This window comes from Solanum pennellii, chromosome 1 (assembly GCF_001406875.1).
Source record: "Solanum pennellii chromosome 1, SPENNV200".
Lineage (NCBI taxonomy): Eukaryota > Viridiplantae > Streptophyta > Magnoliopsida > Solanales > Solanaceae > Solanum > Solanum pennellii.
In genome coordinates this window covers 101724273-101790495 of record NC_028637.1, presented here as the reverse complement: position 1 = coordinate 101790495, position 66223 = coordinate 101724273, and the positions used below count along the sequence as shown (strand labels likewise).

At 31.5% G+C, this 66223-nt stretch overlaps 8 protein-coding genes and 1 pseudogene across 12 annotated transcripts in view; 6 read left to right on the top strand and 3 right to left on the bottom strand.

Annotated features, from left to right (window-relative positions):
- Window positions 1–3221, bottom strand: part of LOC107008435 (NADPH:adrenodoxin oxidoreductase, mitochondrial) — a 10592-nt gene extending 7371 nt beyond the window's left edge. For all 4 annotated transcript variants that reach the window (XR_001455267.2, XM_027917821.1, XM_015207470.2 and 1 more), the window contains exons 1-3: window positions 3111–3221; window positions 524–721; window positions 339–443 (exon numbers count right to left, since the gene is read on the bottom strand). Coding sequence is in view for 3 of the 4 variants with exons in the window: in XM_027917821.1 (XP_027773622.1) it covers window positions 339–443; window positions 524–637 (219 nt within the window). In the remaining variant the exon portion in view is untranslated. The remainder of the gene's footprint in view (window positions 1–338; window positions 444–523; window positions 722–3110) is intronic.
- Window positions 3222–6799: 3578 nt separating this feature from the next.
- Window positions 6800–14498, top strand: LOC107002890 (transmembrane protein 184A-like). 2 transcript variants are annotated; one of them, XM_015201103.2, is made up of 8 exons: window positions 6800–7161; window positions 7329–7468; window positions 7568–7756; window positions 10233–10306; window positions 12263–12412; window positions 12781–13066; window positions 13509–13742; window positions 13831–14498. In XM_015201103.2, the coding sequence occupies exons 3-8, from the start codon at window positions 7610–7612 to the stop codon at window positions 14197–14199; spliced, it is 1260 nt and encodes a 419-aa protein (XP_015056589.1). In that variant the 5' UTR covers window positions 6800–7161; window positions 7329–7468; window positions 7568–7609; the 3' UTR covers window positions 14200–14498. The 2 variants fall into 2 exon arrangements, with proteins under 2 accessions (XP_015056589.1, XP_015056581.1); XM_015201095.2 differs by having other exon boundaries at window positions 7561–7756.
- Window positions 14499–15647: 1149 nt separating this feature from the next.
- LOC107002905 (pentatricopeptide repeat-containing protein At4g38150-like) lies at window positions 15648–16850 on the top strand. The gene has a single exon (XM_015201114.2). The coding sequence runs from the start codon at window positions 15719–15721 to the stop codon at window positions 16688–16690; it is 972 nt and encodes a 323-aa protein (XP_015056600.1). The 5' UTR covers window positions 15648–15718; the 3' UTR covers window positions 16691–16850.
- A 3609-nt stretch (window positions 16851–20459) lies between these two features.
- LOC107002915 lies at window positions 20460–21984 on the top strand. Its single transcript, XM_015201126.2, has one exon. It carries the CDS (start codon window positions 20741–20743, stop codon window positions 21212–21214), a length of 474 nt encoding a protein of 157 aa, XP_015056612.1. The 5' UTR covers window positions 20460–20740; the 3' UTR covers window positions 21215–21984.
- On the top strand, window positions 21604–27236 carry LOC107025764 (annotated as a pseudogene).
- A 2891-nt stretch (window positions 27237–30127) lies between these two features.
- On the top strand, window positions 30128–30824 carry LOC107027402. The gene has a single exon (XM_015228577.2). It carries the CDS (start codon window positions 30311–30313, stop codon window positions 30650–30652), a length of 342 nt encoding a protein of 113 aa, XP_015084063.1. The 5' UTR covers window positions 30128–30310; the 3' UTR covers window positions 30653–30824.
- A 14310-nt stretch (window positions 30825–45134) lies between these two features.
- LOC107006949 (glutamate--tRNA ligase, cytoplasmic) lies at window positions 45135–54064 on the top strand. Its single transcript, XM_015205451.2, has 6 exons — window positions 45135–45496; window positions 46508–46604; window positions 46776–46929; window positions 49606–50726; window positions 51132–51599; window positions 53495–54064. Exons 1-6 carry the CDS (start codon window positions 45360–45362, stop codon window positions 53738–53740), a joined length of 2223 nt encoding a protein of 740 aa, XP_015060937.1. The 5' UTR covers window positions 45135–45359; the 3' UTR covers window positions 53741–54064.
- Window positions 54065–55885: 1821 nt separating this feature from the next.
- LOC107028833 (germin-like protein 5-1) lies at window positions 55886–58435 on the bottom strand. The gene is made up of 2 exons (XM_015230086.2): window positions 58108–58435; window positions 55886–56642 (listed from the first exon to the last, which is right to left on the bottom strand). Exons 1-2 carry the CDS (start codon window positions 58229–58231, stop codon window positions 56104–56106), a joined length of 663 nt encoding a protein of 220 aa, XP_015085572.1. The 5' UTR covers window positions 58232–58435; the 3' UTR covers window positions 55886–56103.
- Window positions 58436–61902: 3467 nt separating this feature from the next.
- LOC107004808 (germin-like protein 5-1) lies at window positions 61903–63576 on the bottom strand. The gene is made up of 2 exons (XM_015203207.2): window positions 63330–63576; window positions 61903–62624 (listed from the first exon to the last, which is right to left on the bottom strand). The coding sequence occupies exons 1-2, from the start codon at window positions 63451–63453 to the stop codon at window positions 62086–62088; spliced, it is 663 nt and encodes a 220-aa protein (XP_015058693.1). The 5' UTR covers window positions 63454–63576; the 3' UTR covers window positions 61903–62085.
- Between the last annotated feature and the right edge of the window lie 2647 nt (window positions 63577–66223).

Genomic DNA, 66223 nt, shown 5'->3' with positions numbered 1-66223 from the left:
GGGGCTGCTTCTGCTTCTATAATTGCACAGTTCTTTAGCTATACGCTAACTGTGGAACGTTTACCCAGTTATTGGAGTACAACAAAAACAGTGTGAGTGCCTCAAGAGCTCAGGGTGAACTTATACAGTAATTTGCTCTTTGCCTGCCCCTGCCCCACCCAGCTATTAACTTTTCAAAAGTACTTCTGCCATCCCGACTATGTCCCATGTAAGAATTAAACTACCCTCCCCTCTTAAGAATTCGCCCTGCACTTCCCACCAGCTGCCTTTCCCTATTGGCATTACCATTCTGGAAAAAAAAAAGAGATACAATGAAGGAGACTAATTAAGTATACGACCTTTGTTTCAGGATGATCAGGAGCCACTCCAGACCTGACTAATCCAAATGGCGTAGGTAACCGATCAACTATATCAACTTCAGCTCCCTCGTGAGCTTTCAAAATCTGGCAATAGTTAAAACAACTTCTTACAACAATCAGAAAAATCAGAAATAGTATAAAGCTCAAAGCAGAGATAGTTATACCTTATCGGCAGTATAGAACCCAGCAGGCCCGCTCCCCACGATGCAAACACGTAATGGTTTGGAAGAAACTGTAGAAAAGCTCCTGCAGAAATTGAGAGCTCTTGAAAGAGCCATCTCTCCAAATTTCTCTGTGCCGGCAATGGAGAAATTCTCTGTCTGCTTTGGTGACGGGTTATGCACACCAGGAGCTTTTAAGGGCTGTTTATAAAAACATGTCCAACATTTACGATGTAATTAAACATATAATAACTAGGAAATCGTTGAAGACCTAATTGAACCTACAAAATGATCCTTTCCTAATATCTGAATATTACAAAGAAATAGGTTCTTGTAAAACTTAAATTATTGAAAACACTCCAAAGGTAAATGAAATGAAAAGAACACTTAAATTGTCGAAGGAAATTGGAATAAGATGGAAAAACACTTCTCTGATTAAAACATTTCCATCTAAGAAGTGAAACTTCTAGCAGCATCAATACATATAATATTTATACATAATATGAATCTAAAGTACACAAAATTGATATTACATGCGGATATCCCAAGGAACTCGATTGAATGGCTGAAAAAGTATTATTCTTCAATCTATTGCGGTACGGCCCTTCCCTGGATCCCACGCCTATCTCGGGCTGCCCTTTTTATATTCTCTATTTATAACATGAATTCTTAAATATAATTGTCTTCTCAATGTTGATCTATATATTATAATCATTAAGGATTGGTTTGATTTTTTTCTCCACTTGAACTATAAAACCTTCAACTTCACATGGACATACCAAGCCCTGTGATTGTTGCAAAACATCATGGCAAATGCTAATTGGTGGCCTCAAAGATGAAACTGATTTAGAAACAAAAATGAAAGTTCAGGGCATACTCAACAGTTTAAAGTGGAGCTAAATCATATACAACAAACCCAACAACGCCAACTACAAAGGTTGTATTAATCAATCAATTATGCGTCAATCCAACTCAACTATTGGTTTCCAACTCAGCCAGATGAAATAGCAATTCTGTCAAAGACCCAAGACTATAATCTGTATGGCAAAAAGGATGATGACAAATGAAAACATGAATGTGACAGGAAATGAAGAGTGTTCGCCGGATAGCTTAGAACAAAAAGCAAATGCAGGATCTATAGAGTAGGATTGGGCATATAGGTACTAATCCTTGAAGAAGAGACAGAAAATGTTCTTTTCCAAAAAATGAGAGGAATGTCGTTTTCTAGTATTTAAAGTTATTAAGTTAATAGCAACTCTTGCTTCCATGATTTAAAGTTATTAAATTATGCTTCACATGAAAATTAGGAATTTAATGATCATGAAATAAGTCAGCAAAAAAGGATGGACCTCAGGATAGTTCAGATAAAAACTGAAGCAGATTACATACAAAATCATAATCTCTGACTCGTTGAAACATTAGATTTCCTACTCTTTTTCCCAAGTTATTCTATTTGAATGAACTGTCCAACTACACGGCATAGGTTGACAAACTTGTTTGGGGAAAAATAAAAAACAACATAGATTCACCAACTTATTTGGTGAAAACCAAAGTTTTAGCTGTTCCATAATTAAAGAGCAGAGACAATCTTCAAGGACTTAAGCTTGTCTATGACATCTTCCACAACTCAAGATTCAAGATGAATTTCCATAGAACAAATTGAAAAACAAATCCAATCAGCAATCTAACTTTGTCAAATAAGCAAAAAAGAATAGTATGAACAACCAAAACATAGCATGACTGACAGTATATTAAAGATCCAACACATTAATCAAGAAAGCATGTTCAAGAACAATGGAAGCTAAGTAAATACCCAAAAGAGAAATCATAAGTAAAAACAATAGTATGAACAATCAAACATAGGGTGACCAATAATATCAAAGATCCAAAACGTTAATCAAGAAAGCATGTTGAAGAACAATGGAAGCTAATAAGTCCAATGCCCACAAAGAATCATAAGCAGAAGTTAATCAAGAAAGCATGTTTAAGAACAATGGAAGCTAATAAGTCCAACACCCACAAAGAATCATAAGCTGTCAGTAAAGCATGTTCAAGAACAATGGAAGTTAACAAGTCCAACACCCACAAAGAATCATAAGCAGTCAAGAAAGCATGTTCAAGAACAGTGGAGGAAGCTAATAAGTCCAATGCCCACAAAAAATCATAAGCAGAAGTTAATCAAGAAAGCATGTTCAAGAACAATGGAAGTTAACAATTCCAACACCCAAAAAGAATCATAAGCAGTCAAGAAAGCATGTTCAAGAACAGTGGAGGAAGCTAATAAGCCCAATGCCCACAAAGAATCATCAGCAGAAGTTAATCAAGAAAGCATGTTCAAGAACAATAAAAGCTAATAATTCCAACACCCACAAAGAATCATAAGCAATCAAGAAAGCATGTTCAACAACAGTGGAGGAAGCTAATAAGTCCAATAAACCCACAAAGAATCATAAGCGCAGAAGTTGAGAATATAGTGAAATATTTCAGAAGTGTTAAATATGAAATTGGATATGGCTAACAATCAATCTTAATGGAGAGATTGAATTGGGGGAAATTGAAGGACTCTACTAGACATGGAAAGGAAATTTACCTCAAAAATTGCGACGAAGAAAGAGAGGAAAAGAGGAAACGGAATTTTTTATTTTACAAAAGAGTGGTAGGGTTCAATCCCATTTTTATAGCACCGTTACGCGTAAAAGTAAAAATCTAAAACGCGGGAGTTTCTTTTTTTTTTTTTGTTTAATACAAAAGCACACTGCTTTTTGTTTCCTAATATCTATAAGAAAATAGATAAATAATAAATTCTGGCAATGCAGATTTGCCACTTTAAAAACCAACAGACGAATTTTGCTATAAACATTACACAAAATCCTTTGATTTTTTAAAAAAAATAATCATAGTTTTTAATAATTCTTTTGAAATTAGTCGTCAGTGTTTTGTGCGAAAATAATCTATCAAAATTGATCATTCTTTAAAAATAAATAAAATTAATGGAGTTTTGGTGGATGTTCTTTAAAAAAAGAAAATCCTTCGTTTTCTAATAATGTGCTTTAATTTTACCCTTCAATATTTTTTTTGGGCTATTTTAGCTTGTTTCTAGTACTCTCTCCGTTCGAAATTGTTTGTCATGGTTTCTATTTTTAAAGTCAAACTATAAAAATTTTGATCAATATTATAGTATTTTTTCATCATATTAATGTACAAAAATTTGCAATTTATAGTACTTTTCATATAATTTTAGAATGTCTAATTTTTTTGTTTAAAATATTAAATTAATGTAATCTAATTTAACTTGAAAAATTAGTCAAATTAACTTTCGAAAAGCGCAACATGACAAACAATTCCGGACGGAAAAAGTATTTGTAATTTTCAATAAATTATGGATTCAGTTTATTTCTTTGTGCTTCAATTTAACTCAAATTCTTTGACTCAATGTGCTTTCAAAGTTGTGAAAGTTCGTCAGAGAATTTGTTGGAGAATAAGTGACTCAAATTTGGATCTAGAATAGACTTTTAAGTTTGAAATCTTGTGTTTTAATATTCCTATTATGGAAATGCCCTATTGAGAAAGCGTGAAAGTTTAACTAGGTGAACTCTTTGAGGAGGTTGAATTAAGTTAAAGAATAAATAAAGGTAATTGGTCATAACTAAACGCATTTTCAATTTACTTGAATATGATCTTAAATAAAAAGTTATTGACATTGCAAATTAGATTATTAAGTAGTTGAGTCATCTTTGTGTCCAATGATATATGTTTCTTCTTGCATATAGTAGTATTAGGCTACTACATATTGTTTATTGTGCCTTTACTATTGTTTTATGTTGTTGTGGTTATTATTTATTTCTTTATATGATGTATAATGTTTGCATATCTGTGATGTTTATATTATTTTTATTTTCTCCTTTTGAATTTTCTTCAAGTACAGTTACTTGAGTCGATTGTCTTTCATAAATTATTTTCATGATATATATAGAAGTAGAATAAATTTGTATTAATATTCTTTTTGAAATTTACATGTGAAATTTTACTGGTATGATGTTATTGCTTATATTTACAAGGCAAAAGAGTTCAAGCTAAAATAATTATATTTTTCAATCCGATAACTGCAGAGATGATAAAGGTTTTAGGATTATGTTCAAACAAATTTTGAGACGCAATTTACCATATCATATACTTGAGTTTTAGATGAACATTGAATAAATTTATTAATTTTCGTATATCATATCAAACAATATTTAGAGCATTTTGATAATAAGAAACACTCTTTTGCCGTTTTAATTTGTTTAACTTAGTTATTATTTGGATAGCCAAAAAAAGTAAATTTTTACTATAATTTTTTTTCCGTAACAATTTTGAACATTTATGATTGATAACAAACGAGAAATAGAGCTTTAATCACCCAACAACTATTTATAATTTGGCTGAATCCGTAGGTAGCCTCTTAAATTTGACACTAAATTACATTTAGACACCTCAAGTAAGTTTTGTTTATTTTGAACACCCTAAGTAAGGATTCACTATGTCATTTTGACACCTTTTTGACGATCAGCTAAAAATTTTAAAAGAGGGTTAGTTTATAGGACCATAATGCAGGTTTTCTATGACAAATAAAAGATGATTTTTTTTTGGTTAATGGCTATTTGTTGTGTAGATTGTTGAAGTAGGAAGGTTCTTAGTATTTTTCGTATGGAAGCAGCTTATCACAAGAGATGCAGAGAACTGTGTGCTTATGGAAATTTGATTTTTTAGTTTTTGGCAATGTGTGATGACCAGGATTTAGATTTAGCTGTAATTTTCTTTCTAACTGGTGAATGTTACTATATAATATCTGTATTCAACAAAATCTTCTATTAAAACTCCATCAAGCATAGCAAATTCAAATTTGTATTCAACATCATGTTCAAGCTAGATCTGATAGTTAATTTCTGGATCATCAGGTTGAACATAATGGATTTTACATGAATCAAAAAGTAAATAAAACCATTGTTGTGACTGGCTTCAGACATATGTAGACCGTAGAACTGCAACCAAGAAGTAGCAGGTTATAACCATTGTCTTCCATTTCTTTTGTTTCCTCAAAAGTGACATATTGTTTTTTTAAGTGAACATAATGGATTTTAAATGTCGTCTAATTTTTTTTAAGTGACTAGTATTGTTTGAATTTCTATATTGAAAGATGAGACTCTCGTGGTTCGATTTTTCATTGAATTTTACACATAAAGAAAACTTAGTACACCAAATGCATTTTGAAAGCTACGCATTGGAAAAACTGAGGGTCAAAATCAAAGAAGATAGATACAATTTGTGATTGTTGTCCAAAGACAAGATCCAGAAATAAGAATGTTAGAAAAGTAGTTGAGAATGTGTAGTTGGTTAGTATAGTTATTACTTGCATTCTATCTTAACTAAAAATCAAGCACTGTCAAAAAATCCCATCTGTGACTTTTTGAAGTCCTCTCCTTATTCATACTTTTTTTAAAAACAAGTTTCATGTGTACGAAGTCTGCATTTAAATTTAGACTAAATTCATTGTAGTATTCATTTGAGAGTGACACTTTCAATAAGATTTTCTCCATACTCAGAACTAAAACTCAAAACCTTTGAGTAAAAATAAAACAATTTCACCATCAATAGTTAATATACTACCATTTGAAGTAGCTAAAGAAGATCCTAAATTCTTACTCATTCTTCATCGCCAGAAGAAAATAGAATAAATGACTATAGGTTCATCAAGTTTAATGTTATCACTTTATTGATAAGTGCATTATGAATGAGATTTTCATAATAAAGAAAATAAATCATATAACCCTACACAAGTACTACACAAATCAAGAAATGATTCAAATTTATCTTTATATGACATTTAAATCTTATTTTCTACTTTTGAAATTGCAATACAATTAATAAGCATTTTTAATTATGATCTAGAACTATTATATTTTTCTTTGATTTAAAAAGGAAACATTATTCTGGTATTTTGACGATCAATTATTACAATTATGATGTGGAATGCAAATTTCTTAACAAAAATAGTGCAATCCAACTCTATACAGCCGTTTTTCTCCTTTATTTTAATTGCCCAATATTCTATTCTTATGCTTGCAATTTAAATATAGTATTAAGCAAGTCTTGAAAAATATATAAAAATGGATAAGACAAAAAATGTGGATGATTAGTGATGGTTAATAATTGATTTTATTTTGTTAAATATAATTATCGAATCATAGACAACTCAACAATATATATCTCAACAATAATATTTACTCGTCTTTTTCCACGAAACAAAAATTGCAGTTACAAAGGAAAAACAAACAAACAAGATTTATCCTTTTCTTTCCGACTGTGAAAAGATTTATCATTTCTCCGCAAGTTTTCCCGATCTGTGTTTTTTCATTAGTAATATAATATGATATAAGTTTTCCCCCTAAAGCCGCCATTATTGTTTCCCTGTCCCACAATCTGCAATTCACTAACAGCGCTTTCTTTTCGCCTAACATTTTTTTTCTTGATTTTTCTAGTCACAGATCTATATAGTTCCGTCATATTCATCAAACTTCACTTTCTCCGACGATTTCATTGGGAGAAAGTGACCCAATTGGGCACTGTTCTTTGATTTCTTTTACCCAGATTGCATCGATAAGGTTAGTGGGTCTTTACCATTTTCTGCGGACGCGCTAATTTTTTTTTTTGGTTATATGTAGGGTAAACCCCAGTTGGGATTTTTAAATCTGGTATACATTCAATGGGTTGTGTAATTTTTTAACCGAGTAGTTTTCTTGATAAGTTCAAGATTTTGTTATTGGGTTAGGGTTTTCCGATTTCACGAGGTTGGTGTACATTCAATCAAAGGTGAAAAGCGAAGCATTCAATTGTAGCAGGAATTACTGCTATTTGGGGAAGAAGAGAAGTGCCTAAACATAGGGGTTTTGGAGTTGTTTCTTCAGTACTGTAAGTGGATATACCTAAATTGTTGGTTTCCTTTATCTGTTTATGTTTCAATTAATTTTAGTAATGGTACTGATTTTGGTTATATTTCTAAGGTTTCAGAGAAGGGTGTTTGTGTTTGATGCTTGGTAGCCTGTGGAACAAATGGCTCCCATATTCTATATCCTCATTGCGTTGCCTTGCACAGTTGGTGCCATTGGACTGGCACTTTTGCACATTTACAGGCATCTTTTGAATTACACTGAGCCTACTTATCAAAGATACATTGTCCGCATCATCTTTATGGTTCCTGTGAGTGTGTTTTTCTCTCTCTTTATTCTTCTTCTTGATTAAACCGGTTAAAGTGGTGTGTTTCTTTTCTCTTGACACTTTACAATGCGCAAGGGTGAACTACTTACTGTTTCTAATCATCCGGTCCCACTATGACGCTGATACAGTGTATGGGTGTTATAATTGAAGTTCTTTGTAGTGGTAAGGAATGGGAGAAACTTATGTTTAGGACATCCATGGTAGCTCTTTTTCACATGACAGTGGAACTTGTTTACTGTTTTCACTTTCAGACCTTCCAGGATATTGGACACCTTTCCATTTCATACAACTTTCAGGATTTCAAATTGTAATGTTGAATGTGATATTTTTTGTGTCAAGCTAGCTTTCTGTCTTTACCCTAATACTCTTTTCCACAATCTCAATTATCAATCAATATCATATACTCTACTAAATGTGACTCTACTGTATGTGAGTGTAATAAATCCATCTTTTACCTTGCTGATTAGAAATTCAGCCAGCTACGTTGGAAACTATTGAAGTGTGTGACCATCTCAACACGCCCCCCTCACGTGCGGGCTTGATTCTTTTTTCATATACCAAGCATGTGGATTTTTTTTTTTTAATTTGGGTGGCGGTGTGATTCAACCATAGGACCTCTGCCTGCTCTGATACTAACCATCCTCACATGTAGTCTTCATCTTTGCCTCTAGAATCATTGATACACCTCACAAGCCTGCAGGTGATTGGTGAATCTCATGTAGTTATGAGCCAATAGGATATCAAAAAGCCATCCCTATGCTTTGCATAAAGGGTTTTAAGTATTGAGATTGAGGTTCTCTGGATTAGGAATCAGCTTTTATCTTGTGAAGTTATATGCTATCCAATTGTTGAACCTGATTGTTATATTGTTGTACTATCAATTATAACAGGCTTTAATAATGAAGAATTATATGAGTATTTTCGCTGGGCTTGAGCGGACACCTAAACCAACAGGGAAATAGTAGGCTGTAATTGTATGACTGCACCTAAATCCCATCTTAGTGGAGAGCTAGTTCTTGTGGTCAGGGATGGCTTAATCTGTGAATAGTGTATATGCAGACACTTCTTTGAGACTAGGCTATCATGATGAGTAGTGTTTTTTTTAACAATTCTGAAATTTTGCTAAAAATATAATAGAATTAATAAATAATTTTCAAAACTTGCTGGTTAAAGTTTTTGTGAAGAAGTATATGCTTTAAAGACATCTTCAATTTTTTTTTTAAGTGGTTTGAATGTGGGATCAACTGAGTATGTTGTTGTTTTGAATGTATATTTCAATGAAAAGTTCTTGTACTAACAAAATACTCACATATGTTCAAGAAACTAGAAGTATTCTAACAAGGTTATTTTGCACACTTTTTTTGCTTCAAAAAGCTTTTTCTTAAAAGTTATCCAAACTGCTTGTGGTTACCTAATTTGGCTCTGTGTTGTTATAAAGTTTTGACCAATAAACCTCATTGTATTTAAAATTATGTTGGTCAAAAATAGGGATCAAGTTGATTTGTGAACAGATTCATATTTTACTGTCATTTGTTATTATTAGATGAAACTTAAAAGAGTAGTCATCCCGTTGGAGGTTGATCGTCCATAGGTTCTGGAAAAGCCGAATAACTAGTGTTGAAGATGTGGAAACATTGTGGTATTTGTTAAATTGTAGAAGGAACCAGAATAACTAGTGTTGAAGATGTGGAAACTTTGTGGTATTTGTTAAATTGTAGAAGGAAATATCTTTTGAGCTGTGGGGGTATATCACAAATAGCGCCTCTCTACCCCACAAAGGTAGAGGTAAGCTCTTCATACAACCTATTCTTCGCAGACCCCACTTGTGAGATCAGACTAATTATGCTGTTTGTCCCAAAAAAAAAAAAGAGAGAGACTAGTTATGCTGTTGTTGTAGAAGGAAATATGTGCATGGTAGGATCTCAAATTCATCAACACTTGGTACTATTAAGTTCCATTAATGGAGTCAGAATCTGAATGTGGTGCTTAATGTGCATTTGTACTATCATCAGTGTCCGTCGACTAATAAATAGAACTCCAGCACCAAGAGTGTTTTCGAAATGGTGGTTATCTTATTTTTGAAATGGGCATAATGGTTACTCTTTATTTAAATAAAGTCCCAGTAGCCTAGAGTATGTTTTTTTTTTTAATTATTGTTTCAGATAGTACAAACTAAAGGTAAACTATAGATGCCACATGCACTGAATGTACCCCAACAGGTAATGAATATTAATGTTATGAATCTTTATGGATGGACCATAAAGTCAGACATATAATCTGGGTGTTATGGTGTTTGACTTTTTAATAACATGAGAGTCCAATTTTTCCTATATGACCTTAACAAATATAGTTTCTGAACTAGCTTGACAGCTTGACTCTGAGCTGCATATTTCATTGTGCTGTACTTTTTGTTGAGTTCCACGTTAATGTTTAAAATTCTTATTTTCTCCTTTGACAGGTTTATGCAATAACGTCATTCTTTTCGCTAATCTTAAATGAGAGAGCCATCTATTTCAATTCCATTCGTGAAATGTAAGTACTGTTCAAGTTTGTATTTCGTGGTTTAGTGCATATTTTTTTCTTCTTGATGTTATTACAATATGACTGCCCATTGTTGCTCCATGGAATGATGCCCTGCCTTTTCTCTCTGTGTTCTGAACTTTTGTGACAAGTAGCTATCATGAATACTGATGGGATAATTGTAGTCATGAATCGGCTCTATGATGTGGAGAAACATGTATTTGTTCTTAACTTAATGAGATCCTCTTTCTATGGCTTCCTATTTGTTGACTTTTTAAATCTTTGCAGCACACATAGATGGGTAATAGTTAAAAGTTCTGTGAGTTCAACAAGATTGTTGTATGTCAGAAACTCAATTACGTAAACACACACTTTCAACTATTCTACTGGATATATGCTACCTCTCACAAGTACCGAGTAACCCCGTTGACAAGGTTAGGCAGGTCGGAAGAAATCACCTTGTATCTTTTGTCTGCTAAATTTTGATCCATGGTCTTCAAGGTTTTTACTCACTTCATTGATACCTTTGTGCTTTGGTTGCCATAGGTCAAAAAATCTACTTTTTTAATCCTACATATGTAGAATGCGACTGGTTGTCACTATTAAGTTTGACTGCATGCTCAGATGTTGAGCCTACAGTGCATTATACTTTGAAATATGGATATGCATCCTCAGGCTCAGTTGCTTGACTTTCATTATGGCTGTTTGTGCTGTAAAGCCTTTGTAAAAATATTGAACGATATCTGAAATCCAAATCGAATTGATTGCACGATGTTTTATTCTTTAAGCTGAAGAAGAAATTCACTATATGCTTTGTTCATCCACACTGTGTTGACATTTCTGATATGGCACTCATACATCCAAGATTTATTTGAGCTGTCAAGTTCATTACCCAACTTGTAGACTGCTACTGATATATGAAGTCAACAAAAACCAAGAAGCTTGATGCTGGTCTTAAACCTAAAACCTTGAAGAATGTAAGGGAAAACCTTCAAATTTGTCAAAACGACAGAAGATATTGTTGACAGATGCTGATATGTTCAATAATTATGACTTGGAAGAGGTGTCATCTTCTCAAACAGACGATTGACTTAAGTATCCAGACCTTGTGAGCCAGACTTCTCTGGATGCCTGCTAAGTATCCATTTCATTGGAACATTTGAGGGAGGAGGTCTCTTAGTTGAAAATGTTAAAAATATACTTAAATACTCTCACGGAACCTTTTCCAACTAACCTGAGCCTTTATGGCCATAGGCGCCTTTACTGCTCATTATTATCCAACAAGACTCTCTCCAGGGACTTCTGAAAGCTACTCTCGCTATCTTGCTCATTTATCCAACTAGCCCATCTACCCAAGAGTAGTGAAAATTCTATTGTCTAATTCACCTCTTTACATGACTACAGTTATCAACATCAGCGTTCAACGTATTCCAAGTTTTTTTTTCAGTTACTTCTCTAAAACACCCGGATTCTCATTGAAGGTTCCTTACAGCCCAATCTTATCTGTACATTGATTTACAAATCTCTAAACAGACAAAAAGGATTCTTGGCAAAAAATTGACTTCATATAAATGTACCAACATATCTATCTCTCCTTCCAACTAGTTATTGCCTATATGAACCTTTTGCTTTTCTTTCATTCTATTTTTTTGCAATCTGCATGGACTCTGAGAGATTATAGGTTGTTTGATCCATGATATTCCATGTGATTTTACCTTACCTCATTCCTTTCTTAGTCCTGGCTCCATTCTTAATAATATGTCTTAACTGCATATGTACATAGGAAAAAATTAAGTCTTTTTTGTTCTCTGTGCTTGTAAATTACGTAACATATATTAGGTGGAAAGGAGTAGTTGGTAAATGATTTATATGCATATGCATCTGTTATATTCGAACTTATGTCTCGACACCTCTTATTGTGAAATTGTTTTGTTGATTGTGATTATTTAGTTTCTAATTTCCTTTCAGATATGAGGCGTGGGTCATATATAATTTTCTATCACTCTGCCTGGCATGGGTTGGTGGCCCAGGGGCTGTTGTTCTAAGTTTGAGTGGCCGAATTCTAAAGCCAAATTGGTGTCTGATGACCTGCTGCTTACCTCCGCTTCCTTTGGATGGGTAAGTTGTGCTTATGCATGAAGCCACTTCTATTTAGTCAATGAAGAGCTGTTCCTTTGAAAATTCTCCAGCATGAACTTTCTAAAAAAAAAATATATTACTCACAGGTATATGTAGGAGACTCGTTTTTTCTGGTTTTTGTGATTGAATGCATTGCATTTCTACACTTGAATTTGAGATGACTCCTTAAATTTCAATTGAATTAGTGATTCCCTTGATAACTATGACCAAACTATTGTCCCCTTGTTTTACATTTCTATTATGTAGGTCTCCATGTTGTGATGTTGTTCATTCATTTAAATGACTGGACTTTAATTCTCTTGTTTATTTATCTGAAATGTATTTCTGATAAAGTTAAAGCAATGCAGGCGCTTTATCCGAAGGTGCAAGCAGGGGTGTTTGCAGTTTGTGATTCTCAAGCCCATATTAGTGCTCGTTACAATCATACTATATGTAAAAGGAAAATATGAGGACGGAAATTTCAGTCCAAGCCAGTCATACCTGTACCTCACAATTATATATACTATCTCTTACTCGATGGCACTTTATGCATTGGCTTTGTTTTACGTGGCATGCAAAGATCTGCTCCGTCCATTTAATCCAGTTCCAAAGTTCATCATTATAAAATCCGTCGTATTCCTTACGTACTGGCAGGTAACTCCCCAGATTTGCTTAGTTACATGCTATTTTCTCACTTTCCTTTTGAGTAAACAAAATATTATTCAGTTTTTGACTGCTGAACACTCTTTGGTTTCACCAAATCCGGCATCTAGCGTAATTCTGTTGTTACTTGCTACCATAACAACAATAATAATGATATTATTTCCACTGTCCCGTTTTCTGTAGCACACTTTTCTTTTACTATGTGCCCGAAAACTGATTCTTTGCACTTTTTGGAAACTATTAAGTCTTACCATCTCCATTTCACCCTTAACGATACCACTTTTTGCGACTGATCCTCTTCGGTTTTTTCTCCTTTCAGAAATTTTACTGAAGTCAAAGTTAATTGACTGGCTTTTGTTTCATCTATTACAATTTACTGTGTAGAATGATGTTTCTAGGTATTATAATCATTCTTTTTAACTTCCTCTGCCAGGGAGTTCTGGTGTTTCTTGCTGCAAAGTCGGAGCTTATTAAAGATACCGAGGAAGCTGCTGAATTTCAGAATTTTATAATTTGTGTTGAGATGCTTATTGCAGCTTTTGCTCATCTTTATGCATTCCCATACAAGGAATATGCTGGCGCAAATATTGGTCCTCCTCGTGGTTTTACTGCTAGCCTTGGACATGCCCTTATGCTAAATGACTTTTACCATGACACGGTTCACCAGGTAAGACAGACACTTGCTCATTTTCACTTGTGCTGTATGTGTACCCCAGATGTGTCCTAACAAATTCTATTTGCTTCCATGAGTGCAGTTTGCTCCTACTTATCATGATTATGTTCTTTATAATCATGGTGATGCCGAAGAAGGGGGTGCAACAAAGTACAGGGCAAGGACTTTTGTCCCAACTGGCCCAGAGATGGATACTGTTAGGAAAAACAAGCACATAATTGGGAACAAACAGGAAGATGTACAATTATCTACTCTCTCCCCATCTGCTAATAACAACAATCCTCAAAATCCTGTTGCAGGCCAGCAAACAGGGAAATCGGAGGCAATGAACTACTCTTTGCTTATGGATGCATCAACTAATGTTTCAGCACCCTATGACCTATCACTGATTGATGTAGATATTTCAACTTATCCATCTAAGGTACCTGCAGCCAATCCTGAGTCAAGGTGATGCTATTGAATTTTTCAACCATGTGTGGATTCATTTTGTTTGGGAATTAGATATGGCCAGCGTCACACGTGAAACTGAGTATGTCGCTGTGAAGCTCACAGTTGTAACTTTAGTTTGTAAATGTAGGCAAAGCTAGTTTTCTACCATGTACTTTTGATTGTGTGTTCCCATTTCCATATGTAGTGTAATTAAAAAAAAACCTCAGTTATGTTACATTTGGATGTGTTTAACAAAAGCTCATCATATTTTATCCGTCTTTTAATTCAATTATCTGAATGACTATTGCTTTGGGGCACTAATCTGTGGTGTACTGTTGTTGCACTGTGGTTCCTAATATGAACCATTTGAACATTTTTTGTCTATGTGGCACATTGTTTTTAATCCACACTTTTTAGGCGCGTGAAGATATTAAATTGGGCCTCTTTTTTTTTTGGAAAAAAACTATTATTTCTTCTGCGTCTTTTTTGACACTCCTTCCTACATCACACCACATTTTACCACTATCACGCTGCTACACACCCCTTTTCTTCCTCTTATTTTCTCCTGATACTTAATCTTTTTTTAGCTCCATTGTTGTTATATTTTTGGCCCAATTGTCATCCATATTAGAATTGGTTGCACCACCATTGAAACCACCATTCCATCATTATTACCGTCATTTTCTTTCATGTTTAATTTGTAAAGGCTTTAAGTTTGGAGTTTGTATCTTTGCTGTTAATTTTTAAAATTGGTGTTAAATTGATGTCCAGTTGTTTAAATTTATTGGAGGATTTTTCTATCAATTATTTACTTTGCTCAAATTTTTATTGAAGTTTTAAATTTATTGTAAATGTGTTGTTTTGACTTTAAATTGATGTATATTGGCCTAATGTAAGGATGTTTCTTCATCCCAAAAAATTAATCGATTATGAAACATAAAAAAAATCAAAATAATTCCATTTTTTTCGACAATGACAAATGAAACTTAGAAATTTTCGGAGAGATTTTTTTCTCCATCTTTCTCTACCTTAAAAACGAGATGAAGTAAAAAAGTTATAATTAATAAAAAAGCTGATGAAAAGAAAAATTTATCGGGTTAAAAATGACACTGTACAGGGAGGGAGAAGGTCGTCATTAATGGAGTCAGAGGGAAATGTATGTTTTGGGTTTCAACGGAAGGCAGGGGAAGTAGGTGATTTAAGTTCATTTTTTTTACTTTGTAATATAATGTTTAAATAATTTTTTGGATTAAAAAATAACACATGTCATTATTTAATTAGTCAAATTAACATGTCAGCGCGAATGTATATCACACATCCTCTATTTTTAGTTTATTTTCAAAAAAAATGTCCAAATAATTTAAATTTAGAATGATAGAAGTGTTCAATAAGTAATACGTCTAGTTAAAATGTCTAAATGAATAAACATACTTTGAGTGGCGGCATATCACTTGGCCAAATATTTTTAAATATTGAAACAAGTAATTTAGCCATTGCAACTTCTAGTCTTTTCGCTGATTTGACGTTCTACTACATCGCCGATGGCCGGAATAACCATTGCCCGGTGGCTCACAGTCTCTCCAGCGCCGTCTTTCTCCGTAATCCGCCGATCCCTCTCCCCTTATGCCCTTCGTTTCCACTACACTTCCTCTCTCCCTATCCTAAGCCCCCCCAAAACAGTGTCCTTTTTATCAGTCCCCAAAACTAGCGCATTCAGAAGTAGACTATTTTCCACCGCCACCCCAGAAACTCCCGTTTCGAGTAACTCTACTTCAGCTCCTCCGAAGCGCAACACTTTAGTCAATTTCTCGCTATCTGATTCAGAAGACTCTGATGCTGAGGCGGACACTAAAGAGATAACAAAATTGTCCACTAAGGAAATAGATAAATCCAAATTACCACCACCATACGACCCATTTAACAAGAAACCCGTAATTGAGGAACCCGAAGACCCGACAAACTTGCAAGAAGTGTTTCAGAAGATACGTTCAGATGGGATGATCAACAATGCAGTGAAGATGTTCGACGGATTGTCTAAGGACGGACTGACCCACGAGGCCTTGGAGCTTTTCTCTCAAATCAAGGACAAGAGCCAAATGCCAGATGTAGTGGCTCATACGGCGGTAATCGAGGCATACGCCAACGCAGGGCAGCCCAAGGAAGCTCACAAGGTTTACCTACGGATGCTGTCATCTGGAGTGCTGCCCAATGCGTATACATATAGCGTGCTGATCAAGTCGTTGGCGGAGAGTGGAGAAGAGAAGTTTGTGAAAGAGGCGAAAAAGTATGTGTTGGAGATGGTGGAGAAAAGGGGAATGAAGCCCAATGCAGCTACTTGTTTGGGTAGTTTTGAAGGGTTGGTGAAGGCAGGGATGGAGGAAGAAGGAAAAGAGTTATTGGAGACAGTGAAGAGCAAAGGAGCTGTGCCTGAAGAGCGCAAGATGAGAGAGGTGTTGAAGAATAAAAGAGGGTTAGTTTATAGGACCATAATGCAGGTTTTTTATGGCAAATAGAAGATGATTTTTCTTTTTTTGGTTAATAGCTATTTGCTATGTAGATTGTTGTAGTAGGAAGGTTCTTGGTATTTTTCATATTGAAGCAGCTTATCACAAGAGATGCAGAGAACTGTGTGCTTATGGAATTTGATTTTTAGTTTTTGGCAATTTGTGATGACCAGGATTCAGAATAACTGATGAATGTTACCCTATATTATCTGCATTCAACAAAATCTTCTACCAAAAGACTCATGAAAAGCTTCATCCTAGTTCCCATAGTTCAGCATTGATCTTTCTCTATGAAGTTATTTGATGAACTCCATCAAGCATAGACTCCCACCACTAGCTCATTTGGCGACTCTTTTAACTGATGGAGGACTAGCAAATTCGATTTTGCATTCAACATCATCATTCAAGCTAGATCTGATAGTTAATTTCTGGCTATGGCGGTACATCAGAAAATACCAGTCCTTCCTTTTTCCTACATGTTCCGTTTGTACATGTGGGAGGATTTGATCGTATTCTGCTTTCCTTCCCTCTTATGGACCACCGAGTTACATAGGTTTCAGGGATGACCCCAAGTCTCTGGATCATTAGGTTGTACATATAATGGATTTTACATGAGCAATAGACTCTTGTGGTCCGAATTTTTATTGAATCTCACACTTAGCGAAAACTTAGTACACTAGATGCACTTTAAAAAAACTATGTTACATTTGGATGTGTTTAACACAAGCTCATCATATTTTATCCGTCTTTTAATTCAATTATCTGAATGACTCTATTGCTTTTGGGCACTCATCTGTGGTGTGCTATTGCACTATGGTTCTGAAAGTGCCACTTACATTTTGGCCTTATGACCCTTCCAATAAATTCTCAATAAAATAAAGATTTAGTTAGATTTTACATCCATGACATAAGACTATTCAATCTTACATCAAACTGGCCTTTGATTACCTAAGTTAGAATAGCTAAAGCACTGATCAACAGGACAGATAACTCAGGGTCATTTGGTAGCATGTTAGAATTGTAAAGGTATTAGTAGCACAAGGATTAGTTATGAGTGAAACTATGCAGTATAAACTACGTAGCCTCACCATTACCATACTAGTATACATTACTCTGTTCTGTTATGTTAATTTCTATATTTTTGAAGTTATACAAAGATCAAGATTCTCCATGTGCTAACTAATAGCGCGCATTACTTCTCTTTTTTTTCTCTATAAATACCTGTATAGACTAAGAGCTAATTTTGAAGATGGGGCTTCAAGGAAGATATGAGAGACTTGTTGAAGAGAGGGTAATTGTAATAAGGCCAAGAAGGTGTTGGCTTATCAAGAAAATGAATGGAAGATTTAGAAGTTTGAAGTTGAATTGGAAGTCATTTTCTTGTTTTTTAATATTGCCAAAGAGGGTTGCTAGGATTTATGGGGAAATAGTAAAAAGAATGAAGAATATGGAAGATGTGTGTCCTGCTTTTGTATTGTCTTGTCAATGGGGAATCCCTGTCCTGTCTCATTCCTTAAGAATTTCTTTTGATAAGAACATGAACCCTACATTTAATCACAAGAGTCTTAATGAGGAGTTCAATTAGAAAACTATACCTCTAAAGTTATTATATACTATCACCATATTATACTTTTACCTATTGTAGCAACACATAACATGTCTTATTTTCAAGAAAATGAGTGAAGTTTATCTAAAATGTATATTCTCAATAGTCCGGAAATTATACTAGCCTCTATTTTGTTCTCTGAACTGAGAGGGCATGATAACTAGTGGATTATGGAAGTTGTCTCACGCTTAATCATCAACTGATATCACTGCTGAAGAAATGAAGGTTCGTTAGTAAATCAAGAGCTGTCGAGCCCTGTTTGTTCTACATGGAATATGAGTTGGAACTTAGACTAGATTAATTGATCATCAAAACATAGCAATACTAAGCTTAATAGCTAGGAAGACCATTTAACCCACCCTTGGTAGCCAAACTAGTCATGAACAGAACACAATTACATCTTTATAATTGTGTTAACAATACTCAAATTCTGAAATTACTCGTGTAATTAAAGAATAGAGACAAGAACGGGATGAAAAACTCAGACGATAAAAATAAAAATGAGAGGATTAGAGCATTTACTCAACAATTTGCATAAGAGTATTTTCTCCCTGAAATGTAGTGGGCTGTTTCACTATAACTGGTGTTGGCACTACAACCAAAACCCAAACAAAAACTAGAGTTAAAAGCCCATTTTGTCATGATTTATTGGTAGCAATCGTTACCCGACCCATCTAACTTGGCAAGGGTCCACCACTTTCGAACCCATATGGGCCCATACCTACCAACCCAATTTTGCTCTATTATTAATTAGGTCGTTACCATTTTTGTATTAAATTATAATAATATTTAAATAAAACAAATCAAAGTTTGTATGGAATATTCGACAATTGTTTTCAACTAATAATTATAAGCATAGCCGACCCTAACTTTCTTTCAATCAAAATAAAAGAATTAATGTCCTACAAATTTCTGTCTACGTGTTCCTTCGATTAGGGAAAAAAAGGAACCAAATTGGCATTGGACATTTTTTTACAACATAAAAAAGTAAGCAAAAGGAAATATATCAATGTTTGGTAATTTCTAGTCCAATCAAATCAAACATTGACAGGTGAAAAAGAAATTTAATTTTTAAATAAAAATATATAATAAAAACATTTTATCATAAAAGTATTTAGTTAGAATAAGTCGCAAGCGTTCACATAATTTGTTGGCAAATTTAAGTTTAGCAATGTGTAAAGTTAATTATTATTATTGTTAAACAAAATATCAAGTGACATTTGCTTTAGGTTTAGGGACAATTTATTAAACAAAATAAAAAAGTGAAAAAAAAAATAAGCAAGTATACGAAATATATAAGTTTTTTATATTCTACTTTTTTTTTTCATAAATGACTTGACCCATTTGAAATAATAACTTTATATATTTATTTATTCACCTAAAATTTATTATCCTCAATGATTTTGGCCCTTTTTAAGCTGCATTTCTTAACACAAGAAGGGCTCATTTAAAAATATTCGTCATTAATTTTTGTGAATAAATAAAAATCTTTCCATAGAAAAAATAGAACTGATCAATAAAGTTAGTTCCTTGTACTTCTGCTCATGACTATACTTTGTATTATTATCATTCACCTTACACTAATTTATATACTATTTCTTTTACCAAATAATTATCTTGTATGATAAATTTACTAACATATATGTTCTGAATCATTTAATTCTATTAGAAATAAATTATTTATTTGATATGAAAAAAACATTCTCTGTCATATTAACCATCCTCTTAATTCTTATTCATCTTCTAAAAAAAATAATATCTTATTTTATTTTATGATTATTATAATTTTTATTTAATTCACTTTCCAATACCAAAATGATTTTATTATATAACTCTATTTCTAGTGAATCATATAAATTTAATTTAGTTTTCAAAATCCCTAAAAAGGAAAAAGAGAAAATTAAAAAAAGAAAACTTTATGTGTGAGCAACACGTGGCACCAGCATGTAGCTAGAGAAATCTATCATGATTAAACTTCTTCTATAAGCCTATCAAGTGGACAGAAATCTACGAACGAACAATAAAATTATTTTTATATGATTTATAAATTTTAAATTATTGAACTAATAATGTATAATTTTGTGAACTAGACGATTTATGAGCCTATTAAGTATCAAAGAACTAATGTCCGTCAATAAAAATTGTTAAACACGTAATGAATGTGGTCCAGTTGTCAAGTAGTTAAAGGGTTACCCGTGAGCGAACCCGACAATTTTGGCGTCAATTGCCATATCCTGCAACTCCCTTTTCTCTCTCTCTCTGCCTGTTTCTTGTTTCTTTCAATTCAATTCAAATTCTCACGGCTTTTGTTTCTCTACTCTTCGTCATCCACTATCTGCAGAACTGCACTCACAGTTACTTTCGTCATATTCCAATATACTACAGGTCCTCCACATTCATGATTGTGGTCCTATTTTTTTCTATAATTTCTTTGATTTAACTTTTATATTTTTATGTCTGTTTCCACCAACAATCAACCCAGTTCTGTTGATGGCGAAGGCGGTGGGGGAAGCGGCGGCGAAGATGATGCTGTAGGTGGTAGTCGGTGTAAAGAGACGGATGATTCAGAAGGAGAAGGTGATAACAATAAGGATTGTAGAAAGAATAAGGGGAAAAGGGTGACTTGTTTTCGGTTTAGAAAGGTTAAAAGTACGTTGTTGAGGAGGAAAAGAAAAGGGGTTTCTGGAAATTCCGAGGGAAGAAGGGAAGGAAGTGGCGGAGGAAGAGGGTGTTACTTGTGCTTGAAGAGACCGCTTACTTCGGATTCAGGTGGTGAGTCACAAACGAGTGATCCTAATAGCCCCAATTTTACTTATGAGATGCTAAGAGTTTTGATTGAGAAGAATGATTTTTATTCTAATGAATGCAATCCCCATTTAGATGTAGAATCTAAGCCCTGCTATAATCAAGATGATAAAGATAAATGAATTGTGATTAAATGAAAAGGAGAATTTTTGGATGATAATACGATTTGTTTCCTTGTGCTGCATTCTGGGTGAGTGTAGAATTCAGTGGCTTCGAAATGCCAATATTTTGTGCAATAGAGTGAGAATAATTAATCATGGCCTAGTAGTTCTTGGTTTGTATTGAGTCATTGAGCAGTCAAAACACTGTATTTGAACTCCGAGGCTCAAGGGGGTGAAATAATTCTGTAGTTTTAGTTTGTGTTTATTGTGTCTGGTGTATGATTCTCAATTTGGAGAGTTGAAAATCATTTCTATCAGATTGAGAGCATAGCTATTAGAATTTGGAATAGCAATCCGAAGGAAAGTTACGTTTCTGGGTAATTTTTTTTTGACTTCGGGAGAATTTTCCTATGTGGATAAATTTTCAGAAAGTGGGCACGTGTTGGATTTATATTTGAAAAAGATCGAGGCGAAGCCAGAGAAACTGTCCATCCAATTGCTATGTGGTGGATGGCAACTCGAGTACGAGGTATAGAACTTGTTTCAATGAAACTATTCTTTATGCAAATGAATCAGATTTTGCGGTGATCACCTCTTGTAGCAACCATAATCTTGTAATTCTACTTCAATAGTGCTCAGCATTTAGTTCTTAGAGCCATAATTTGTAAAGAAGTACCGGCCACAGTTCACATTGTATATGTAGGTGGAAATATTGCATATCTATGAATCATGTAATTACTTTTGATGTAAAGCTTTACTTTGAGAAATTTTGCCAGTTTTCTGTCATGTTATATCTTCTTTTGGGTTCTTGACTAGATGTCAATGATGGAACATTTTTGAACTTGATAAAACACCATGGTGGATCATGGTGAAGCCAAACATTAGAGCAATATGGCCTTATGGTGAAACAGATGGATCATAAAAGCCCCATGCTATCAAAGTTCGTTGTGTTATAGCTGTAACTTAATATGATAACTAGTGTACCTAAGGTTCGTTGTGTTACTATGACTTATATAAGACAGAATTCTGAACAACTCGTGTTGGGACCTTGGAGTGAAAAGAGCTATTTTTCTTTTCACACTTCACGGGACCATTGTTTCCTCAAAAAAGATTTAGAATTTACATTTTCACTCTGTAACTTACATTCTTAAGGATGGTGATGTTGTAGAAGAATCTGTCAGAACACTTTGTACATGTCTTCCTCTCTGTGTTTTGGTATCAGTGTATAAATTTGATGAATGGTCGGTCACTGAACTGGCCTTTGCTTCACAACCTTATTTAACACCATGCTTTGTATGTTTAAAGCAACAACTTTATTGTGCTTGGTATAATTAGAACTTTAAGCAATCCGATATTCAGTGTCATAAAATTGATGGATAACATAAGTGATTGTACTTTAACTTTGGCCGAAGGCATTGCTAGGAGAGGATACCAGAAATAAGAATGTGTAGAAGGTAAGCGTTTGCTTAAAAGACATTTTCAAAATTTTTTTGAAGTGGTTTGAATGTGGGATTATCTGGGTATGTTGTTGTTTTGAACGTGTTTTTCAATGAAAAGTTCTTCTACTAACAAAATATTCTCATATTTTCAAGAAACTAGAAGTATTTAGACAAGGTTATTTTGCACAGTCTTTTTCCTTCAAAAAGCTTTTTATTAAAAGCTATCCAAACTGCTCGTAGTTACCTAATTTAGCTCTGTGTCGGTATAAAGTTGACCAATGAACCCCATTATATTTAAAATTATGTAGGTCATTTCATACTGTCATTTGGTTAATATTAGATGAAACTTAAAAGAGTAGTCATCCCGCTGGATGTGGATCGTCCATACGTTCTGATAAAGACTAAATAGTATAGTAGGTGAGTTAAATCTGGAAAAGCCGAACAACTAGTGTTGAAGATGTGGAAACTTTGTGGTATTTGTTAAATTGTAGTAGAAGGAAATATATTTTGAGCTGGGGGCATATCGGAAATAGCGCCTCTCTACCCACAAAGTTAGAGGTAAGCTCTGCATACAACCTATTCTTCCCAGACCCCACTTGTGAGATCAGACTGGTTATGCTGTTTTTCTAGAAGGAAATATGTGCATGGTAGGATCTCAAATTCATCAACACTTAGTGCTATTAAGTTTCATAGATCTGTGTCCACTAAGGGAGTGAATAATTTTGTGAGTGTTCCTAAATGTAGTTCAGTATCTGATTGTGTTGCTTAATGTGCACTTATACTATCATCAGTGTCCGTCGACTAATAAATAAAACCACAGCACCAAGAGTGTTTTTGAAATGGTGGTTATCTTATTTTTGAAATGGGAATGATGGTTACTCTTTATTTAAATAAAGTCCCAGTACCTAGAGTATGCTTTTTTATAATTGTTGTTTCAGATAGTACAAACTAAAGGTAAACTGTCGATGCCACATGCATTGAATGTACCCCAACAGGTAATAAATATTAAAGCTATGAATCTTTATGGATCTTAAAGTCAGACATATAATCTGGATATTATGGTGTTTGACTTTTCAATAATATGAGAGTGCAATGTTTTTCCTATATGACCTTAACAAATATAGTTTTTGAACTAGCTTGACTGTGAGTTGCATATTTCATTGTGCTATACTTTTCGTTAAGTTCCACGTTAATGTTTAAAATTCTACTTTTCTCCTCTGACAGTTTTATGCATTAACGTCATTCTTGTCTCTCATCCTTAATGAGAGAGCCATCCATTTCAATTCCATTCATGAAATGTAAGTACTGTTCAAGTTTGTATTTCTTGGCTTAATGCATATTTTTCTTCTTGATGTTATTATAATATGACTGCCCATTGTTGCTCCATGGAATGGTGCCCCTGCCTTTTCTCTCTGTTTTCTGAACTTTTGTGACAAGTAGCTATCATGAATACTGATGGGATAATTGTAGTCATGAATCGGCTCTATGATGTGGAGAAACATGTATTTGTTCTTAACTTAACGAGATCCTCTTTCTATGACCGAGTTTCTACGTGTTGACTTTTTAAATCTTTGCAGCACACATAGATGAGTAATAGTTAAAAGTTCTGTGAGTTAAACAAGATTGTTGTACGTCAAAAACTCAATTACATAAACACACACTTTCAACTATTCTACTGGATATATGCTACCTCTCACAAGTACCAAGTAACTCCGTTTGCAAGGTTAGGCAGGTCGGAAGAAATCACCTTGTATCTTTTGTCTGCTAAAATTTGATCCACGGTCTTCAAGGTTTCCACTCTCATCACTGAAACCTTTGTGCTTTAGGTGCAACGGGTCAAAAAATCTACTTTTTTAATCCTATGTATGTAGAATGCAACTGGTTGTCACTATTAAGTTTGACTACATGCTCAAATGTTGAGCCTACGGTGCATTATACTTTGAAATATGGATATGCATCCTCAGGCCCAGTTGCTTGACTTTTATAATGGCTGTTTGCGCTGTAAAGCCTTTGTAAAAATACTGAACGATATTTGAAAATCCAAATCGAATTGATTGCACAATGTTTTATCTTTTTTAAGCTGAAGAAGACATTCACTTTATGCTTTGTTCATCCACACTATTTTCTGATATGGCACTCATACATCCAAGATTTATTTGAGCTGTCAAGTTAATTACCCAACTTGTAGACTGCTACCGATATATGAAGTCAACAAAAATCAAGAAGCTTGATGAGTCTTAAACCTAAAACCTTGAAGAATGTAAGGGAAAGCCTTCAAATTTGTCAAAACAACGTAAGATTTGTTGAAAGATGCTGATATGTTAAATAATTATGACTTGGAAGAGGTCATCTGCTCGAACAGAAGATCGACTTAAATATCCAGACCTTGTGAGCCAGACTTCTCTGGATGCCTGCTAAGTGTCCATTTCATGAAACTTTTGAGGGAGAAGGTCTCTTAGCTGAATTCTATAGCCAAATTGGTGTCTGATGACCTGCTGCTTTCCTCCGCTTCCTTTGGATGGGTAAGTTGTGCTTATGCATGAAGCCACTTCTATTTAGTCAATGAAGAGCTATTCCATTGAAAATTCTCCAGCGTGAACTATTTCTAAAAAAAAATATTTATTACTCACGGGTCTATGTAAGAAACTTGTTTCTCTGGTTTTTGTGATTGAATGCACTGTATTTCTACTCTTGAATTTGAGATGACTCCTTAAATTTCAATTGAATTAGAGATTCCCTTGATAACTATGACCAAACTATCTTCCCCTTGTTTTACATTTCAATTATGTAGGTCTCCATGTTGTGATGTTGTTGATTCATTTACATGACTGGACTTTAATTCTCTTGTTTATTTATTTGAAATGTATTTCTGATAATGTTAAAGCAATGCAGGCGCTTTATCCGAAGGTGCAAGCAGGGGTGTTTGCAGTTTGTGATTCTCAAGCCCATATTAGTGCTCGTTACAATCATACTATATGTAGAAGGAAAATATGAGGACGGAAATTTCAGTCCAAGCCAGTCATACCTCTACCTCACAATTATATATACTATATCTTACTCAATGTCACTTTATGCATTGTCTTTGTTTTACGTGGCATGCAAAGATCTGCTCCGTCCATTTAATCCAGTTCCTAAGTTCATCATCATAAAATCCGTCGTATTCCTTGCGTATTGGCAGGTAACTCCCCAGATTTGCTCAGTTACATGTTATTTTCTCACTTTGCTTTTGAGTAAGCAAAATATTATTCAGTTTTTGACTGCTGAACACTCTTTGGTTTCACCAAATCCGGCATATTAGCTTAATTCTGTTGTTACTTACTACCATATCAACAACAATAATGATATTATTTCCGCTGTCCTGTTTTCCGTGGCACACTTTTCTTTTAGTATGTACCCGAAAACTGATTATTTGCACTTTTTGGAAACTATTTGATCTTACCATCTCCATTTCACCCTCAAAGATACTACTTTTTGGGACTGACCCACTTCAGTTTTTTCTCCTTTCAGAAGTTTTACTGAAATCACAGAATTGATTGGCTTTTGTTGCATCTATTACAATTAACTGTGTAGATTGATGTTACTAGGTATTATAATTTTTCTTTCTAACTTCCTCTGCCAGGGTGTTCTGGTGTTTCTTGCTGCAAAGTCGGAGCTTATCAAAGATACCGAGGAAGCTGCTGAATTTCAGAATTTTATAATTTGTATTGAGATGCTTATTGCAGCTTTTGCTCATTTTTATGCATTCCCATACAAGGAATACGCTGGCGCAAATATTGGTCCTCCTGTTGGTTTTACTGCTAGCCTTGGACATGTCCTTATGCTCAATAACTTTTACCATGACACAGTTCACCAGGTAAGACAGACACTTGCTCATTATCACTTGTGCTGTATGTGTACTCCACATGTGTTGTAACAAATTCTATTTTTTGTTTCCATGAGTGCAGTTTGCTCCTACTTATCACGATTATGTTCTTTATAATCATGGTGATGCTGAAGAAGGGGGTGCAACAAAGTACAGGGCAAGGACTTTTCTCCTAACTGGCCCAGAGATGGATACTGTTAGGAAAAACAAGCACATAATGGGAACAAACAGGAAGATGTACAATTATCTACTCTCTCCCCATCTGCTAATAACAACAATCCTCAAAATCCTGTTGCAGGCCAACAAACAGGAAAATCGGAGGCATTGAACTACTCTTTGCTTATGGATGTATCAACTAATGTTTCAGCACCCTATGACTTATCACTGATTGACGTATAGATATTTCAACTTATCCATCTAAGGTACCTGCAGCCAATCCTGGGTGAAGGTGATGCTATTGAATTTTCAACCATGTGTGGATTCATTTTGTTTGGGAATTAGATATGGCCAGCGTCACACGTGACCTGAGTATGTTGCCGTGAAGCTCACAGTTGTAACTTTAGTTTGTAAATGTAGGCAAAGCTAGTTTCTACCTTGTACTTTTGATTGTGTGTTCCCATTTCCATATGTAGTGTAAATAGAGAAACCTCAGTTGTGTTACACTTGGATAAATTTAACACAAGCTCATCATATTTTCATAAATTCTCAATAAAATAAAGAAGTGGAATTGTGATTGATCTAACCATTCAATTCGACTAAAATGTTTACCTCACCAAATTTAAGTAGTATTTGTTTTGATTAAAAGCAGGTTATCATGGGATTATAGTATAGAATATATTGTTAGGTAATATCAGAACCAGACACATGTTATGTTATATCAGAATAATGTCTATAGACGTAACTAATATATACCACAGGCCATATACTTGGTTGCAGAAATGTAGCCACCTCTTTTATGTTGTATTTTAATAATATTTGTGCCAAACACGGCTTATATGTATACATTCACATTGAATTAAGCATATTGCTTTTTATGGTGGGAAAAGAAAGAACAACAAAGTGGGAAGAAGAAGATTGGTATCTTCATGTTGTGATACACACAGCATTTTCCTTTTTTGTCTGACCAACAATTTCATGCCACGACTTTTAGTAGGCTAATTGAACCTCAAAACTGTCTTTTTTTTTTAATTTATTAATTGACGAACAAACAATTATTCAAAGGATTTGTGTATATACATTATCTTTGGGGAAAAAAAAGTAAGATAGAAGATAGAAGTACTGTAGCAGGAGAACAGCCTATGGAAGTATTTTATGCAGTTGTACATGAAAATAAGCTTGCTTTTTGGTTGAACAAAAGATTGAAAAACTACTAGTTGAACAAATTATAATAATGATTATCCCTACTCGTGATTGTTCAATTAATTAGTCGTCTCTTGCAATATTAAAATTCATATTAATCAATGCATGAATCAAGATATCTTCTTTTTACTACTTTTTAATCGCAAACAATCGTATGATTCACGCCTAAAGGAAACCAGCTCCCTTTTAATTATTTGAGATCTCAACATTCTTATATTATAATATTATTAGTTTTTAATTACAATTAGCTCAATTGCTTGCTTCATGTTTAGATTTGAAGACTCATATTCAGGCTATTGTGACCATTTGGTTATTAAAGTGATAACAGTAGTTTATTCTATGAATTTTAAATGACCAAACAAACTTATGTGATTTTGATGTAACAAATATAATAATTTAGTTTTGCTGTAAACGCTTGTAGTGAAAGACATACACAAATGTAAGGGATTGGTTACACCTATTCTAATTAATAAAATCTGAATTTTATCTTTATCCAAACTCTCTTTCTTAAATTTTTTATTTTTTGTTTTGCAAGAAACATATGAATTCAATGGGTTTAAGGAATCCATTTTGTTCCTTAAGATTAGTCTATCCTAACAATAATTGGATTACCTAAACCTCTATGACCATATAATTTACAATTCATGACTTAGGTAAAACACATTTTGAGTTTATTCCGCACGTTAAGTGAATTTTCAATATAAGTGAATTTTCAAATAACTATTATATTTTTTTAATCATAAATTTATTCTGAAAAGTGAAAGAGCAAGTATTAATTCAAGTAAATAAATAAAATAAAATAGCGACTTAATTAGGAAGACTTTGTGTAACAAAATATAAATAGTATAAAAAATATCGTGTGCCATTCTCAAAATGCATGCTTGAATTAAATGATGAAAATTAAATGGGAGAATATCCTATATCATGCTTTCATTACTCTTGCAATAAATCAAAACAAAGGAAAATATATTCTCAAAATTTTATATAGTAATATTTATTTTCCAAAAAATACAAAATAAAGTAAGTCAAAAGTAACTGACGTGACTCGTGAGTGAGTTATGCCACGTCTCGAATAGAAAAAAAACAGATCCTAACTGTTTAAATTTGCCTAACATGCAAACACATTTAAAAAAAAAAAAAAAGGGTCACGTGATTTTCTCTCTCAAACTTCTTTTAATTTCCCACAATACCCTCAATTGGCACGTGACCTCCTTAAAAACAGTATGCAAAAAGTTAAAAAGGATATTAATTTGATACAATTTTCTCTTAATAGAGCACGCAAAGTGTTGATTCTGATAGCTAAAATTTGAATACATTTTTTTAATGCGATAACTGATAAGCATAATTTTCTCGAAAGACCACACATATTAAGAATAACGATTTAAAATGAATTTAAAATATAAAAAAATATATGCAAAAAAAAATAAAATTGAAGTGACTTAATACAAAGAGTAGTAAATTTAGCTATCCCTCTTATCAAGAGTAATCAACTATTCCATATTAGCATTTTCTCTCTTCTTTTTTATTATGGCTATAAGTGATAGACTTTGTTTACGCACTCAATAGTTTAAAGGTTGATTTTAGTAAAATTAGTGTTCAAATTTTAGTGGAAAAAAATCAAAAGATATTTTGTCTATCTAAATTTTGATGAATAAAATTACTTTTTATATTTTAATTTATTTGTCTGATAAAATTGAATAAGATTTATAAATCTAATGATTATAAAACTAAATATATGTTGAATATGTCAAAAATGTTCTTTTATTTATGGTGACAGGTAAAATATTAGAATTAAAAAGTTAAAAAAAAAATTCATTTGAAATAGACCATGATTGTTTGACTGAACTTATAATTTAAAGCTTTTTAAGCTATAAGTTATATAACACAAAAAATTCAACTTATTTAAACCAAGAAAAATAAAAATTTAACTTATAAGTTTTCATATATTTTTGTTAAATTAGCTTTAAAATAAATAGTTAAAAACACTTTCTATTTTTTACAAATATTTCAAAGTAAATTAAAAGTTATTTTAGGTTAAAAACATCTAAAATAGGTCAATTAATACATGCCTGAAATAAAAATTAGGACAAGATTAGAAATTCTATTTTTCACCGATAACTTTTTTTTTTTAAAAAAATAAAGGTATAAAAAGTTTTTTTATAAAAAAAAAGGTCAAAGAAGCATGGAAAAAGTAAAAAATAAGAAAAAAATGTGGAGTTGCTATAAAATGAAGCACATCATTACGACGGCGTTATGGTCCTTAAAGCAAACATTAATAGATTGCAGAACAGAGCATGACCTAAAATTAAAAAAAAAAAAACAGAGCATTCAGACTGTAACCAACCCCTCTCTTCCCTAAATTCACGACCATTATATATCACCATTACCCTTATTTCTTCCTCCCCACTACACAATTTCTCTTTCTCTCTCAGCCTATATATATATATATGTATATGTATGGATCATAATATGGCTGTAAAACACATGTCTTATGGGGCAGTGAACATGTTCAGAACAGAAACAGGGTACACAGATATAGAAAAAAGACAGCTTTTCTTGAGAAGCTATCAATTCAGCAGGAAGAAGAGTGTGAGTGAAAGGATTAAGAAATCTTTCTTTAGAGTCAAAAGGGTGATATGGGTAAAGCTTAGATCAGCAAGAAAAATCAAGAAATTGGTTTGGTTGAGGCTCAAATATGGTATATTTGGGTATAGAAGACGAAGGTTTTTTCGTCGAATTCAAAATTCAACTTACTATAATACTAGTACTACTGGATGGTCATCTTCTTGTTTCTGGTAGGATTATCAACTTTTGTTAATTAAGTTATTTTAATTTAGGATTTAATTATGTAATTGGGTTGTGTTTTTATTAACTCTACTATGAACATGCCCAAATCTTGAACTTATTTCTTTAGTTACTTTTAACGTATGTATACATATTTTTTAGTATATGATTAACAACTTCATCAGTTCTCTTGTTATTTTTAAATTTCAGTGTTGAATTCAGACGTTAAAATCAGATGAATGGATGTGTTAGTATAATAATATGAGGAGTCCATAGGTAGATTTTTCGAAATTGAAACTTGAAAATTTGAGTTTCGATGTTGATTTTTAAAATTTAAAGTTCCGTGTGTGGAAGTCCCAAAACTGGTTCAAATTTCATGTCCGAACAAATATTTAAACATAAATTTATAAAATCGGAGCTTAATTCTTGTGTACATGTTATGCTCAGTAGCAGTTGGTTAGATAATACCATTAATTAAAGCAAAACAACTTGAAAGAAAGTAGGTAAAGAATGAGAAAGAATCTGAAATCTATTAAAATGCCTTATACTTTAGGACCACAAAAAATAAATGTCAAGTGGTACCAATTTTTTTTGTGGTTTGTAGGTAATCTCTTGATAAATCAACATTAATAAAGTTCCTTTTTTTTTTTGGTTGATATCACATAATTTTGAATGGGAAGTTTGTAAATTAGGCTGTACATAAGGTATGCATTTTGAATATATGCAGTTAAGGTTATTGTTTGCCATAAAAATCAGGTTGTAGTGATTATTTAGTCATGCATGGAATGTCATTATGCGGAATTGTTTAAGTCAATAATTAATTGTTAAAATCTGAAGAATCAAGAAAAGATTGATGCCAACTGTTAGGTTTTGTGTATTAATTACTCTTGGAAGTTTGCACATGAATCTAGGCTTTTTCTAAACGTTTTTTTGTAAATTTTTTAGTCTAATTTTAGGGAAAGCTGCCATAGTTGAAGCCAAAAAGGAGACATTAATCACACAACCCCAGCTTCTTTTATGTGACTTTTTCCACTTGGGAAGTTGAGAAAAGAGGAAAACAAGATACATGCATATTTGAAAAGAACTTTCTTAAGAAAAATTAGGTCTCAAATTTAAACACCATTGGGTTTATGGAAAGTAAAATAGTACAACTAGTATACAATGTTGAACAAGGTAGGTAGGAACAAATAAACTAGCATGGTAAACAATTTAACATATAGAGACAAAAGATGTTGGGTAATTATATTATTTTCATAGTTTTGGTAGAAAAAATAATCATATACTTGTATTGATATCGACTAGATAATAAATATCTGATGAAATAATATGAGTGAAAAATTGACTCGAATACTATAGCTATTTCAAAAGGTGTAGGAGCATGTAATTTGTAAGGACAATTAATGAGGTGGTGTCATTTGTCTATATTTAGCTTCTTCTTTTTTTCATCCAAATTGCGTGTGCTGAATTTGTTGCTTTTACTTCTACTTTATAGTTTTGACCAAATTAAACATATTTGCGTGACTTTAGGTTGGATATGGTATTGAAATATTTAAAAAACTCCATCGCAATTCAACCATCTTACCTCATCTTATTAAGGGTTGATTTGACCAGTACCTAAGACGATAAGAAATCCAATATTAGGGTAAATTGTTGTTTTTTTAAAAAAAAATTAATAGTAACTGAGTTTTTAATTTATTTACTTGTGTTTAATACATAAGTAAAAAAATATTATTCTAAAATCATTTGTTAGACAAATAAGATGAGGGTTTGGTGAATAAGTTTGACGACTCAGTAACAATACGTAAATAAATTTCATGTCTGATATATCTGATCTAGAGCAATATATATCAAAAGGCTCGAAGAAGGATAGGGGTTGGGTGATATGGGCTATGGGTTTGGGGTGAAGATGTGATAAGTTGGAGGGCAGAGAGAAAGCAATTAATGTGTTATGCCATTTGAGAAACCTTTTTTTTTTCTACTGATTTGATTCGATATTATTTTATTCATTTTTTAAAAACTCAATCTTTTAGAGGAAATATTTTTTAAAATATTTGACTAACTTGGAAAAAGAAATATTTTTTCACAAACCGTTAATTTAGTTTTGTACAACAGTGATACGAAGTTGTTAAATGTTACTTTTCACACTTTAAAATTGGTATAACCACACGATTAGTCTGACTTACGTTTATCTCGTGTATCAAACAATTACTGCGAAAACTCGATATTACAATTGCCAAGCAAATAGTGATTCTTTTGTAGTTTTAATTTAAAATTTTTAAAAAAACAATTTTTTTGTTATTTATTACTCTCTTTGTCTCTATTTATTTGTCCATATTTTCTTTTATATGTGTCCCTATTTACTTATCTATTTTAACAAATCAAGAAATAACAACAATTTTTTTCTTAGTATGTCCTTATTTAATTCTAGAAAATTTCTAGTAAAGCATGCCTTTTGAAATCAGAAAATACATTTATTATATTTGGGGAGTTGCATAATCGGATAAAATTGTAACCAACTTATGATAATAATTGGTGCCTTAATATGTGTGCCACTTTTAAAGTGGACAACTAAATAGAAACAGAGAGAGTATTATACTCTCAATTCTAGGCGAACTCAAGATTTGAAAATTTTGGTTCAAATCTTGGTCTAGATCTCTAGCTTTTACCAATTGCACAAGGACACTTCTATGTATTTTATGGGTGTACTATTGACTAAATTCGAATTTCTATCAGTTTTTCAAAATAGATATACATATATACATATTATTTTTTTGGAAGTTAGCGGGTTCACGTGCACCCCCTCCTGCTCTCAATTAATTACTTTGAAAAAAGTAGAACTTTTTGAAAAACTTAAATTTTTAATTCATCAATTTCATAATTAACAGGGATAAAATGATAAATGTACTAAGACAATTATTATTTTCTTAATATGTATGTCAACTAAAGATGGACAAATAATTAGGAATAGAAAATATATGATTGATCTTTTAGCAGATCAACTTGAACTAAATCGGAACTTCTACCACTCTTTAGATTACAATTATTTAGTATAAGTAAATTGTACATGTAATTATCATTCATACACATGACTTTATATATCGTAAGGTTTGACCTATCTCAATTATAACTAGTAGTACTTATTAATTATTTACTTAAAGGCTAAGATCATAGACTTTTATAGCTTAAACCAAACCTTTTCACGTACAAAATCTTGAGGGGACTTTAATGTTGACATTCTCGTGTCAAATTTTCCATTGTGTTACATGACAATTATTTTCATATTTTCTATTTCTATATTACTATAGTAGCTATACATGGCCTGCAGCCAGCAATTAAATTTTTTAATCAGACAGTGGTTTGGTTCAAGGGATCGATTTGATTATTATGTGATTAAATTAAGACAAGTGACGTGAGACGAATAAGAAAGATTGCTTATTAGTCATTAGTCTGAATCCAGTGTGATCTTTCCACATTTTAGGTCCTTTACGTGAAAAATTGATTACTAGTATTAAATATAGACTCACGTCACTAGCTCTTACCTTTATTTCCAAAGTTAATCAAATAATTAATCACGTAAAATTGACGTTTGGCATATATTACTTATTTTTGTATAGCTATTTGTTGTTGTGTATTCGTTGACTTTACTAATCCAAATTCATGCTGCATAAGCCTTATTAAAGAAAAAAACATTTCGTACCATGAGTTTTTCCTTCCTTAAAGATCAAACTCCTAAACGTTTGGTTTAAGAATTAAGGGTGAAGGAAGTAGTGTTGATGAAAAATTGAATCAAAATTCAAAAATCAAATCAATGTAAAATCCTACGTATTATCATGTATGGTGGGGTTGTTGTTTAAACTGTGGGAAATCTAGCTCCGTCACAAAATATATACTCCCTCCGTTTAAAACGAATGACCTCCTTTCCTTTTTAGTCTATTTAAAAAAGAATGACCTCTTTCTTTCTTTTTTTTATAGCAACTTTTCACGTGGCATGTTTAAGACCACAAGATTAAAATACAATTTTGTACATTTGACATAACTTTAATTTAGGACTACATGATCAAAAGTCTTCTTTATTTTTTTAAACTCCGAGTCAAGTTAAATTAAACTATTCTTTATGAAACGGAGGAAGTAATAAAATTGTTGTTTAATCTACGAAAAAGTGAAAATTATCATGTCTCATAATTGAATTTCTTGTATATAATATGTAATTGTTCGATACTTCCAAATCATATATGGAAATGTGAAATGTTGTATCCTTAGCACTAGTAGACTGAACGGATTCAATTATACTTCGTGTGATATTTTTCTTGAAAAAATATTAAATAAAAAATAACTTTATTTAGTTTTAGAGATTTCATCATTCATCAACACTCTTTGTGATTGAACTTTCAAATTTAAATAAAAAAGAGTCTTATCAAAGTCGATCGAATCCTCTACCCTGAGCTAAGGATGTTGTTTTATGTATTTAATATATTGTTTCATTTTTAATTTCTCTTTTTTTATCTGGTCTCTAAAAAAATATTATTATCATTTTATGATTAATTTTAACTTTTCATATCGAAGATTTAAAACTATAAAATCTAAATATTATTAATTTTTAATTTAATCATCATTTTTATTTTTTCAATCAGTATATCAATTCAAAACGATACAAACAAATTAAAACATACGAATAGAGTAATTTCATTTGGTCAACATGTTGAAATAAGATGTTCTAAAAGAAAGAAGATACTTTAAGAGCAGAAGTATCTTTTTTTTTTTTTTTATCATAAGAGATGAGTGAGCAGTCCATGTGACTATAGTATGACAAGGATCAAATTCATTAATCATTCAAATTTAATACAGCTGGTATAGACTTTAACAAAATGCAGGCATGCAGTCTCAAATGACTTATTGTACAATACTAGTATTATTTTATTATTTATTTAGAGCTCTCAATAATCAATCATCTAACCATAGACACGTATTCATTCTTTAATTAATCACAATTTTTATTCCTAAACTTCAATTATCTTAATCTGACGATAGATTACCAATTAGCTATAATAATAGAGCAAACTCTCCTAATATAAAAGAGTTTCGGATAAATCATTCAATTTCGAAAAATGATATAGATTAGATGGTAACCATAATATATTTATTAAAAGACCAAGATTTTATCTACCAGATTGCATGGTACAGGGTGTAACTTTGACCAAATATAGCTATTATATAGAGTATTCTATAGTATTTATATTAATCAAACTAAACTAGTTGACTAAAAAAAAAATTTGAAGGCATAGAAACTACTCTACACTAGCTAGGTTTAATTAAGCAGCGTTATATTGTACATTATGGACAAGGACAGTGTAAAAACTTAATTGAGTTGTATTTGTTTTCTTGTGGTCAAAGTTGTGTTAATTAAAAACCTGTAATTAACTAGCTGTAATACAGAGTTAAAGCTTTTGCCTATAACCTACCAGGGAAAATAGGAGGAAAATGGCGTTTTGACTGTGTGAAAAATATTGTCAATTACGTTAGCCAAAAGCTAGCTGCATGTCCTTTTTCTTTTTTACTTCAATAAATTAATTAAAAAAAGAGTATAACGACTGGTCATTTTAAAGCAAAATAAAAGTCTATGGATAAATATTGGACTTATTTGTCAAAGAGTACGGTGACATCCAAAATTGTGACGAGAATATCTTAGATGATCATTTAACTAAATATAGTATTTAAAGTTATTTTCTTTATATTAGTATAACTAAATTATTTAATTTTTGGTGTTTCACCTATAAAGTCAATTTTCAGTTCGATGATTTTTTCATTAAATTTGTTGATACATATAGAATTTTTTCAACTTAAAAGAAAAAAGAAATAAAAAGATATCTATTTAAATTATTGACTTGCTCTAATTTTTTGGGTGCAAATATTATATTGACCAAGACACTGTCATTTCTACTATCAAAAACTTGAAGCAGCAGGATGAGCTAAAGTCAGGCCAAACTCAAACCTCAATGACTAGCAAAAAGTAATAGCTCGTTTTACCAAATAAATTTTGAAATTTACCTATCGAGCTTTAATTCTTAGGGTTCATTTAGTAGAATTACAAGGATTAGTTACCAGAGAAATTATGTATTATTTTTATGTATATATTAGTTATATATGATTTAGTTATTTTAATTTATATCTGGCTTAAAGTATATAAATTCTTTCATAACTTATACTTATATTAAATATAGAGACTTTTGTTATACCAATCAAACACCTTACTAATTTTATAATTTTATACACACATTCTAACCAGCCACAAATTAAAAGCGATATTACTTAATCTAATACTTGCATTAACTCACCTCTAAATCAACTACCAAACAACCATTTAATGACCTTTTAATCTCTACTTTGTATTTATAATTTAGACCTGAAATTACATTATTAGTCTTAACTAGAAGTGAATCGCTTAAACTAATCAACATTTAGAATTAAAATGTAGATGTCTTATCAAATTTAGACTGATTAGCTCCTTGACCAATCTCTGTCTATACACTGAAACTTACCAAACTAAACTCTGTCATATACATTTTTTTTAAAAAAAGGACTAAATCTTTGTCTTGTTCTGAATATAAAGCTGCTAAAATTCCACATCTTCCAAACAAATCATTGGCAGTCTAATTAATTTTTTTTTTGAAATTTAGCAGATTAATCATTGCACATGACAATGATATTCCATTCATTTCATCTGCTATTCACACTACCAAATGAAACAAACAAAAACTCTGTAAGAGTGACTATGCAGACCATTGAGCTGTTATGTTAGTTTAAAACTTGAAATCCATTGTGCTACCCATGTGTCTAAATCAATACAAGAGCATCTTTTCTTATTTATATATAAATGCAGCTTACTTAGTACTTATACATTGCTCTGTTCTAAAAAGCTCTGTTCTTTTATGTTAAATTTCTATATCTTTGAAGTTATACAAAGATCAAGATTCTCCATGTGCTAACTAATAGCGCGCATTACTTCTCTTTTTTTTCCCTATAAATACTCTGTTAGTTTTTGTATAGACTAAGAGCTAATTTCGAAAGATGGGGTTTCAAGGAAGATATGAGAGACTTGTTGAAGAGAGGGTAATTGTAATAAGGCCAAGAAGGTGTTGGCTTATCAAGAAAATGAATGGAAGATTTAGAGGTTTCAAGTTATCAAAATCTAGAAAGTTGAATTGGAAGTCATTTTCTTCTTTTGTAATATTGCCAAAGAGGGTTGCTAGGATTTATGGGGAGATGGTGAAAAGAATGAAGAATATGGAAGATGTGTGTCCTGCTTTTGTATTGTCTTGTCAATGGGGACTCCCTGTCCTGTCTCATTCCCCTGTAAAATCTCCAAAGAATTTCTTTTGATAGGGATATTAAACCCTAATTTTAATCACAAGAGCTTTAATGAAGAGTTCATTTGGAAACTATACGTTTAAAGTTATTATATACTATCATCATATTATACTTTACAGCACGTAATATATCTTATTTTCAAGATTATAAATTTCATCAAGAATCTTCAATGAAGATTTGGATGTTAACACTGTCCTCTATTTTGTTCTCGAGTAAATGATGATAGCGGTTCACGTCTCATCCGTCGAGTTCTCTGAACTGAGAGAGCACGATAAGTAGTGGATTATGCAAGTTGTCTCAGGCTTAACCATCAACTTCTCAACTGTGGCGGACGCAGAAGGATAAAACTAATGGAGTATCAAGCGAAAACCCGTCAAAAAATTACATGGTATATAATAGAGGTCAAACGTTGGTTTAATAAATATATGTGCTAGTATTGACACCTTTTGACAGAAATTAAACGTTTAGTATGGTAGTTAAGATATTGTGAAAATTCATTATTATAATTTTTACAACAACTATTGACAGTCTTAAATGACAATCCTGACTCCGCTACTAGCCAATAGACAATGGATAAATGTGATACACAATTCTCAATATATATAACGAAGAGATGAAGGTTCGTTAGTAAATCCAGAACTGTGGAATGAATTTTAAACTTCAACGCCCCGTTCTACCTGAGATTGTTTTTTTCTCTCTTTCTTTTCCCATGAGTTGGAACTTAAAATGATCCAATTGGATTTTTCAAAAACTAAGTTTATTGGGCTTTTACATGAATAATTGAGATGAGTCGAGTGACAAAGTGATTGTGAGGCCATTTTCTAGTGTTCCCAATTTCTTTGTCAAAGTTAAATTAGAAGAAATGATTTTGAAAGGGATCATAAATGACACTTCTCACTTGGCCCATGTTGTCTTCCTGCTCCCTCCATTTTTCATTATTTAAATTTTCCTCCTCCCTCTGTAGATATGGAAAGGGGAACATAGTAGCATAGCAGTATGAACAATGGACCTCTATAATTATTATGCCACTTATTTCATGGTATCAAATATGCCCCAGTTTTGAGTGTTGTTGGACATTTTTCTGACTGCTGCATATGGTTTTAAGTAATTAAATATTTGAATGGAATGGAATGGAATTTGTGTAGTTGATTGATTACTTAATTGCTATTACATGATTTCATGTATTGGAAAATCAATTATCTCTATGCTTTTGGAGAATATTTGATTAAAGAAAAAGCTTGTGGCGAAGTTAAAAGTTTTGTTTGAAGATGAACTCTATACAACAATAGTTTGATAATGTTTAGAATTTTATTAACTGATTTGCAGAAATACATATTCATCCGTATTCCAACAATCCATTTGATGTTCAAATAACATTTCTCTTATCTCAAAATCTATAGTATTATATACGCGGCCAAGAAAGAAAAAGATTAGAATGTTAAAAATCGAATCCACATCTATTATGCGTAAACTCTCAGCAGTAACATTTATCTGAAAATTGAAAACATCATAAGCGAAAATAGTACTAGTATTTACATATACTGTCTTCTGTGTTTTCACAATATTAATGAGTGCAGCAGGCAATTTACAAATTTAAGATCATGTATACACACTAATGTACACCGTTAAAGTACCCATCGACTTAGAAACAATAGCTTTAGACTAAACAAATTCAGGATCTAAAGTCAGTGAATTCAGAATTAATGTAAACTTATTACAGTTTATGCGTACATTTTAATTTGTTTGCATATGCATAAATAACTCGATTAAAAATCAACCGGTCCAATTGAATTTCAGAGAACCCGACCTAGCTCCATGGTTGAGCTTGACTATTAATTGATCATCAAAACACAGGAATACTAATCTTAATATCTAGGAAGACCATTTAACGCACCTTTGGTAGCCAAACCAGTCATGAACAGAACATAACATTCTTTCAGACTAAATTTATGCGAAAAAATACGACCTTTCTTGACTTTGAGCTGAATCTTCTTCACTAATTGCTTGCTCATAGTATTCGTCTTCGTTAACTTAACATTTTCTTCAGAGATTTCTGGCTCTTCTTTAATCGTTTCGAGTTTCATCTTCAGTATCTCTTCAATATCCACTACTGGTTGAGTCTTGAAGTTCTTTGATGATCTGCTTGTACATGATGGCACCACCCACCACATTTTTCTTGATCCTTTTCTCATCAATTCTTTTCTAAACTCAAATATGATGAATTTTAAGTGATTTTTTCTCTTTATATGATGAAGGAAAAGGAACTAGACCAGAAGGTGGTCAAGTTTTTTTATTAGTTGAAAAAGTAGCCAGAAGGCAAAAACAGGGGACCAGTTCAAATTTCAATAACTAATGTTTACTGGCTTGGTTATCTTTACAACTAGGTGTGATCATAACAGTGGGTTCTTTAACACATTAACCTCAAAAATATTAGTTTTTCTTTAGTGACAATGTTTAATTATATATAACCATCAGACAAAGATGATGGGCAGAGTCCCACCGCGGTGATCCGGATAATTCCGGCAAACTTTTAAGGTTGGATTAGATCTAAAATTCTTTTTTTATCCTAACATAGCTCGTCCAAATTCATGTTTCCCGATTTTAGACACTTGTATTAAATATCTCATGCATTAGACATCCAACCCTAGACATGAGGGGGTGAGTTTGGACAAAATCCTCTAATGAAATAGTCTAAGTTCGAAATCTTTCTAATTAACCTTTAAAAAAAAGAATAACTTGCTCTATTGATTATTTTTTTTAATATTGTCGATGTATTTTAAGTTATTGACACAAATTAGCCTATTTGCTTTTTTTTAATTAAACTGAGACAAAATCATGTTGCATTACTTATGTCTCAACGTATTATTGCTACTTTTCCTTTTCTAAAGTTAATTTAATTTAATGTCTTATCTACAGTCCAAAATGGAAGTATACGTCAAATTTAGAAAACTAATGTCTATTTGAAGATGTCAAGACAAAACACACGGAAACAAATTAATTTTCTCTAACATATATATATATATACTGAACTTCTTTTATAATTGTAGTACATTGATTACAAACTTATATTTCAATAAAACTTGGAGTGTTAGGTATTGAAGCCACCAAACCTGAATAAAAAATATAATGTTTCGTGCATTATATTTTAATTTTTAAAATTATGACTAGCTTCAACTTCGTCCAATATTATTAAGACTTGGTAATTCGTTGAATCTATCCAACAATATAATATTTGTAAAGTATTTATATTTTGAATTGTACCGATTTGAGTGTTGAGAAAGACACTTTCTAAAATCAGCGTTAGAGTGGCTAATTAGTTTTTTTTGTTTTGTTAACCAAGTCCACCACTAAATTGTCAACGTCAAGTTCTACAATATCTTTTATTACAATGATCTCTTTAATCAGAGGAATTTTTACAAATGACCTTTACCTTTTTGAGGTCTGTAATAATTCTCAAAATATTAGTAAGAATTGGAACACGATTACAGCTTTATGATTGTAATAACAATACTCAGACTATCGAATTATGAGGGAGATACTGAACTTACAAGTAATCAAAGGATTGAGACAAAAACGAAATGAGAAACTCAGACCATAGAATGAAACAATTTGCATAAGAGTATTTTCCATGAAATGTAGTGGGCTGCTTCGCTATAACTGGTCTTGGCCCTACAACCAAAACCCAAACAAAAACTAGAGTTAAAAGCCAATTTTGTCATGATTTGTTGATATAAATAGCGAAAATTACGTGGAATGGCAAACATCTCTAAGTAATTAGCCAATAAGGGTATAGTTTAATTTATTTACTCTCAATAACTATAATTTTATTTTTTTTGCCATAATTAATGGGACCCACCACCTCTTTGTATACCCAACCATAAAAGAATTTTTTATCTTTTTATATATAATTTTATCAAATCAATTTTATCGCCTCTATACTCATTCCATATCTTTCTCCTAAAATCACTCCTATTTTGAATTTTGAATTTTGGAAAATTTCACGATATTCCTGTTGTCTTACTTTTATTAATCCAATTTTTTTTAATTTTTTTCCTTCATCAACATAATTATATATGTATTATGTTTCTTAATTTTGTTCATATTTTTTTTTTAAAAAAAAATCTTTCTTTCTTATCAGTTTAAAGTTCTTCAAATGAGAATAAAGGATTCATCTCTATATATGAGGATTACCAGAGGTATGTCATTGCATGTCAATATTGTTGATAATCCACCTTCGTTTTCAATTGGGTTATCTCAGAATTTTGAGGTTAATATAGGGTATATGACAAAACATAAACAAGTTTAAGTTGAACAATATCTTAAATAGAGATTCAAGAAAAAAATGATCCAATGACAATTCAGAAAGTCATCATCAACGCGAAATCTAGCGGCATTAAGATTGTTGAAAGTTGAATCAAGATAAAAGTCAGAAACATAAATTCCGACGAGATTGGATCTATCTTATCAAAACTGGACAGAACTAGACAAATCTAAAAAATATCAGGTTGTGTAATTTATATACAAAGTACTAAAGTTATGTATATAGTGGGTTGTGTATTAAGGTAATATATACAAAGTATCATGAGACAATTGTTATTTGTATACAAATATCTAATTTTGTATAAAGAAATTTGTTAATCATTGTATTATACATATATAAAATTATTGTATATTATACAAATTCCTCGATATATACAAAAAATTATGAGCATGATAAAATATTATATATATAAACATGTACACACTAAATACACAAACATATTTCAAACTTACCATATATACAGTTGACAAATGAATATTATACAATCATTTTTAACCATTAATTTTTTAAAATAACATGAAATTACATATGCACATATACAAATATAATCCATATACCAAAGTATTGTATATTATACAAATCCGTAGATATATACTATAAAAAATGAACATAATAAAATATTGTATACAAATCGACTACAGAAAATAATTAAGAACAAATACAACACACTTTTTTTTTAAAAAAAAAAAACATGATGGTCATATATACAATTTTCATATTATGATTATCGCATATACATTTAATGGTACATAATAAATTACACATGAAATTTTATAAAAAATTATTTACAATTTCTCAAATATATACAATATAATTAATGTATATGTATACAAATAAAATCATTAACGTCTAAGTGTTTCATACGACTTATTTTTAAACAAAATTGAGAAAATATTTGATTTTAAATGGTTAACTTAAATAATGAGATTGTGTAAATGTTTGTTACCTTGTTTAATGATATTGTTAAAATATTAAATAAATTAAAAATAAAAAAATATTTTATACAAATTAAAAGATACATAACAAATTAAACTATACCCATAAAATATAATTATATAAATACGCCCATATAATAATGTTATTTAATAAATTATGTTTGTTATATATGAAATATACCATATAACTATGGCCCAGCAATCATTATCCGACCCATCTAACTTAGCAAGGGTCCACCGCTTTCGAGTCCATATGGACCCATACCTACCAAATCAGTTTTGCTCTATTATTTAATTACTCCCGTTACCACTTTTGTATAAATTATAATAATATTTAAATAAAGAAAAAATAAATCAAACTTTGCATGGAATATTCAGCAATTGTTTTCAACTAATAATTATAATCATAGTGGATCATAATTTTCTTTCCATCAAAATAAAATAAATCAATGCCCTAAAAGTTACTTAAGTTGCTCTTAAAAATTTGGCAACTTAATTATGCGGATTGATGGATAAGTTTAAAAGCAAATGAATTTCATGTGTGGTTCCTTCAATTGGGGAAAAAAGAAAAAAAGGGATTGAATTGGCATTGAACATTTTTTTTAACAACATAAAAAAGTAAGCAAAAAGGAAATTTACCAATGTTTGGTTAATTTCTAGTCTAATCAAATTTAATATTGATTTGATTAATAAGAACACTTTATCATATGTTAAGGTATTCTGCTGAAATAAATCGTTGTATAAACATCCATATAATTTGTTGGCAAGTTTAAAAGTTTAGTAATGTATAAAAATTAAAATTATTATTAAACAAAATGTTTTGGGGAATTTGCTTAGGTCTACGGACACATTTTATTAAATAAAATATTAATTGGAATTTTCTTTAGATCTAGAGATAAGTTTTTTCGATGTTATTTAGAAATAAGCTGAAATGGATAAGTTGACTTGACCCATTTAAGTAATTCAACTTAATAAATCTAAATTGAAGAAATGGAGATTTAACAATTACGTTTTTGTTTTATTGTTATTACTTCTGCATGTTTTTATTTACCCAAAATTTATTGAATGGTTTTGGCCCCTTTTAAGCTGCATTTCTTAACATAAAGGCTCATATTAATTTTTGTGTATAAATAAAAATCTTTACAATATGTAGTGTTCTAGTTGAGTGTAGATTTCTAATCGTTTTCTCATTGCAAAAGCAGCTCATCAAGTATAGGTGGGATTAATATATTCTATGGATTAACTATCCAGTTGATTAACAAATTATTTCAAATCAAATATGGAATTGTTTAATTCTACTTTCTATATGGGGTACTAAAATGTGGATAAAATAATTATGTGATTAGTTAATATTTCAAATTAAATATTAAAATAAAATTAATCTCAAATTTTAATATGATATTATCCGTATTCGATTTATAAAACTCAATAGTATAATGTTGAATAAGGAGTATTATTAATAAATATTGAAATTAATATTACAAATATTAGTTATAGTATATTGAAATTATTTCTTAGTTATGATTCAGTTTGAAGTGATAAAAATAACATGCTATTAGAATTGTTTGTACTTCAAAGGTTGTTTATCTTTAACCATAAAAATGTATTTTTCTTTCAAAAGTGCACTAAAAAAAAGATATTTTGGGTTTTGAGTAAAAGCATTATTTTGAGAAAAAATAATTTAATAATTGACCAAATTTTATGAAAGTGCTTCATGTGTTTTTTCAAAAAATACATTAGCTTCTGCTGTCGTCCAAAATTCATTTTAACCTATTTTTCGAAAGCTTAACCAAACGTAATATAATTCATAAATTATTTTCTACGGTACTTATTAGGAAAGGAGCCTAATTGTTTAGCAAAACTTGGCAAGCAAAAACCAGTCAAAAAGATAAAATTAGAAGAAGAAAAGAAAAATGGTTATTCTATCCATAAAGTAAAAACCCTGGGTCGCAGTGTCTACGCAGAAACCTGTTTTCTTCTTCGTTTGCCTTTATATTCTCTTTACCAGTGGCGGCCGTTGGTTTAGTGTCCTCTCTCTTTTACGTAGTATTAATCCATCATCTTCCCTTAGCTGCTGAGGTAATTGTAGCGGCGGCGAACAATGGAGCTGAAACTATCATTCCCTGCGGATTCTCCGCCTTTGGCTGTCATTGCGGCGGCGAAGATCGCCGGAGTTCCAATCTCTACTGATCCAACTCTTACTCCCGGTTCTACTCCTATTATACATATAGATAATGGGTAATTTATCAATTTCTCCGTTATTTGCGTAACTTTTTGCCTATCGATTTGTTTTCTTTTTCGTGCACGGTTTTGCTTGCGTTTGTAATTTTCTCGCCATTGTTTTGTAGTCTTTTTTAAAGAAGACTTAGGGCTCGGTTGGCTGGGGAACTAAGTTATTTCGGAATTAAGTATCATCACATTAGTTATCTCAAGATTGTTTATCCACCCTCAATGTGAGATAAAAATAACACTACAATCTCCAGGTAACTAATCCTGGAAATAGTTATCCTGCTAATCGCGGGATTAGTTCACTCATCCATCGTACCAGACATGCCCTAAGAGAATTGTTTTCAAGATAATTAAAGTACTTTATTGATCTAGATACGTTTTAATGGTGTTGTCTGAACATATTATGAATATAAAGAAGCAGCTTTGCTAGATCAGCTATAGACAACTGTTTCCTTCCTTTTTCGAGAATGGTGATTGTATGTAAACTTAAGTTGAAGTGAAATATTTGATCATTGTTATGGTTGCGTCGTGCTTTGACCTGTCGTTGGGTTCGGGAATTGGTTAGAAACAAAAATGTGAAAGTTAATTGTTGTGCTAAGGGTCTATTGATGGCTTGCTTTTCTTCGAACCTATTGTCCGGAACAAAATAACCATGAACCCTATTTTTAGGATGAATTGTATCAGACTATTTAAAAACTTATGAGGGTGTGCTCAGTTTCGTGTTGCATGTGGCATCCTCCACCAATACATATGGGGTTGAAAGGCTGCAAAAGAAATTCATTTCTGTGAATTGTTTAATTCGATGAATCTCAATAGTCAATAGTGATATCGCCCCGTGATGTTATTTCTCTATGCACATCATGGTGTTTAGAATAACCAATTGACCGTCACTATTTAGCTATGCTAGAAGTGTTTGTAGTAATATCAAATGTAAAACATGATGTTAAACTGTTTCTTTAGTGTATCTATCTTCCCTTCTTCCAACTTCCTTACAGTATCTTAACTCAACCTAATTTTCAGACAAAAGCTGCGGGGAAATTTTGTTCTTCTGAGGTACATTAGTCGGGTTGCTAACATACCCGATCTGTACCAGCGGGATGCCTGTGAGTCTAGCCAGGTGGTCTTTTAAATTCTGCATCTCAAAGCATTGACTTAGATCTTTTTTCTGATTTCAAATGTGCAAAGGAGAACCTTGAAAAATATTCAAATGAGCTCTTTGTCATTTTTAAAATTAATATTTGATTTTTACTTCGCTCTCCTTTTTATTCTTCCTCCATCGTTGTTGCAGATAGATGAATGGCTAGAGTATGCTCCTATATTTGCCTCTGGCTCTCAATTTGAGGAAGCATGTGGCTACGTGGATGGATATCTTCTGCAGCACACATTTCTTGTTGGACATAGCCTCTCAATTGCAGATATTGCAGTTTGGTCTGGCCTTGCAGGTAGCTGATTCAAAGATTAAAAATTGTAGAGTGCCTTTATGTCAAACTTATAAAGTATTTTTTAAGAAGTACTTTCATTTTATTTGTGAGGCTGCTATTAGGAATTGCAATTAGATTAGCTTCCTGAGTGGGCTAGATTTTCCCGGGCTGGCAGAGTACTGCATGAATTAAACACAGACCGACTATCAAACTCGATGGGTGTTTGATATGAACACTGGTCTGCTTTTATTCTTTAAAAGTAGAAGGAACTATGTACAGCTTAAATTTTTTGAATCTACATGGTTTGTTGCATTTTGACCTTTTTATAGCCAAATAGAATCTATGGAAGAATTGGTAGATGAGTATCAGCACTGGGGTAGTGAGGTTTTTGATTGCTTATGGAAAAGAAAGTGAATAATCCTTTGGGCAGAAAAAAAGAATGTGTAGCTAGTTGTGGATTTGAAAAGGATAGCTGGAGAAATTTTTGATTCTATCCTAGCCTAGGGGAAGTAAAGTCACATAAAGCTTTTGAGAAGGTAGCGTGGTGGTTCATTATCCAAGGAGTTTTGAACCATGTGGCCATTGATCCCTCAGGTAGTTGGTTATTAAAGAAGTTAGATATTAGCTTATTAATTGTTGGAGCATAAATGATTTCTTCCAAACTATAGCTAGAATCTAGATTGTTGAGTACCGTTTTTCTTGTTTCAATATTTCCCCTTTATGTGGATGTATTCATATATGGCTTTTCATTCTTGTTCGAGTCATGTTCAAAAACATCTTAGATGTTTGATTCTCTGTCAAATTCTATTTCGAAGGAGTGAATGGGTTAATTTTAAATTCTGAGGCAAGTTCTGTTATGGAAAAGGTTTACTAAATAGCTCAATGTAGCAGAGTCTAGGAGACTCTAATGCCTTTGGCCTTTTTATTTTTCATTAGTTCCTTCTAACATGTTATATGATGTCTTCCTCCTATGGGGAAATGTGTCCTTGTTCATACTAATGACCAGACTTTTATCAAGCACTCTCTTTTGGCAATTTGATCTTTTATCAGACACTCCTATCGGCCTATCCTTTTCTTCCAAGGCACATATCTCCTAGGAACAAAAAAATATTTGGATTCTAAGTGAAGGGTTGTCGCTGACTCGCTTCTCATTGGTGAAGTGAAGCAATTTCAAAGATGTTGAGGCACAAAGTTATTGCTTATCATGTCTTTATTTGCAAATAAAGAGAAAAAGGAGGATTACAGGGCATTTTGCTATTTAATACTAGCATTCCTCTCCTAGTACACTTTTGTGTTCTTATTGGTTTATTCTCTAGTTTGCAACAAATCTTCTTCTACTATTGTTTCCCATTTCCTTGTCTGCGAGATGTCATATTTTATTCTTCAATTCGTCTTCTTTTTTATTGTTAGGATATTAGAGTGGCTCTTATAATTAAGTTTAATTATTAACAATATAGACATAGAGCAGTAGAGTTTGGAGTACATCTGTATATAAGGTTTCAGTACATGGGTTGTACTGTTGTAATGTAATACGAAGTTACCAAGTTCAAAGAAATTAAAGTTTAATCATTAAAGAAGTTCAAAGCAACTACAAAAAAAAATTGAAGTTATTGAACTCTTCGGGGTGGCTCAATGGTTTGAGCTTGGGACTTCCATGTTGGAGGTCTCAAGTTCGAAACCCCTTGCCTGCGAAAGCAAGGGGCAAGGGGTTTGCCTTCTGGGTCGAGCTTGTCGCACCCAGTGCTGGCTACTTCTCCTATGTGGTTTGCGAGTAGGAGCAGGAGTAGGAGTTTTACCTTGTGCGCACACAAATGGTAGTGGCGGTGGGTTTCGTTGTCATCAAAATTAAAAGAATAAAAATAATAAGTGAAGTTATTGATTAATTTTTCTTATTGTTTATTAAGTGAAACCTAAAATAAATTTTGGGGTTGAAGATATTTTCCAGCTCATTGAAGTTATTTAAATTGCATTTAATTTGAGCCATTGGTATCTTTACTAGCAATATGTTGCATATTGAAATTAAAGATTTCAATTGTTAAACGATGTTGTAAGTGCTAAATTCCAATATGCGAGCTGATTCTTATGTTTAGTAAATTATGGACTTCATTTTTCACTCTCCCTCAAAGCCCCAGGTGGCTTGTTGCTTTTCGCCTTTAAAACGATGGCAGAGCTCTTATTCTATTTGAGCTGGAAATGTCAGTTAAAATTTGGAGCTAGTACCATGCTTGGTGATTTTTCAAATACATTAGGGGAAAGGTTTCTTGCAATGAAGTAAGAGGTTAAGATGCCTGAAAAAAGCAGTGTGGTGAGTTTTCTAAAAAAGGCACTAATATATCAACACTTGGATTCTTATCTTAATTCTTTGAAACATACTTTTGCTTTGTGTTTGGAAAAAAAGTTCTCTTTGTTTTTTGCTCCACTTTTTGGGACACCACAAGACCAAATCATAAATTTAGGCCCCTGTGAGTAACATATGAATTTCTTGTTAGTGGTCTCATTAATGATGATAGATTGAAAAGGTTGTGTTTTCTCTTAGATTCATAAGATTGCATTTTTGACGACACCTAGATCTATCTTTTGTCTGTAAACAGACTCTTAGTTAGACCAAATCTGATGTGAATATATGTTTATTTTATAATTAAATGAGTTGGCCTACTCTAGTTTATTATTTGTGCTTAAAACTTCCTTGTGCAATAGGTACTGGGAAGAGATGGGAAAGCCTACGATCATCTAAGAAGTACCAAAATCTGGCAAGGTGGTTCAACTCAATATTAACTGAATATGGTGTTCTAAATGAAGTCACAGCAACATATGTGGGAAAGAAAGGCTCGGGTAAGCCAACTGCATCCAAATTGAAAGAGCAACAAGTCTCAAATGCTAATCTGGCCAAAGTAAATGGTGATGCCGCTGACAAGGAAAAAGAAGGTAGGAAACCGACATCTGAGGTAGATCTTCCTGATGCAGAAGTTGGAAAAGTGCGGTTGAGGTTTGCACCAGAACCCAGTGGTTATCTCCATATTGGTCACTCAAAAGCAGCATTACTGAACCAGTATTTTGCTGAAAGATACCAAGGGGAAGTTATTATTCGATTTGATGATACAAATCCTGATAAGGAAAGCAATGAATTTGTGGATAATCTACTGAAAGATATTGAAACTCTTGGAATTAAGTATAGGACTGTGACATATACATCTGATTACTTTCCACAATTAATGGAGATGGCAGAGAAATTGATTCGTGAGGGTAAAGCCTATGTGGATGATACCCCAAGGGAGCAAATGCAAAAAGAAAGAATGGATGGAATAGAATCAAGGTGTAGGAACAATAGTGTTGAGGAGAATTTGAAATTATGGAAGGAGATGATTGCTGGTTCAGAGAGGGGAACAATGTGTTGTGTTAGAGGGAAATTGGATATGCAGGATCCTAACAAGTCAGTTAGGGACCCAGTATATTACCGTTGCAATCAGACTCCTCACCACAGGATTGGTGCTAAATATAAAGTATACCCTACTTATGACTTTGCATGCCCATTTGTAGATGCTTTTGAGGGTATTACACATGCACTTCGATCTAGTGAATATCATGATAGGAATGATCAGTATTACTGGATTCAAACTGATATGGGTTTCAGTAAAGTACATATTTATGAATTTAGTCGGCTGAATTTGGTCTATACACTTCTTAGCAAGCGTAAGTTGCTGTGGTTTGTGCAAAATGGACTGGTCGAAGGGTGGGATGATCCTCGTTTTCCGACTGTACAAGGGATTGTGCGCAGAGGGCTGAAGATTGAGGCGCTGATACAGTTCATTCTTGAACAAGTAAGATACTAAGGGTGTTGCTTTATTGGTAATTTGAATACAATTAACATCATCAACACAAATACATTTTCTAAAAATCATTCAGAAAATTATTGTGCATCTGGGAAAGCATCCTTTTGGAACAACTGCTAATTTCATAATCTAATTAAGCAAAACCACCTCTGTATTTTCTGTGATAAGCCTGAAATATCAAATAAGAGATGGTTTGTTTTTCATCCTCCCTTTTTTCTTTTTTGGGTGAAGGGGGAGAAACATCATTCATTTATTGCTTACTGTACTTACATTTGTAGTCTGAAGCATTGTAAATCAAGTCCGTGACTAATCTGAGATTCTGTATTTAGGAAGCATTCTTTTATATGTTTGATATTGTATTTCGAAACCTAAAGAACTTCACAAAATTTATAGGGAGCATCAAAGAATCTCAATCTAATGGAGTGGGACAAGCTATGGGCCACTAATAAGAAGATCATTGATCCTGTATGTCCTAGGCATACCGCTGTTATTGAAGAAAGACGAGTCTTATTGACTTTGAGTAATGGACCAGATGATCCTTTTGTCCGTATTGTACCCAAGCATAAAAAATATGCAGGTGCTGGGGAAAAAGCAACAACTTACACCAAGAGAATCTGGATAGACTATGATGATGCTGTATCAATCTCTGTCAACGAGGAAGTAACATTGATGGACTGGGGCAATGCAATAGTGAAAGAGATACAGAAGGACCAAGAGGGTAATGTTACTCATCTGTCTGGGATTCTGCATCTTGAAGGGTCAGTTAAAACAACAAAGTTAAAGCTGACTTGGCTGCCAGAGAGTGATGAACTTGTTAAACTCTCTGTGGTTGATTTTGACTATTTAATTACAAAGAAGAAGGTATGGCTCTTTTCACTTCAATATGTTCTATATTCAGGTGGGGTTTCAAAATCCAGCCTATCCTTTAATTAAACTTATCTTTAGTCCTCTTCTCCTCCACATCCCCTATTAAATTTTGAGTTCTAATGTGATCAAATCCTTAGAACCTGTGACTGTTTTATGGTTATGTGAAGTTAGGAAACTGCAACTAATATTATTCCCATGTAGTAATAACAAGAGGCTATTGCCTTTTTTGTTTTTTGGATGGGTAAGAAGGGGCTATTATTTCTCGAGTAATAATATTACAACAGCAACAACAACATCATACCATGAGGAGGCTAGGATCTACGTGTACCTTACCCCAGGACCTTTGTGGTGTAGAGAAGGCTGTTTTGTATAGACCCTCAGCTCAAAAGTCTTAAATAATAAGATTGATACAAATAAATGGAAGTGTGCCTTTCTATGTTTGGATAGAGTTTTGAGATGTATTTGGAAGTAGGGAATATTTTAGTTTTTTTCTCAAATGACTTCGAACTTGGAAATGATAAGTATCCTATTCGTGTATAGCTCTGTATAGACTAGTGTTCAGTGTTCACGTACTGTTACTGCAAAATTCTAGCTTATCCTTTTAGGCTTTTAGTAAACTAACTCTAGTCTTTCTTTCCTCCACATGGTCAGTTGAACTCTTAAAACTTTTGAGTGTCTTATAATATACAATACATAATATACAATATTGCTCAACTCTGTCAAGCATAGGGAAAAGACACAAGTTGCACCTTAAGATTGTCCAGAAAAGTCATTTACAACTCGTACTTTATGGGCGAACCTATTACCCCTCCTACTCTTATTTTTAGTGGAATTAATCACTCCGTGAAAATATAACCAGTTGCATGTCGGGAGGTATATTACACACGTGCCACATCGTATATATTGCCACACTATTTTGAAGATTCAAATGCGACTATTTTCTTTTATATATATATGACTTTTTGCCACGTAGCTTTTAGGGTGTTATTAGTTCCATTAAAAATAAGAATAGGGAGGTAATAGGTCGCTCGTAAAGGATGAGTTTGTAAAGTGACTTTTCTGGACAACTTTAAGCTGCAACTTATAACTCTTCCCTTTAGGATTTTTTTTATTTAAGATGATATGATTCCCCATATATTGGTAAGAACTTTTGATTTAGTAATAAGATTGATTGACTAGAGATGAGTGCATTTTATGTGGTTTCGATGGAGCTTGTGTGGGAAATATTGATGATGAATTATTTGGGTTTTCTAGGTGAGAAATATTAGAACTTATGAATGCTGAGTTAATATTACTGTTGAGGCATGTCGAACATTTAAATGATGGTAGAGATTGGGTTGTCTATATGAAAATATTAGAACTTAATGAATGTTGAGTATGTTATTACTGTTGATGTTTGTCATGCATTTAAGAGTTGTGAACCGATTTTTTTTGCATACATTGGTAAAGAGTGCCCTTCTCGATTTAAGTAGTGGTAAAATAATATTTTCTGCATACATTGATCAAGAGTGGCCCTTCTCCATACTAAGATTGATTTAGAGTTATGAACTTTCTTAGTAGATGCTTTTGTACAAATTTTGGGAAGTATAGATGATAGGAAGGGGATGGTATGGAAAACAAAAAGTAATAAAAGCAAAGTACAATGAATTCTGTTTATAATCCATTACAGCTTAATGTAACGGACTAGTACTCATTGGGCCTAACTCATTGACAATGTACATTTGAAGTAATAGAATGCCTTTCAATTTTTATAATGTTCTGATTTGGAATATTTGTTGTCCACCTGAACTTGGTAGTTCATAGAGTACCTGTGAAGATGTTTACTGCAGCAAAGTTTTTGCTATTAGTGGGTTGATCACGTACTGAATTGCTAATTTTTGGTGTTGCAGCTCGAGGAAGACGAGAACTTTGTCGATGTTGTTAATCCTTGCACGAGGAAGGAGACTCCAGCACTTGGTGATTCTAACATGAGGAATCTGCAACGTGGAGACGTGTTGCAGCTGGAGAGGAAGGGCTACTTCAGATGCGATGTTCCCTTCCTAAGACCTCAAAAACCCATTGTTCTTTTTGCCATCCCTGATGGTAAACAGCAACCAGTGTTGCGGTTTGCAGTCCCAGATGGCAAAACAAAATGAAGACATATCAGTTGACTAATCACGTCATTAGCCGTGTTCATGCTTGAAGAAGAATCACAGGGTATGATCTGATTGTTTTCTTTTTTTGAAACCTAAGTTAGGGCGAAATGTGCAAGACCACTCGTTTTTTCAAGATCATTAGGTGTAATTTTCTATTTGGAGTATTACTCTACTATTCGACTGTAATATTTTCTTAAAACACAAATACTCAAATGTTTAAAAAAAAATGTATTAACATATCACTGATATTTCATAAGTGGAGTTTGGAGAGGTGGTTTTCAGAAGACACTTAAATGCAGCAAATTGGTGATATTTGTTTCTAAAGATGATTCAAGCTCATAGATTTGTTTTTAAGGGCTACTTCACTTATTATTGTTTTTTGTCTTATTAAATTGATGATGGAAAGTATAATATGAAATCAACTAGGTGCAACTCAAGTTTGCGAGTTGTGGATAAAACATTAAAACTTGTACCAAGTTTTGTTGTGCGAGTTTAACGTTACAAAGATTCTTTATACTCCCCAATCCTCATCAGCAGTAGTAAGTATGAAACCTACTTATTACAAAATTATGTATTTCTTCCCGTTATAGATACTAGAGTGCTAATTGTTTTATTTGACCATTTTAGAATAATAAGAAGTATTCACCTTTGCTGTCCATTTAATTAAGTGAGGCGTTTAACAGAGTAGTACAAAAATATTACTTAAAAATATGGAACAAACAAAGTTGGGAGTACTTTATTATAATCAAAGCATGCTATCAATTATCAAGAACTCAGCAAATCTATTGGCCCATAAGATATATAACAGCCTTATGTATAGTATCTTTCCATATGAAATGCTATGTAACTTTTTCCATTAAAAATTAGAAAGACCGTGCTCATTTGTTGCATCGCCGTTGCAAATGCTTTACTATATTGCACTTTCTTTCAAGTTTAGGATTACGGATCATGCTAAAGATTTTCTTTTTACCATTTTCTCATCATGTGTTCGAATTAAAATACTGATCAATTAAATTTGCTCATATCATCTCATCACTGTTCACTACAGCATAACCAATATTGATATACAAAAGATCAGCAATCATGAATGGATATTTGTATTATTTTTGGAGTCTCTAAATGAAATAATTTACTGTATATATCTTTGGCCTGAAATCTGAGAAATTTTACATATTTGTTTAATTCTTATTATCAGTTTGAGTCATTAAATTACTGAAGAAGCAAACCTTGTTCACTCACTCGAAAGACAGACATATAATAATAGATCTGGTAGGTCAACCAAACCTTTATAAAAAAAGATCACCTAACCCTCTTTTATTTTGATCTCCTTCTGCTGTCTAAACTTTACAAACTTAACAACTACATACGTATCCTTTTTAAATGTTTTTTTTCTCAAAGGGCAAATGTTTCGTTCTATCTCCGCAATAAGACGTAAACTAGATTTTACGCAAATATTAATCGTAAGTGACTTTGCACAATAAGTGTATTCTCTCTATCTCAAAATAAATGTCACTTAAGAAATTCAAGACGAAAGATAGTAATTATTTTCAATTATATTATTATATTAAAGAATTACTTCTTGATAGTGGTCTCAAGAAACATCTGCTAAATAATGAGTTTTTATTTCGATTAAATATTAGGTATTTCTAAAATTTTCTCAATTAATAATTCACCTAACCTGTTTATTGTGTTAGAACCTTTACTGCTTTTTACACTCTCATCATCATCCATATCATAACATACTTGAAAATCCATAATTGGTACAGTTGTTCTTCACTACTAACATCCCATAATTATCCAATTTTTGTCTGATGGTAGAATCATCCATCTTTACCCTCTTTTGTTGAATTTATTTTTTTAAATCAAAATTGCTTTAAACACAAGTGACTTCAATACCGGCAATTTGTTTAGCTTAGTTTAATGCACTAATTACTTAGTTGCGTAAAGAAAATTAGACAAGTAGGTAATTCATTATTATTTCAAAAACACCTTTTAAAGATACACATTACGTAATTCATTTTTTAAGATTAATATGTTGACTAGTTTATTATTTGACATCCATATATACAAATTCACGTGAGATACATACAAGTCGTCTAATGAATTTTTTTTGTAACAAGTTGTCTTACCTTTTTTCCAGGTAATTAGAGCGTAAAATTAGAAATCGATTACATTTATTCTTGATCAACAGAGAAACAATAGGCTGTTACAACATTATTGATGATGAATTTAAAAAACGACACAAAAAAGAATTTAAAAAAAATCCAACCCCATCGTATATGAACACACAAATGTTTGTCAATTAACAAACTCACGAAAGTAAATTATTGTCACAAAGAACAAATTAATAAACGAAACAATATTTATTTCTTAGGTGCAAGCCTTGACTTAATTTTCTGAATTTGCTTAGTACCAACTTGGAATGTTTTAGTCAAGACATGATCAGGAACAGTTGGTGATGAAGCAAACAACGTTGTAGCAATCGATTGAGTCCCCGGAAACTGGCTGTTGAACCCCGCGACGACGGCTGCCGGAACATCTCCATTGTTCTGTTGGAAATGTACAAGTCCTCTAGGAAAAGCAAACACTTCACCTTTAACAATATGTTTTGTAATCAAAACATTTGATGTTGTAATAAAACCAACGTCTAGTTCACCCTCTAAAACAAATATCATTTCAGTGGCACGAGGGTGAGTGTGAGGTGGGTTAATTCCACCAGGGGCATAGTCGATACGAGCCATGGACACACCAAGTGTGTTAAGGCCAGGGACTTTCATGACATTTGCACCTGTGACAACAGAACCAAATGTGTTGTTTGTTGCTCCTGCCTTCGCTATGGCCATTGATGAAAAGTCTATTTCTGAAAAGTTCTTCTTACAAAAATAACCATTTACGGTTAAGCCTGTTTTCGTGTACATAAAACAGAAAATTGCATAAGTAGTGTCGTATAAAATAAATGATTAGATAATAATAATGTGGAAGACATTTTCCTATTGCATATATAGTACGAAATGTTAGCTAAGTAGTACTTTATCTTTTTGTCCTTTTTATATTGTACTTTAGTAAAAAAAAGAAAAAAAGGAAAAAAATGTATAAGTACCCTGAACTATGTTTGAAATTTCAGATACACACTTATATTATATTAATGTACTATTATTTTTGAATTTATTTTATAAGTATTTTTTTATTTTTTTCGGTTTACGTGACACTATCTTTTGTGTCCAGCGTTTTTTCAATGATAGTGCCACGTAGGTCGAAAAGGGATAGAAAATTATTTATAAAATAAATTTGAGGAAGTAATATATAGGACCTTAGTAAAGTACAAGTGTGTCTCTGAAATTTTGAGCATAGATCGAGAGATGCTTTGCATTTTCTCAAAAAAAAAAAAGTACCAAAATCTTTGTCACTTAAAAATAAAGAAAACATGAATTTATTTTTATTTTTCGATTTAAAATCTTACTACTCTAAGAAGATATACTTATTTGAGAAAGTGATAAAAGTATATCTTTTATGATTGATTTGAAAAGTGGGTGTACCAAACTGCTCTTTACGACAAAAAAAGGAATTGATTATATTTGGTGACCATTGACCCCTGCTAACCAATACTCCTTTATTTACAAGTTCAATAAAAACCCATTAATTCGGAGGAGTATTTTTAAAAATTATTTTACCTTTAATTATATATCTTTAAAGATATAAATTATAATCCCTTTTAATAAGTATCTATATTTTTGAGGCATTTGTAGTGTTTAAGAACAATTTATTTTATTGAAACAATTGTTGGTAGAAATCAAAACAGATAATTTGGGACAATTTTCTATCATTGATATAGTCAATTTTCTTCTTTTTAACTTTTGCCAGCTAATTCATATAGTTGGATGTTGATTCAACACTCACAATAAATGGTAAAACAAGTAAGCAAGCAAGTAGAAGCAATTTGGACAAGTAGAAAAGTCAAGATCTACTACAAAATGAGAAATTAATTAAGGCAAACAAAACCACAAGACAAAAATGAGAAAAGAGACATTGAAACAAAAGGTACAAATTAACTTATCAAGAATCTACCTTTCTCAGTATCAAAGAAACCAAAAAGAGAGCAGCAGCTGTCTCGTTAAAAAAAGATGAAATAGTTTCACTAGAAATTAAATTTAAAAAATTAAAAAAAACTTTTCAATATGTGGCCCTTAATTTAATCTATGTCAAGTGTATTAAATAGTCTCTAATCTTACAATCTTAAACATGATCGTAAATATGACACATAAAAGATTAAAATTAAAATATTGTCGGAAAAAAGAGGGAAATAATCATTCATTTTCAAACGGTCTAAATAATTCTTTTTAAAACGGAGGAAGTTAAATGAAACTTACTGTTGGTAAGATCAGCAACACAAACATCTTGAAGCATATCTGGATCTCCAGCAGAAGCTTTATCTAAACTAATGGCTAACATAACAACAGCCATAATTACAACAAATTTTCCAAAGGCAGACATGGTGGAATTAAGAAGAAAAGTATTGGTAAGAAATAATTTCTTATTTTGATTTAGGCAAAAAAGAGAGGCACAGAAATAGAGGAATTTATTTTAGAGAGAGCTTTGAATTAAATAGCAGGTACTACTTTTGGGACAATGGAGAGAGAAAATTGAATGAGCTTTATTTATAAGAGGAGAATAGACGCACAGTCTATTTCGATTTGCTTTTAAAGAAAAAATACAACCTCCGTCTAACAATAGTGTTTGCTATATAAAAAATACTTGTTCAATAATATTAATTTAATTTAGAAAATTAAGAGATTATTAAATTTTATTTTTTATTATTAAATACTATTTATTAACAGATTTTTCAGAGCATTAAATTTAATAAAGTCAAAAGATAAAATAATATTCCCTTCGTTCATAATTATTTGTCAGAATAAGATTATGCACTCCTCTCAAGAGAAATTTTATACAATGTGTAATTTTAGTTATATAATTCTATTATATCAAAAATATCAAAAGTCTACATGACTTTTAAATTGAACAAAATGGAGTAATTATTAAGAATAAAATGAAAAAAAAGACTAATTATTTCTTTAATGTTTAAATTGACAATTAATCTTGGACATCTATTTCTAGTATATATCTGCCAAACAATTGTGGACGGAGTAAGTAATATTACCAGCTATTTATTATTTCTTAAGAAATGTGTCAAGTGAATAGTGGACAACTACTATTGATAAAAATATAGTAGCTTTTAAAAAATGATCAAACTTAAATAATTTTTAAGTTAAAAATTAAAAATTACATGATTTTTTTGTGACCTTTAACTTTTTTTAAATTTAATTTAAATTTATCAAACACTCAAAAACTAAAAATAATTTAAAATAATAAATTTAATCAATTTTTAAATCAAAATCATATCAAACTCTTCAAAAAAAAAAACTTGAGTAGTCTTTGAAGTCACGTGAAGAAAGCGTGCGGGTGCAAACGCAAGAACCATACTGTTTATATCCTCTTTGACCCAAAGCGAAGTATTAGGTATTTATTTTATTTATTTTTAATCAAATAAAAATCATCTTATTTTGATCAGGTTATGACAAAAATTGTCTTGACCTTAATTAATTAATTAATTAAATTCGATAACGTGAATGGTCTAAAACTTGTCGTAATTACTGCTCTGTTTAGATCGGTGTATTTATTATATTGTATTGTATCCTTATCATATAAATATTTGTTTTAATTGTTATTTAAAATTGTATTGCATTGTATTTTATTGTTAAATTTCGTTGTTATGTAATAATGAAAATTCTTATTTTATGGAACAACTGATTTGGTGTATTTTCATTGTTAATTAATTTATTCTTTTATTCTCATTGTTAATTAATTTATTCTTTCTTCAAAATATATCCTTACATAATACTATTTTACCCTTTATAGTTTACCCTATATTTCTCTTATCCTAGAATAATTGAAAATATTTTAGTACAAACAATAGAAATGTTATTAACAACACCAAACAATACAGTCTAACCAAACATTATATCTATCATACTATACAATATAATAGAATACAATATAATATAATATATTTTTGAAACTATGAATAACAATGATCCAAACCGTAAAAGAAAAGAGTTCTAGGATAATTATTAACTTAATTTTTTGGTTCTTTCATTGTTGCTCATTCTTCTGTTCAACCTTTAATTTTCTTTCATTTATTTGTTCAAAGTACCAAATAAACTGCCTCCTCAAGCCTAATGAAAACAATTTTTGAGAAAATTATAGTGAAAGTAAAATATAATTATGTAACAAAAGACATCTCGTATAATAAGATTGGATGACCATCCATGAAATTTCCTCTATCTTATGAGTAACCAGTCATAAAGTTTAATGGAATTAAAATAATTTAAAATTACTTTAGCATTTTTTTGAACAATTCATAAGTTGGAAAATTCTAATGTGAATAAAAAGAAATTTATTGGCTTTCACGGAATAATTGATAAGTTGAATCATTTTACAATGACACAAATTAGACCTATATTATATTGACTTTTATAAAAAAAAAAAAAGTAATAATTTGAGAAATGAACTCTCCGTATTATGATTTCGATGAATCCTGCCTTTAAAGGTAAGTAAATAGTATAAGTTCACGTTAATCAATGTAATATACAAAATTTATCTTATACAGCTTATATCCAAAAAATAAGGAATTCAACATTGCAAACGTCATGGATGACATCTATTTGGGATATAAAAATCACATTGATAACAATACTTTTATATTGTTAGATATTTTCATAATCAATATTTTATGTATATTTATCTCTTTGTAACATAAAAATATGCTTTTTGTAAAAATTAAACATTGAAGCTGTTTATCTAAATTTTTATTTTCGAATACAAATAATAGATCAAGTGCGTTAACAGTATAGTTCAAAATTAATCCATACATCGAACTTAATTATTGTTTCACTTTCATTTTCAACTCGTCACAAAGAGTTTGCTCACCTACTCAAAATGAAAACAAATATTTAGCAATCTACTTAATTACTTACATCATATATATAGCGTACTTCTTTAATTATGTTATTCCTTCTGTCTTACTTTTTAGTTGCCTAGGCTAACTTGATTTTGATGCTCAGTTTTTGTCCATTTTTAGCGTGACCTTGATTGATTATTAATGTTTTCAAGAATTAAAAACCCATTACGCATGTACAATGAAACAATATTAAATGACTAAGTTCTTGCGCCTAAGCAATAAATGTGTTAAAGAGCAATCTTATTTAGTTAAATTTCAATGTCTTTGAGTGTTTAGCAAAAGTAAATTATGCATAATAAATGATTGATTAGTCAAATCATACATCATATATATAAACACTATAAGAAAGAATTTAACGGATCATATATATATATATATCAAACTGTTGCCGTTAATTAATTGCTTGTAAAGATCCAACGGTTGTTTGAAACTAAAATAGGGTCCCTAATATAGTAGCAATGTTAATGGGGGTAATAGAATTTCAAGTACAACGTCGTTATGATCAGCGAAGACAATTAATTTCCTTTTACGGTATGTAGGTGGCGTAGTGTAAAACGTAAATAAAGTCGTCTGTATTATGTCACATTCTTGCTATCCTTCATCATATCGCATAGAATTGACTCCCATATTGTGATGAAATAAGACGGAAACAAACAAGGAAAAAAATGTAAGACTTGACTCTTAAATAGTTTTGATATTGACGGACAAGGTGGTTGGGGGTTGTTTGATACAACCCGGCCCATCTCTAACATTAAAATTGTAGATTTGAGTCAACAAAGAAGAAAAAAATACACATTTCGTTTCTAAAAGAATGTTTCTATTTTCTTTTTTGTTTGTTTTGAAAAAGAATGACCCATTTTCTTTTTTTAGCAACACTATAATTTTAACTTTTCATGTGACATGTTTAAGATCACAAGATTAAAGAACATTTTGGTACATTTTAAAAAGTTTTCTTTCTTTTTTCTTAAACTCCGTTCCAAATCAAATTAGGTCATCCTTTTTGAAACGGAGGGAGTAAAAAAATATTGATGCTTTATAGAAAGAGTTTAGCACTTCTTTTTATTATATTCCACTTTTTTTTCGTGATCTCTTATGTTTATGAATTATGGCTATCGTTTGTAGTATGTTTCACTCATGTATCTATGAGTTGTAGAAACAGAACGATCACATTTATTACCAACAGAGAAACAATAGAATGTTTACAACATTATTTGAAACAAAAGATATACAATCCATTCCCCGTCGTATATAAACCCACAAATACCTATCAATTAACAAGCTCTCACCAAACGAATTAATCGTCACACGATCAATTAATTAACGAATAAATCTATTTCTTAGGCGCCAGCCTTGACTTAATTTTCTGAATTTCCTTAGTACCAACTTGGAATGTTTTAGTCAAGACACTATCAGGAACAGTTGGTGATGAAGCGAACAACGTTGTAGCAATCGATTGAGTTCCAGGCAGCTGGCTGTTGAACCCCGCGACAACAGCTGCTGGAACATCCCCATTGTTCTGTTGGAAATGTACAAGTCCTCTAGGGAAAGCAAACACTTCACCTTTAACAATATGTTTTGTAATCAAAACATTTGATGTTGTAATAAAACCAACGTCTAGTTCACCCTCTAAAACAAATATCATTTCAGTGGCACGAGGGTGAGTGTGAGGTGGGTTAATTCCACCAGGGGCATAGTCGATACGAGCCATGGACACACCAAGTGTGTTAAGGCCAGGGACTTTCATGACATTTGCACCTGTGACAACAGAACCAAATGTATTGTTTGTTGCTCCTGCCTTTGCTATGGCCATGGATGAAAAGTCTATTTCTGAAAAGTTCTTCTTGCAAAGATAACCGTTTACGGTTAAACCTGTTTTCATGTACATAATCAGCATGTGTTACTTTAATCGAAAAGATAATGATTAGATCATTATGTCATTAATTTGGCCATGTGTGAGTCTATTGTTTTTAAATAGTCCAACTAGACATTGGACCGCTCTGAAAAAAATTAAATATTTTAAAACTATATGAAAAGTACTATAAATTATAATTTTTTTATATTAATATGATGAATAAATGTATTTTAAAATATTTGTCAAATTTTTTATAATTTGACTCTTAAAACGATAACCATGACAAACAATACTGGACGAAGGGAATTGCTCACACATTAATTAAAAAAATATCGTTTTCATTTATTTAATTCACTATGATAATAGGAGATCATTTCCTCCCTAATAATTGTACTTGTGATTCAAAGCTCTTATATAAATTTTACATAAATATGTGCAAATTTAATTTAATAGGGTCAATCATCTACATTTTGCCAGCTAATATACAGTTGGATCTTGATTTAACACTCGTAACAAATCCTATAACAAGCTAGAAAGCAAGAAGAAGCAATAATTTGGACAAGTAGAAAAGTCAACATGTATTACAAATGAGAAATTAATTAATTAAAGTAAATGTGAGAGACCCAAAACCCCCAACTCAAATCACAACAGATGAAGAATCTACCTTTCTCTTACTCAAAAAGATTCTTTTAACAAACATTAAACTGTAAAATGAAACTTACTGTTGGTAAGATCAGCAACACAAACATCTTGAAGCATATCTGGATCTCCAGCACAAGCTTTATCTAAGCTAATGGCTAACATAACAACAGCCATAATTACAACAAATTTTCCAAAGGCAGGCATGGTGGAATTAAGAAGAAAGTATTGGTAAGAAATAATTTCTTATTTTGATTTAGGTAAAAAGAGAGAAGCACAGAAATAGAGGAATGTGGTAGAAGAGAAGTAGTGCGATTGAGAGACAAAATTTTATTTATAAAGGGAAACGTTTAGTATACTTTGAAGTCACGTGAGGAAAGCGTGCGGAGCGTAAACGCAAGAACCATGCTGTTTTTTTCTCTTCCACCCAAAGCGAAGACATAAGGAAATTGGGGTCCTATATCAGGCCTCAGTTTTGGGCTTATACGGACTTTTGACTTCTTGCCGTTTGATGACACCAACTAATACGAAAATTATTTAAATACATAATTTATTTTATTATATTTTCTAAAATTTTCTATCATTTAAAAAATTATACAATTTTTTACTTTTTTTTTTCTTGAAATTATCACTTTACATGATGTATCAAAAATGAATCTAAAATCGAGTTGTAATGTATCGGAACAGTTTAGGATGTATTTGGGTTCCACCATATTAATAAACTATTATAATTTAAAAAAGAGTAAGAGATAAATTGTAATTAGTTTTTAACGCTATGTGATTTGTACAATATATAGCGTAATTTATATGTAGAGTTTACGACAACAATAAAATACTCCGCTTATATGAGGTCAGAATAGAGCAAAGTGTACATAGACCTTATCGTTACCTCGTGGAGATAGAAATATTGATTTAAAATATCTTCGATATTTTTACTCGTCACTTGTATATAACAAGTAAAGATTAAATTTTTTTCCTCAATATCAATTAACTAGTTAACATATCCGCGCTTCGCGCGGACCTCATTAGATTTATGAATAATTTTTTTGTTTAAATATTTTGAGTCAAATATTATTATCATTGAACCCAATAACTTATATTTTTCAACTTGTTGTTCACTATCTATGCTTTTAGTATTTTAAATATAGTTGATTTCGTATAATCTATTTGATATGTTATCTTTAGAAACATGTAAAGAAAGAAAAATAATTTCATGGAAATTTTCTTTTTGTTTATGCGGCTGTAGTAAATTCTAAATTATATTTGAGGAGAGAGTTAAATTATACAGTGTTCATAAAAAAAATATTAATGAAAAAAGTTACTCTAAATAAATTGATAACCAATAATTTAATAAATTAGAAAACATATCTGTTAATAAACACTTATAAACTTATAATATATATAAAAAAAATTAAAAATACTAATAAAATACAAAAACTCTATAGAAAATCTCTTTAAAATTGTTACTTGTAGCAACTAAGTAAGATAAGAAAAACTATATAACTTGCACATTAATTACTCTAGGGGGTTATTCACATGAAAAGGTTTTGAAGTCATGAATATTATTAATTAACAATTAAAAATAAAAGTTACATATATAAAAAAAATATCAATTATGCGGAATAATACTATTAAGTGATTATTTGAAGAGGAAATTTTGAAAATATATTTTACAATATCACACTGGTGAAGAAAAATAAAAAACATGCTAAATAATTTAGAGAAAAGATAAATGTGATCGGGAGGTGATAGAAATATACCACACCATCTTATTTATTTCTAACATTCTAACTTTATATGTAAATAGATATATTGGTTGTAAGTAAATAATAAAGAGAAAGTAACTTAAAATATTTTTTTAAAACTGTTATTCTGAAATTATAATCAGAAGAAGGTAAAAAAAAAAAAATGGAAAATTAATCTATTAGGATTGGAAATTAGAAAGATGTGAGTTATGGATGATTATTATTTACTCCTAATAAAGTAGTATGTGAAAAGTCTTTGTTGTAAATGTTCCTGTATTAATAAAAATTATTTTTAATTAATTGAGTAAACTACTTTTACAAAAAATCAATTAATTTAAATTTAAAAAAAGGTCAAAAAAGAGAAGATAAATGTCACATCACTTTTTTTTTTATGTATCTCATTTTCAATAATTAAGAGAAGTTAAATAAATTACACTTTTTAGTTTTAACATAATTAATGTGACTAAGGGGAAATTTTTTCTTCATTCTTTTCATTAAATAATTTATTTATTCATTAAATTTTTTAAAAGTACTAAAAAATGATTAATTTATTTTTTGTTTAGTCTATGGCTATTTTTTAATATGATAAACTACATCATATATTTTTTAGGGGCATCAATATGCAATAGCTATAAGAAATGTATCATGTGCAGTATTATATTTTTCACATGAAATGTTTTGAAGTCATGAATATTATTAATTTACTATTAAAAATAAAAGTTACATATATAAAAGAAAATGTCAATTATGCAAAATAATACTATTAAGTAATTATTTGAAGAGGAAATTTTGAAAATATATTTTACAATATCACACTGTGAAGAAAAATAAAAAACATGCTAAATAATTTAGAGAAAAGATAAATGTGATCGAAGGTGATAGAAATGTACCACATCATCTTATTTATTTCTAACATTCTATCTTTATATGTAAATAGATATATTGGTTGTAAGTAAATAATAAAGAGAAAATAACTTAAAATATTTTTTTAAAATTGTTATTCTGAAATTATAATCGGTTGCGGTCAAAAAAAAAAAGGAAAAGAAAGTGGAAAATTAATTTATTAGGATTGGAAATTAGAAAGATGTGAGTTATGGATGATTATTATTTACTCCTAATAAAGTAGTATGTGAAAAGTTTTTGTTGTAAATGTTCTTATATTAATAAAATTATTTTTAATTAATTGAGTAAACTACTTTTACAAAAAATCAATTAATTTAAATAAGAAAAAA

Excerpts from the sequence above, each read along its gene's own strand:
- LOC107002890 (XM_015201103.2), top strand. The coding sequence starts at position 7,610 with ATGGCTCCCATATTCTATATCCTCATTGCGTTGCCTTGCACAGTTGGT. Across the intron at positions 10,307-12,262 it reads TTCAATTCCATTCGTGAAAT|ATATGAGGCGTGGGTCATAT; the intron begins GTAAGTACTGTT and ends ATTTCCTTTCAG. Across the intron at positions 12,413-12,780 it reads CCTCCGCTTCCTTTGGATGG|GCGCTTTATCCGAAGGTGCA; the intron begins GTAAGTTGTGCT and ends AAAGCAATGCAG.
- LOC107028833 (XM_015230086.2), bottom strand. The coding sequence starts at position 58,231 with ATGTCTGCCTTTGGAAAATTTGTTGTAATTATGGCTGTTGTTATGTTA. Across the intron at positions 56,643-58,107 it reads TGTTGCTGATCTTACCAACA|GCTTAACCGTAAATGGTTAT; the intron begins GTAAGTTTCATT and ends ACACGAAAACAG.
- LOC107004808 (XM_015203207.2), bottom strand. The coding sequence starts at position 63,453 with ATGCCTGCCTTTGGAAAATTTGTTGTAATTATGGCTGTTGTTATGTTA. Across the intron at positions 62,625-63,329 it reads TGTTGCTGATCTTACCAACA|GTTTAACCGTAAACGGTTAT; the intron begins GTAAGTTTCATT and ends ACATGAAAACAG.
- LOC107027402 (XM_015228577.2), top strand. The coding sequence starts at position 30,311 with ATGGATCATAATATGGCTGTAAAACACATGTCTTATGGGGCAGTGAAC.
- LOC107006949 (XM_015205451.2), top strand. The coding sequence starts at position 45,360 with ATGGAGCTGAAACTATCATTCCCTGCGGATTCTCCGCCTTTGGCTGTC. Across the intron at positions 45,497-46,507 it reads ATTATACATATAGATAATGG|ACAAAAGCTGCGGGGAAATT; the intron begins GTAATTTATCAA and ends CCTAATTTTCAG. Across the intron at positions 46,930-49,605 it reads AGTTTGGTCTGGCCTTGCAG|GTACTGGGAAGAGATGGGAA; the intron begins GTAGCTGATTCA and ends CTTGTGCAATAG.
- LOC107002905 (XM_015201114.2), top strand. The coding sequence starts at position 15,719 with ATGGCCGGAATAACCATTGCCCGGTGGCTCACAGTCTCTCCAGCGCCG.
- LOC107002915 (XM_015201126.2), top strand. The coding sequence starts at position 20,741 with ATGTCTGTTTCCACCAACAATCAACCCAGTTCTGTTGATGGCGAAGGC.